The sequence below is a fragment of the Helianthus annuus genome, chromosome 4 (assembly GCF_002127325.2).
Source record: "Helianthus annuus cultivar XRQ/B chromosome 4, HanXRQr2.0-SUNRISE, whole genome shotgun sequence".
Classification (NCBI taxonomy): domain Eukaryota; kingdom Viridiplantae; phylum Streptophyta; class Magnoliopsida; order Asterales; family Asteraceae; genus Helianthus; species Helianthus annuus.
In genome coordinates, this window is record NC_035436.2 from 43,878,842 (window position 1) to 43,950,930 (window position 72,089).

The window sequence follows — 72,089 nt, forward strand, 5'->3', positions numbered from 1 at the left end:
ACAGGTTTCAATCTTTCATCCATACCATTATACCAGATACTACCACCATATTCACACACACATGACACGCACACAGACATTTTTTTTCTCTCAAAAAACATAGAAGACATTTATCACCACCAGTTATAGTTATAACCTTAGCCCACTTGTGTGATGACACCCACCTCCATCAAGAAAGATAGTTGCATGATTGCATCACCCCAACGCCACCACTGGCCATTTCGACGGCGACCAAGAAGGACAACACCGTCAACATTGCACCATCCACTTGAGGCTTCGGACCGTGTGGGACTCGTCGTTTTGGTCACCATCCGGACCACCGGAGACCATGGATAACCCTGCTACCGACGCATGACAGTGGTCCGATGATCAGTGGCGAAGCTTGAAAATTTTCACCGAGGGACCTAAAAATTCTATATAAGTAAATCTTTTTTATAAAACGGTGGGGGGGGGGTCGAAAATATATATACCTAAAAAATTCTATACGAAACGTACATACATAACACTACTGAGCGAAAAATTCGGGGGGACGGGCGTCCCTCCCCCCACCCCTGGCCCCTTGAAAGTTGCGCCCCTACCGACGATGATGTCGCCACTGTGCGATGGTGCCTACCGACGATGATGTCGCCGTTGTGCGATGGTGGTGCATGCTGATAGAGTGAAATGGACAAATAAGTTAAAAACAAAGAATTAGTAGGGGTGTCAATTTTTAACACAACCTGAAAACCCGACACGAACCTAACACGAAATTCGCGGGTTTAGGTTTAGTCTAAACGAGTTCGGGTCAGTTTCAATTGAACCCGTGAACCCGTTTAGGTTAACGGGTCAGATTTGGGTTAACCTAGTCGGGTTGGCGGGTTGACCCTTTTAACACATTTATACTATATTATATTTTTTGACAATATATTTTATGACGTAAATTAAATAGGGTGTGTATTTTATGCCTTGATTATAACTTAAAAAGGGAAATTAACATAGATTTTGTAATTTAAATATGATATTATTATATATATTTGTGTTTTTTAAGTAAATTTTAATTTTAGTATATTAATTTTAGAAAAATTTAAAAAATTCGGGTTGAACGGGTCGTGTTCGGGTCAACCCATAAATTTCGGGTTGTGTTCGGGTTCATATGTATGATACAATTTTCGGGTTTGGGTTCGTGTAAAATTTTCAGGTTCGGGTCAGATTAAATCTGCCAACTTGCGAATACGACCCGTTTTACACCCCTAAGAATTAGTGATAGAGTGAAGTGGACAAGTATGAAGGAAGAAATTTGAATAGTTGCACCAATAGATGATAGAAAAATTGAATAGTAAAGTTGAGTGTGAAGAGGATATTGCTAAATAATATAGGGAAGATATGGTTATGATAAATAAAATATTATTTAAATAAAAAAGATATGTAAATAAAAAAACGGAAGTGTTATTATTTTATTTAGATTCTTAAAAAGAGAGGTTGACAATAGTTATAAAGATTTTTCTTGATTTGTTAGATATTGTTCTTATATGTTTTATATTTTTGTTTCTCATCGGAACCTACATATATGCATGTGTATATATACGGACAACGAAGGCTTCTTAGCTAGGGGTGTAATCACCTAGTGTTAGTAGTTACATAATGGCACGTAAGCGCATCCAGTGGCGGACCTAGGTTTTTTTTCCAATAGGGTCCATTTTTTCGGTGTTCAAAATTTTCGTAACAAAGCGTTAAAATTTTCAAGTTGGTCCTAGTTCGGGTCGGGTCAAAGCGAGGTTTGAATTGGAATTTAAAAAAAAAAAGAAAAAATGGGATATACAAGGCTTCAACCCATGACCATTTGTTAGTAAAGAGGGGGATTTCCCACTGTACCAGCTTTCCTTTTCTTTCTAAATTGCTATGGTGTCCACCTATTTGTATTTATAGGGTCCTTATGAAATTTAATATACCGGATCTACTAATTTTTAAAAAAACATTGGGGTCCGAGGACCCCGACCCACTCTATGTAGGTCCGCCCCTACGTAACGTTTTACTTGTTTATGAATATAAGAAATATTACGTAATTATGTAATGTTATGTAATCACGTATTCACGTGTTAGTACATAATCACTTAGCTTGTAAACTTTTGTTTTTTGACAAGTAGCAAGGTCTCCAACGAGAAGAAACGATACTGTAAACGTGAAGCTAACGCCATCATTAGCCGTTCCACCGTGTTCTACCTCCATCAACCAGCAGAAGCACAAGCAAGATATATTACAGCAACCCAACACTCAATTGGGGTTTTCTCAAACTTCAGACATAATTTTTTCACAAATCTAGCACCAATTTTAAGCCGAAACAAGAACATAGTGTACTCAAGCAACTAGAACTAGTGTACTCAATCATTTCAAAATTGCACAAGAAACTAGTATAACAGTAGAATTGTAGAGATAACGAAGCAAACAATATATACTTACAGAAGTAAGCAACTAAACACTTGATTAGGGGTTTTCTTCTTTTTTTTTTTTTTTAAACGGCCAACAAACTCAATCCCGGGCACTCTCGGGGCACCCACTGGACAAACGGAGTACTCCGAGAGTAACCCGAGTCCACCACCAATTCCGGGGAAAACCCGGTAACCCACCCGCCCGTAGGCACGACGGTGAAATTGTTTTCGATCGAGAGAAAAAAACAAAGCGTAGTTGTGAAAAGTGAAAAATAAAAACTTTTGTAGCCTTCGCACATAATTAGACTTTGTACATGATCCGGCACCCTTTATAAAAGATTGTATCAAGAAAGACTATAGCATCCAGTGGCCAAAATAATAAGTTTAGAACTTTGAGTCTTGTAGGTGATTAATTTTGGAATAGAAATGAGTATCAAAAGTCACTTTCTTTCATAAAGTCATCACGTGCGTAATCCGATACCATTAATTTTGGTTGTTATCAAATCACATTCTACCTCCTTTAGTCTTTGTTCATTCGAAAGAAGCACATGCGCATCCGATTTTTTTTTTTTACTAAACTATAATATTTCATAAATATTGGTTATAAATTTTAGTTATAATGAATAACTTTAAAACAAAACTATAACATTCTATAACGAAGTTTTTAGTCAATAATATAAAATGTGGGGCATGATCTTGAGAAAACGTCTAAAAGCTAGCATAAAAAAGTGAGAACGATTGCACGCTTTTAGTTTGGATGTTTGGATTTGGATAATTTAATTTGAGTTATATGATGTTTTGATTTGGATGTTTATTATGAGGACCATTAGACGTATAAATTTTTACATTTTAATGGAATGGCAACAAGCTATAAATTGTTATGTTTATATGAAATGGAATAGCCGAATGCAAATGGAATACTATAAATGGTAGCAAAAACGTGGTAAAATTTGATAAAGCGGTAGCAAAAATGTGGTAAAATAGCGGTAGCAAAATGGTAGCAAAACGGTGACAAATAAAATGTGGTAGCAAAACGGTGACAAATAAAATGTGGTAGCAAAACGGTGACAAAACAAAACGTGTGACAGGGTGACAAATAAAATGTGGTAGTAAAACGGTGACAAAGCAAAAAATAAAACGGTAGCAAATAAGTGGCAATAGGACATTTGCTACGTGTGCTTTTGCCACTGAGTTTTCGGTGGCAAAAGAGCAATTGCTACCGTTTTGCGACCGAAAATGTGGTAGCGAATACCTTATTCTCTAGTAGTGTTAGCAACAAGATTTTTCTGATTTGTGACTGGAATTGATGTGGTGGTATTTTTATAAATATCAAAGATTTTGGTAATGTTGTGAGGTTCATTAAGGGTAAACTATTTTTTTACTTAATAAGACCAAACATAAAGACATCAAAAAACGCTACTACTTGCAAATTAATTATAAAGCATCTAAAACGACAGAGACATTATTGTACTGATAAAAAAAGCAAAATAATATGCCAGAGGCTTTAATGTTTTACATTCAATGAGGAAAAACTCCTGCCCAAAATCACGCGCCTGAAAACTCATTATATGAAAATGAACTTAAAATCCCTTTCATTGAGCATACTCCAAAAAACAAACAACACCACTCTCTTAAAAATACCAAACATAATACTTTCAAGAAATTTACACAAAGAGGAAATGGAAACTGTAATCTCTTGGGGGTTCAAAACTTCAATCAACATGTTCGTTATAAAATACGAATTCAGAAGAAGGGTTATGGTGAAAACTGTAAACGCCATATTGAATATGGAAGAAGAAGTCCAGATGAGAATACTAGAACTTGGAGTTCCTATGGACAACTTGTGTGAACAAACACAGACTCTTATAAGGATATTGAGGAGAAAATTTCCTACAAATATTGCAAATCAATTTGAAGAGGCAATCATTTCACCATGGCGTTATGATGAAGAATATGGAGGGTGGCGGTTGTGTGGAACAAAGGTCAAGAAGAAGACCACACAATTGATAACATACTGACTGACCGGGGGCATTATTTTATAGAACAATTATGCAATGCAACATGTTTAAACATTGAGATGACCCCAACAACGACTTCATTGGAGGGGATGTTTCAATGGAGGCATCAAGTACTCGAGGGCGTCGATAAAACTGAAGACGAAGATGAGCATTTTGGTGAGGATTCAAAAGAAGAGGACGAAGGGAGTGGTGGGTACTTCTCGGAAATACCGATGAAGACTTGTAGTTGTTCACTTGTATTTTTTCTGTAATGTTTTATTTGTTTGTCTTTCTATAATATTAGAGTAAATTGCCAAAATCGTCCCTGAGGTTTGGGCACGTTTGCCATTTTCGTTCAAAATCACACTTCTGTACCAAATTGCCCACAACGTTTGTATTTTGTACCATTTTCATCCAAACCACAAACTTAGTTTATATTTTCTATTAAGTTGAGTATATTTGGATGAAACTGGCACATGGATGATTTTGGCAATTTACTCAAACCCTTTTAGATTTCTTTTATTTAATTATTTTTGTTAAGTATATAATAAAAAAGAATATACATGGAGTTTTTAGAAAAAAAATAATAGTTTTGTCACATAATTTTTATAAATTTTCATCCAAATCGCTAACTCAGTTTATTTTTCTGTTAAGGTGAAGGATGTTTTAAATTTTATAAATTAAGATAGAAATTAATTTACAACTTCTTTATATAAATCAGTTTAATAAAGAGAAAACGTCATTGGTGTGCAACACATAACAATTGATTACAACTTTTAATATTTTTATCAGTTGTAGAGATAGAAAAAAATTATAAAACGTTACATATTTTTTAAATGTGTTGAGCACCTAGGAAATATGTTGGTAGAAATAAAATATTTATTTAATTAAGATTATGAGGGTAACTAATTAATACTTATTCTGAGTGGCTTGAGTAAAGAAACCTTTCGACTTATAACCAATAGGAACTCTTATGAGATTCTTGTCGTTTTGATATTGCCCCTGTCGCAACCCCCGACCTGGGAGGCGGGCGGCCGCGAGCTATTCAGAGTCGGTGGTATTGGTGTTTATTAATTTGGCCGTGGAAATTTCATCAGAACCGTAGTTTGGAAATAGTTTATCAGAGTAAAACACCACATTTATATAATTAATAAATACATGGGAAATTCCTAAGTTTCCATTACAATCATGTTTATAGGGATAAACCCTAATTTATTGAAATAAAACTTCTTCTTTATTTACGTAACTTTTATAGCCATTTTTCCAAGCCTTCAGTGCTCTCCAGCTGGCTTCTAATTGGCTTTCACATTTTGTTACCTAAAACGCATTTAAAAACATTTTATCAGCAAGAAATACTTGCGAGTAAATCCCAGTTTAATCAAAACATGTTTTATGATATTACAGCATTGAGGGCAATCCAACAATTACATTTGTTTACATCTACTTTAATTACCACCCACGGTACTGCCAATCCTGACTTGTGGTAATGTTACTACTCATAGTGTAGTAACAAATTTTGTATACAAAACCCCAACATACCGACGATAATTGTAGAATACAAATACTCAGTCACTGTTAATTATAATTTACAACAATTAAGGTTTTGTAAAACAATTTGTGAAAAGAGGAGTCACTCACATTGCTAATTTAGGTATTTCCCTATGACTTCCTTGTTATAATGTATTAATTTAAACAATGCGCACGCATTAGTATAATAACCCAAATTTACATTAGCTATACCCTCCCCGAGACAGAACTCCAACGACTGAGTCAGGCAGAGGCTTGACATGCCTTACGGAGCACTAGATCGATCGGGCAGCGTATCTAATACGTAACCGGGGGTTATAATACTTACAACGAGGCAGAGCTTCGCTAATTAGGGGGTATTATACCCGATATTATAATTTCTATTCAGAGATTTTGAGAAAGAGAGAGAGAGATCGAAATTTTTGAACGATTTCCAACTGAAGCCGATCCCTTCTATTTATAGGGTCTGATCGACCATTCCTCACGCCCGCAAAAGATGAAGACAAGGTCTTCGCGCCCCGCGAGAGCTTGTAGACTAGGCCCTAGCTTTGCTAACTCGTGGATTAGCCTCGACACGCATCATGACATGTGGCGGCAGGGGGTGCGGGCGGGTGGCCGCGACAGCTTCTGCTGTCTGCTTCGTGCCCCGCAAGCGCCTACAAGAACTTGATTTATTTGATGTTTATAAAAATAAAGGTATTTCGGGCCGTTTTTCATATACGGGGTGTATTTTTAGGACGTATGGACATGTTATAAGTATTTTACGAGGGTTGTTATATCCTCCCCACCTTGTTTTAGAACTCGTACTCGAGGTCTACTGGAATAGGTGCGGATATTTCTTCTGCATCTCTGATTCGAGCTCCTAAGTGTATTCTGGTCCTCTCTTGGAATCCCATTTCACTTTGACTAGAACTAGTCTCTTGTACGTGAGATTCTTAATCTTTCTATCTTCAATCTGTAGAGGTTTCTCTACAAATTTAAGTTTCTCATTTATCTCTGTGTCCTTAAGAGGTACCACTAATGATTCATCTGCTAAGCACTTCTTCAGATTACATACATGAAATACATCATGTATTCCTGCCATTTCTTCTGGCAGTTGTAGCTTATAAGCAACGGGTCCTATTCTTCTAATAATCTCAAAAGGTCCAACATATACCTGGGGCTTAGCTTTCCCCTTTTTATGAATCTGACTATTCCTTTCCAAGGAGAAACTTTTGGCAATCGCGTTCTGCTTTTAGTCTTTCCTTGACTTGAATGATCTTGTCTCTTGTTTCTTGTACTATTTCTGGTCCAGATAGTTGCTTTTGTCCAATTTCTGCCCAACAGACTAGAGTTCGACACTTTCGTCCATAAAGTGCTTCAAATGGTGCAACATTATAAGAAAATTCTATTAATGGTAAATGATCGTCCCTATTTCCTCCGAAATCAATTACACAAGCTCTAAGCATGTCTTCCATTGTCTGAATTGTCCTTTCGCTTTGTCCATCCGTTTGATGATGACAAGCTGTGCTTAGATTTAACTAGGTTGCCATTGCTTTTTGGAAACTAGTCAAAAAATGAGAAGTAAAACGGCTATCTCAATCACACATATTAGATAAAGGAATTCCATGCAATGAAACTATTTCATTTACATACAACTTGGCTAATTGTTCCATACTGAAAATTTCCTTCATCGGTAAGAAATGAGCAGACTTGGTTAACCTATCTACAATCACCCAGATTGTATTATTACCTTTTCGTGTCTTGGGTAATTTGGTAACAAAATCCATTGTTATCAATTCCCATTTCCATATCGGCATTTCTAACTGCTGCAATAAACCTGAAGGTTTCTGATGTTCGGCTTTAACTTGTGAACAGGTTAGACACTTGGCAACATAAGATGCGACATCCTTTTTCATTCCTATCCACCAGAAATTCTTTCTTAAGTCTTGATACATCTTATCACTTCCAGGATGTATCGTATACTTATACTTATGGGCTTCTTCTAATATTCGGTGGCGTAGGTCTCCTCGTTTGGGTATCCAAATTCTTTCCTTATGGAATCTCTAAATTCCATTTGTTCCTTGTTCTAATTCCTTAATCATTCCTTATAATTTTTCAGTATCATCCTTGATTATTGATTCTTGTATTTCTCTAATCTGATCATTTAAATCTATCTGTAGATTTAATTTAAGAGAACGTACTCTTTTTGGCTTTTCATGATACTTTCGACTTAAAGCATCAGCTACTACATCAGGCTTTCCTGCATGATACTGGATATTACAATCATAATCACTAAGAATTTCTATCCAGCGTCTCTGTCTCCTATTTAACTCCTTTTGCACAAAAACATATCTTAAACTTTTATGATAGGTGAAAATGGTAAACTTACTACCATAAAGATAATGTCTCCAAATCTTAAGGGCAAAAATTATGGCTCCTAACTCTAAATCATGGGTTGTATAATTCTCTTCATGATTCTTAAGTTGTCTAGAGGCATAGGCTATAACCTTTTGATGTTGCAACAACACGCATCCATAACATAACTTAGAAGCGTCACAATAGACTACAAAGTCTTCAGTTCCTTCTGGTAACGCTAATATGGGTGCGTTGGTTAATCTTTGCTTAAGGATTCTAAAGGCTTCTTCGTGTTTTGGTCCCCATTCAAACTTAACTGATTTACAGGTCAATTTTGTTAAGGGAATAGCTATTCTAGAAAAATCTCGAAAAAACCGTCTATAATAACCTGCCAGTCCTAGGAAACTTCTTACTTCTGTTGGTGACTCAGGGACTTTCCGTTTAGTAATTGCCTCGATCTTTGTAGGATCCACATGAATTCCTTCATGATTGACTAGATGTCCAAGGAATTGCACTTCTTCTAAACAAAATTCACATTTCGAAAATTTAGCATAAAGCTTTTTCTTTCTTAATAATATAAGGAGTGCATGCAGATGCGCTGCATGTTCCTCTTTGCTCTTAGCGTAAATGATAATATCATCTATAAAGACAATTATGCATTTATCCATATATGGTTTACATATTCTGTTCATCATGTCCATAAATGCAGCTAGGGCATTAGTTAAACCAAATGGCATGACTGTAAATTCATAATGGCCATACCTTGTTCTAAAGGCAGTTTTAGGAATGTCCTCTTCCTTCTTTTAATTGATGATATCTTGAGCGTAAGTCGATCATGGAAAAGAATCGAGCTCCTTGCAATTAATCAAACAAATCATCAATTCTTGGTAATGGGTACCGATTTTTAATCGTGACCTTGTTTAATTCTCGGTAATCAATGCACATATGCATTGATCCGTCCTTTTTCTTGACAAACAAGATTGGTGCTCCCCATAGCCATGAACTGGGCTATATCAATCCTTTTTCCAAAAGTTCATCCAACTGGTTCTTCAGTTCTTGCATCTCTGCGGGTGCCAGGCGGTAAGGTGCCTTGGCAATTGGTGTTGTCCCTCGTAGTAGGTGAATTCTGAATTCGACTTCCCTGTCTCGCGGTAGTCCCGGTAGCTCTTCTGGAAACACATCGGAGAATTGGGATACTACGGGAATATCTTTCAATTCCTTTCCTTTAGGGTAATGATTATGGAAATAATACACACTAGTGACCCTTTTCTTGCACAACTTGCTGTTTTCATCACAGAGACGAATTTCGTGGATTGAGATGGCTTATCTCCTTTAATTGTGATCTTTTCACCCTTTGGTGAATTTACTTGTATTGACTTTTGATCACATAGAATACTGGCTTTATTGGCTATTAACCAATCCATTCCTAATACAATATCAAATCCAGCCAAATTCATTGGTAGGGATGGCAATCAAACCCGAACCCGATGGGTAAACCCGAAACCCGAAACATTTGGGACGGGTTTGGGGTCGGTTAATCGGGTTTGGGACGGGTTTGGGAATAGTTTTTATTTTTTTCGCGGGTTTGGGACGGGTTTGGGATTTAGTGATATACCCGTTTACCCGACCCAATTACCCGATATAGTGTACCCGTTTACCCGATATAATTTCTTTTATATTATTAAATATGTATATTTATAACACATTCATTTTTTACACATATAGGTATTCTATTCCGTATACATTATAGTTATTTGATATATATCTTTATAATGATAATACGAAATGTAACCGGTTAGTAGTTACCCAATAGATACCCAATGGGTTTTGAGATGAGTATACCCAACGGATAATCTTTTTAAATTAACGGGTTTACCCGAAACCCGCGGGTATACCCAATACCCGATGGGTATTTACCCGCTAGAAACCCGACGGGTTTTGGGACGGGTTTGGGACAAGCTTAGCTAACCGGGTTTGGGTTTGGGATTACCTAAACCCGTCCCAAACCCGACCCATTGCCGTCCCTATTCATTGGGTAAAGATTAGCAATGAAATTATGGTTAAAAATTTCTATTCTTGCTCCATGCAAGATTTCAGTGATCTTAATGGATTCTCCATTGGCCGTTTCTACTAGACATTCTTGCTGGAGTTTAGTTAATGGTTGATTGAGAAGTTTGCAAAATAAAGTATTAATAAAACTTTGGTTTGCACCACAGTCAAATAATACTTTAGCAAAAACATCATTATCTAAAAAGGTACCGACAATCACGTCTGGAATCATCTTTGCTTCTTCTGCAGTTTGAACAAATGCTCTTGCATTGTTAGTAGTCTTGTTGTTCATGGCTGGAGCTAGTTTCGGACAGTTCGGCTTGATATGTCCCTTTTCTCCATAATTAAAGCATACTCCATTATTGGGTTTCTTCCTACAGTCTTCTTCCTCGTGTCCCGGTATCTTGCAGAAGTTGTAGTATATGGAACATCTCCCTGAATGCTTTTTCTTGCAGGACTTGCTGTAAGGTGTAGAGGTAGAACCTATGTTTTTCCCATGGTTGGAATTACCGTAGCGAAATTCTTGGGTAAGCTTTTGGACTACGTTCTTCCTCTGGTTTTCTTCTTGCGTACGTACTAATTCATGATTCAAGGTATTAGCTAGTTCTACAGCTTCTTCTATAGTTTGTGGCCTAGCTGCCTTGACTACATGTCTAATCTCACTGATTAATCCTCAAATGTAACGGGAGATTAATACCGGCTCTTGTGAGGCTAGGGTTGGTACTATTCTAGCATATTCAAAGAATACGGTAGTGTAACCTTACAGTCTACTCCAGTCATTCTAAGGTTTAAGAACTTATTAGCTATTTGTTCTTTTTCATTGGGAGGACAGAATTTTCTTTCAACCATATTCTTAAACCCAGTCCATTCCATATTATAGACTCTGTCACTTCCCCTAGACTGGAGACACTACAAGAAAACTAGGTTTTTAGTACGCGCAATAGCGTCCTAAAATGCTATTTTATAGGACCTTTATTTAATAGGACCAATAGTAAAAGCGTTTCATGTAAAGGGGTCGTAATAAGTCTTGGAACTAAAAAGCATCCTAACATCTCAAATAAGATTATGAAACCAATTTTATGGTCACGTAATATGTCTATGAACAACCAAAATAGTGTCTTAATAAAAACACATTAGGACACTTTTACGATGTTCTAACATTTGCTTACAAACTTTTAATCTTTTGATACACTTACAAGCGTCCTTTGAAATTAATTAATAGGACCCTTATGATGTAACATTATAGCTAATTTAGTACCAAGAAAAAGGTCCTAATATACCAAATAAGATTATGAAACCAATTTTATGGTCGCATAACACTACTAGAAAAAAGGGTATTTGCTATGAAATATTCGGTCACAAAACGGTAGCAATTTCCTTGTTGTCACCATTTTGCCACTGAAAATGTGGTGACAAAAACATCCGTGTCAATTGCCCTAATGCCACCGAATAGTGACCATTTTTATATTTTGCTACCAAATTTTTGCCACCACAAAACTCGTCAAAATTATTTGCCACCGCTACATGTTTGCTTGTTTTGCTACGTGTGACGATTTTTTTGCCACCGCTTTGATACCATTTAGCCACCGATATTGCCACCATTTCTACCGTGTTGTGACGATCCGCTTTGATACCATTTAGCCACCGATATTGCCACCATTTTTGCCACGAGTTTTTTGAGTTTTTTGCCACCGCTTTGATACCATTTAGCCACCGATATTGCCACCATTTTTGCCACCTAACCTATGTTGTGACGAGTTTTTTTGCCACTTTTGATACCATTTAGCCACCGATATTCCCACCATTTTTTATACTAGATACCATTTAGCCACCGATATTCCCACCATTTTGCCACCATTTTGCCACAGTTTTAATACCATTTAGCCACCATTTTTGACACCAACGACACGATTTAGCCACCATGATTTAGCCACCATTTAGCCACCATTTTTTGGAGTTGTTTGGTGGGTTTTTCATTCAGATTTCTCCCTGCTATTTCATCAAAATTACATATCAATAAAACTCCAAAATATATATAAAAAGTCTAATAGTATAACAAAATCCCAAAGTTATATAAAACATCTATTTTTCAAAAGCATATAAAACATTCTAATAAAAATACCAACTAAAACATAAAACAATCAAAAGTATCCTAATATGATAAACATCAAAACATTCGAAACCAAGTGTTTATAGCCTATTTTCGAACTGTAGCCGTTAACATAGCTTCAATTTGTGACATCCTCTCGAGCAGAGCATCTTTATCCGCTTTATCTTTTTCTTTTTCAGCCAACAACGTTGCAATAATTCCATCTAACCTTTCTTTTTCTTCATCATTATGCTTAACGAGCTCCTCGATAACTAAGTTCAACTTTTCAATCTACAAAACAACCAACGAATAGAATCAAGAAGTCAGAACTAACAAAAGTAATAACGGGTCAAGTTGGTTGCAAAGAAAATATAATACAATTGTGAGCTACATTTTAAATGTTTACATATTTAGAAGGAAATTATACCTAATTTCAAAAGCAAATTGTTGTATGAAACAACCCGTAGAGAAAGTGTAATCAAATCAATATGAAATTCCTCAATATGAATTACTAATGTATGTGATTCCACTTATGCCAAAGAGCAAACAATTTTATTTATATTTCTAAAAACTATTAGTCTAAAAGGATTAAACATACCTCAGGGTCTTCTCTATTATGTACACACGGGTCACTAACATTGCCTAACCCGTACACTTTTCCTTTATTCTTGCCCGCAGCTCGTGACCACAAGTCTTCGTCAAATTTTGGATGTTTAATGCGTTCTTTCCCGTACTTTTCCACAAGAAAACCATCATATTTAACCTAACGGGATAAACACATTATTAGATTATTCAAATCTCATTTTAATAAACTTCTGTTTTTTTTTTTTTGAAATATGTTGTTTGGATTTACTAATCAATCAACTTACCCAAGTCTCCTCTGCCCTATCATCAACCCATACAAGATTTTCTTCTTGAGTGTTCCCTTCCGAATCAACATCCAAAAGTAGTGAACTACTACAACTTAGATCTTTATCCAATGGTCGACTTCCTTTCCTGCAGTGTGATTGCTTCCACCCTTCATGAACTGACAGTTCACGCCCAAGTATCTTAGCCTACAAATGTGGAATTTAGAAGTTAATAAAAATGATATTTACATGATATATATATATATAAGAGGGAAATTAACAATTTTTACCGCTTTTCTTTTCATGCTCGCATAGGATTGAGATCCTAGTGTATGTTTGCCTCCAGTTGCCCTACTTCTAATTTCTTTGTTTCTTAAAGACTTTGCTTTCCACTTAGGTGTGTTCCAGTGGTCAAGCATTTGTTTCCATATCTCAGATCTTATCCATGCTGGTTTAAAGTCAATAAGATTGGTCATATCCTCTCCAACATTTTTACCTTTTTCTTTCGCTGTAGCTTTAGCATCATTTCGTACGTTCCGCAACAAATTAGGGAATTTACCAGCAATGCACTTCTCCCAGCACCTATGAATTCGTGCATTCCATTTATCCTCCCACTGGAAATGCATCTATGAAGAAAAAACTTTAAATAAACGTACAAAATGTTCCAACCAGTTAAATAATAAGAATGGTCTAAGTAAACACACCTGGAATCGCTCAAATAACCGTGTCTTGTGCTCATTGGGAACATGTCTCCAGCTCTCCCATGGACCGGACCACAAACTTATTAAATTTGATAAAATAACTCGGGTAGCAGTCCCTTGATTACTAAATCTACAAAATGAAAGCAATGAATATAAAAACTATTAGTAACATTTTTTATGTACATAAAGAAACAATATATGTGTACTTACTCTCCATCTACAACCCAAATCCATTCGCGATTGATTGGTTCAGGTACACAAAGTATTTGAAGTATAACCGCATGCATACATATTATCTAACACCATGCGTCTGTAGGCATCATCATTATCATCAATTTCCATTGTAGTAGAATGTTGTCCAACGTCGCAGATGGAACTTTCGCCATGTTCACTCCATTTTTCGTAACGTAGCATGAAACCTTCCTTATACAAGTGTTTTTGAACAGTGGCTCTGTCTCTATAACTTATATTTTGGCATTTATAACAAGGACATTTTATCTCAAGTATTGTCTCACCATGCATATTGACCATCTTATCAACAACTTCCTCATGAGAAAATGCAAAGTCCAAAAACAAATCCACATTGTCACAATATTCAGGATTAAGATATCCGTCACTATCAATCTTTTCATACATCCACTTTCGATTGCTAAACCATGCCATTACTAATCAAATAAGTGCACCTAAAATTCAAAGTCATCATAAACATGTATATACACATAAATCATTCATTATTAACTTTAACTATAACAAATATAAATAGATACATCTAAGGACTAAGCTAAGGGATAGATACAAAAAATTGCATTCTTCAACTACAAGTCCCAAACAAACCAAAAAATGTATAATTCTTTATATTTTGTTATTTATAGTTTGGCAAGTGGGTCGGCTTTGGTTGGTTTTCGATTTCTACTTTGTAATGCTGGTTCTTTGTAGGAATTTGTTTTTTTCCCTCTTGCAACGTACTCTTAGGAGCCTGTTTCTTGAAGAATTTGTGTAAATAATTTTCTTGTAAAGTTGCTAATTATCAACTGTGAACACTATGTTTAAATACTCTATACACTTATTAGACTTTTTTTAGTTGGGTTTGTCTCTATTGACTTTGTAAAGGTTTAATTTGACGTTTTAATTTGGACCAACATGTGCAAATTGTTTACTAAATTGTTTCTTAGTGATTTGTAATTTCTAGTGAATTAATGAACAGATCTTTGAGTAAGTGTATATTATTATTATTTATTTATTTATTTATTTATTTATTATTATTATTATTATTATTATTATTATTATTATTATTATTATTATTATTATTATTATTATTATTATTATTATACAGTGGTATAATGTCATCATACTTCATCTACACCTAAGACTATGGGGTATGGGGCGGGGGTTGGGGTGTGGGTTGGGTACAAATGCCCACGTCACCACCCCGGGTGGGTTTGGGTTTCGGCGTGGCCCTTTGGGCGGGGGTTTCAGCCCGGGCGTTGGGCGGGGCTAGCGGTCTTCTGTGGTCGGCTCTCATTGGCTGGATTGGCTAGGCTATAAGTGGCTAGGCTTTTTTTTTTAAATTTTGTGTGTATTTTTATAATAACTGAAAAAAAAAAAAAAAAAAAAAACTTGTGGGAATCTTTATGCAAAAAATGGTTTCATTTGTGGATATAATCGATGGTGGTGGCTGATGTATGTTAATGGATAATTCTTGTTTTTGAAAGGCAGATAAATTAATAAAAAGACAAAAGAATATAAAGCACATCTCATTCTCTCATTTATCTTTAGGTTAATAAACATTAAACAAACACACACCTCACACCTACATCCATCCATCCATCCTCCCACACACACACAGTAGCCTTTCCTGGTTACAAACCACTACCCATTGTTTTTATTACCTAAAAAAAAAGCAAAAGGAACCCCCTTCCTTTCAAATCCACACTTTATTTTCTATTTTGTTCAACAACAATCAAGAAAGAGATAAACCTACACAAATCTCAAACCACTAAAACACCCTTTTCATCTCTCGTTTTCTTCTTCCTCTTTTGCTCACAATTTTTCATTTTTATGGAGTAAATTTTGGGCCTTTTCTCATTTCTCTTGTGCAAGATTCATCTTTTTCACCAATCATGAAATACCCATTTGGATTCAAGCATTCTTATAGAAACCCATGAAGCCTCTGCCCTAATTAAAGTAAATTTTCTTGAAAATTTATTATTACTCAAAGTGTTGTATGTGTCACAATTGTCTATTCTTTTAGTTTCCGATTGGTGTGTTGACTGCATACTGTTGAAGCTTAACAAAACCTGTGATGGTTTCTTATTATTAATTGTTGTACCGGAAAATAATACTTCTTGTTTTTCACTCGGTGTACTTGTTGCCGGTGAGTTTTCTTTCCGGTCCGGTGTCTCCGGCATCAAAGCCAGCGTCACCACCGTGTCTCCGCCATGAGCACCACCAGAACTAACAATATTATGATTATTAGAAAGTTTCCGTTTCTTTGAAACGGGGCTTGTGTTATTATTATTCTTTTTGTTGTTGTTGTTGTTATTAACCCTAACGTACCTCCGCTTACGCCGTGGGGTTCCGCCGGAGCCGTCGCTATGCTCCACCGTGGAGCAGCTTGAACCGGATCCGGCAGCCATGGGTTTGGGTGCGATGGGCCTGAACTTGAGCATTATTCTCTGAACCTTTGACATACCGTAGGTTATCTCACCATAACTACTGTTGCTGCCGGAGTATCTTGCAATACCACCTCTGCCGTCCATATTATTACGGAACCCTTTTGTGTTTCTCTCACTAGTATTTTTCTAATAGTGGTGGATTCTTGTGTTTTGATAACAGCAATCGAAAACAAAAGAACATATTGAAGTGATGAAATTGCTAAAGAAGGAAGTTAAGTCAAGATTCAAACGTACCTTTCGTCCGTCCGTCACCGGCGAATGATTAATCAAAACTTCAGTTGAGAGATTGAGAGATGATCCGTAATGGTGGATTGGAGGAATTCAGAATTGTGGAGGATGCCACAAACGGCAATTGCTAACTATTAGTCCAAAAATTATGGAAATATTAAACCCTAAATGATCCTTCTAATTTTTTTACTTGTAGCCCGCCTATTTTTTTCCTTTTAGCCCGCTATTTTTTTTTATCAATATTGTGACTACAAAAGACGGTGACAAATAGCGGTCCCAAATCAATCACAAACCCACCAAGGTTTTTCTTTTTTTATTTATTTGCCATCATTTTGTGACCTTACCATATTATTAGACATTTTTTTTATTTCAAATGGGGATTTTTCACTGAATTGGGACCGTAATTATAGTCAATAGAAGATTTTGCTACTAATAAGAGATCGGTCAAAAAATGGTCACAAATTTTGAAACCAATTTTTTTGGTCACAAATTCTGGTGGCAATTGCTCAATTTTCTAGTAGTGTAATATGTCTATAGACAACTTAAATAGCATCCTAAAAAGAACATATTAGAACACTTTTACAATGTTCTAATATGTGATTGTCTACTTTTAATCTTTTGATACACATACAAGCGTCATTAAAAATTAATTTATAGGACCCTTATTATTTAACGTTATAGCTACTTTAATATCAAGAAAATGGTCCTAATATCCCAAATAAGATTATAAAACCAATTTTATAAACAGACCATCAACATATAACATCCTAATAGTTATTGTATAACATCAACTAATGAAAGAAATAAAACTTAATTATATTTCAAATAAGCCCCATGTTCATAACAAAAACACTAACCATAAATAAGTTATAACATTATCTAACATAAAGTTTTAACATTTAACAAAGAAATTAAAAGCAATTAAAAAAATAAGAAGCATAAAATCTTGAGTCATCATGCGTCCTCAATCCTCATGGACTACCTACAAATAAACCATCCATGTATAAGCATTAAGTTCCATGATATTAAAATTATTTGTATCTTCCATTATTTGTATTTTCATAAGAATTCATATGTCTTTTGGAGCTTTGTCCTTGCATACTTTTATCTTCCATTATTAGTTTACACAAAAAAGAAAAATCTCATTAAATCATTCATAAAAGGCCCAAATAAATAAGAAAAAAAGATTAATAAAAAGAAAGACAAAAGAATAAAAACTAAAAATAAAATACATATCCAAATTATTTTAAATGGATGGATCGTTATCCGGATCGATCCATATTAAAATAATATATAATAAAAAACTCTAAAAAAATTGATCTAATACAATGTCAACTACTTTGAAACGATTTAAACAATAACTCCAACATTCTACAATGGCATTCCATAGTTAAAAGCTATAAATACGTAGGTAGCAAGCTAACAATATATGGCAATGCCCATTAACTCTATTAGACGATGCATAGTGGTAAGGGTGAATAGTGCCCCTACCCTTGGGCGTTTTCCGCCATGTGGCAGTACAGTCAGTAAAAGGGTGTAGAGAATTAAATAAAAATAAAAAAACCGAACAAAAAATCTATTGGCCAAAAAAAGGAAGATTAAATGTGATCGACCCTTCAAATTTGCACAAAACGTGATTTAAAAAACGCCTAGGGGGCTTTTTTGAACAATAACGCCCAATAATTCCTAGCTAGGGGGTGGGCGTGTTTGGGCGTGTTTGAAGGAAAAAAAGTTGGGCAACAACGCCCACTACGCATAGTCTTATCAACTTATAGACATAATAATGTTAGCACAAGAATAAAATCATATCAAAATAACCACTATAGCGAATGTGGAATACTGCTCCAGTAACTAAATGATATGACCTTAATACTTTCATGTAACTAACCAAGTTTTTATTGTGGTTTCAAACCACTTAAAAAATATAGCAAGAACACATAAAAAAACTACATTGTGTATGCAATAACGGCACGAGGTGAATTGTGGAAGATATCCACCACCATGACTCATGAGTTTCAAGTAACAAATTGACAGTTTGTATTTCTAATGTCAATCCAGCACCTACTTAATAAAAAAATAGTCACTTTTCTAGTTTAAGAATCAAGTTCAAAAGGATGCAATTAAAGTAAAAGTAATCAGTAGTGAGTTGTTTCAATCATACCTTCTCCATCTGCTGGCGCACAAGGTGATTTCCTATATCGCGTTTGCTGCTGAGTTGGCTGGATGGTAAAACGGCAAGATAAATAAACAAAAAACTTACCATCAAGACAGTCATTTGATAAAAGAAAATTAAATACTTCACAAACTCAAAGATGATACAGGTAATTGATCCATAATCAAGTTTTGTTCTTGTGAATAGTGAGGTGGTGCTAAAATGCACCATCTCCCTTTAAGAAAATGAGCATGTCTATCTACGCTAATATGAAAGAAAATAGACAAATCTGGCAACGTAATGAAAGACAGATATGTGTTCAAAATTACGATTCTCATCAATTATCCAACAATCAATGACATTTTCTATACTATTTCACTACATTAACATTTAAGCATGTAACAATCAACATATTTCACCGGATTATGTATCAAACACCTGAACAATAAATTAACTTCACATAAACCAATTCACACTCTCAATATGAAAATGCAGATCCAAAACGCTTAAGAGCACAATACACATATACGGAAGTTGAAACGGAATCTTTCACCAGATTAAAGTATTAAAAACTCGAAACTTAAATTAACTTCGAAGAATCTAATTCACACTCTCAAACAGATAAATAATCAATCAAACATGAAAACGCAGATCCAGAATGATTAATCACAATATACAAACACTAAACACTGAAACCGAATATTTCACTAGATTAACGCATCAAACACTAAAAACCTTACAACAATTTCACAGCAACAAATTCACACTCTCAAACATCAAATGCCCAGATCCAAGCTGTTTAACATCATAACATCACAAAACTTCAACAAATCTAAACTAACCAAATCTATTAACATAATAAAAAAAATTACACCAGATCAGAGCACTTAATAAGTCCTTCAAGTCCTGAATCGTTCTTAATATAAACGTCTACTACTAACATTGTGTGATTCGTACCAGTTCAGAGGGAGAGAATCTGAGACGTTTATATGAGCGATTGTCAGATCTGAATTGCATAACTGTGAAGATGTGGATTTAAAAGATAAGTACATTCGCACACACACTGTTTGTCAAAAAAAAAAAAAACGAAATGGAGAACACTTTTACCTTCTGATTTGATATCCATTCAAAACCTATATATACCGAGTTGGGGAAAATCCTAAAACCCTAAAAAAATCTTGAATTGATCAACGTTTTTTATGGAAGATATTATGAAATCAGAATCTCTTGTCATGATTTCAGGGGTCACCATCTCTAATGAGTTTAAAAACCAAAGATATCCGTCGGCGCACAGAGCAAGTATGTTTGAGCCATAGGATTTGACAGTGTCGATCATCGTAGAGTAGCCATTGAGTAGTTTGAGTTCTTGAATTTTGTAAGGACATGAAGATTCAATTAGGTTAAGAGGGAAAGGAGGTGATGAGATGGGAATTTGGGTTTTTGAGGAAGAGGGTTGAATAGGTTAGGAAGGAAAGGGGGAGATGGGAGGGGAATTTGAGATTTTGAGGAAGAGGGAAAAGTTGGGCGGGGAACAAGGATATGGAATACCCATTTTTAATTGAGATTATTTATACAAATTATTAATTTAGTCTTTTAAAAGTTGAACTAGGATATGTACTTGGTCTTAAAAAACGCGACTCATTCGTGCTTAAGTGTGAGGCGCTACATACGCACACCCTAGGGTTTTTTCGCTCAGTGCCTAGAGTAATTACAAGAATCGTCAAAAAGACGAGTTTTTTTTGGGATTTTTTTGGGCTTTATTGGCCTGAGGCGCGCGCCTCTCATACCCAAGACGTTTTAATGCATCTAACTATTATACCTTGGGTTTTTTGGATTGTACATGCAGATAAAATCATACAAAACCTTACTTGTAGCTGTATTTTCGAGAGGGAAAGCTAAAAACCTATGAGATTATGTATAGTATACATAACACATTTATTCTCTACTGTTTATTTTGATCCGTTAAGCCCCAATACCGTCCATTAACACATTGACGATCTATTAGTGTCCATTGTGATCCATTATGGCCCAATATGGTCCATTAACACATGTACGATTTATTATTGTCCATTTTGATCCACTAAAGCCCAATATGGTCCATTAACACATGTACGATCTACAATTGTCCAAAGTGATCCATTAAGGCCCAAAATGGCCCAATATTGTTCAGTAGGACATATATGACATACTATTGCCCATTGTGATACATTAAGGCTCAATGGAAGATTAAGACATGTATGAATTTTATAGTAAGATTTTTTGTATATTTTTTAAATAGTGTATATTGAGATATGCTTGAGATCAGCTCGAGAAAAGCTCAAAACTAGCCGAGCCTTATCGAGCCCTAATTGATCATCATTAAGCTCAAAAACCCTAGTTGACCTTCATTGGGCCTACATGATCATCATTAGGTCTATTTGACTACCAATTGGGCTTAATTGGCCATCACTGATGTTGGACCGTTGTATGACCCGAAAAGTCAGTCAAGGTAGTTCATCTTCACGTACGAAGGCGGAATCAACGTAAATGAAGTTACAACAGCTTATCCTTTCAATTCCTTATCTTTCTATTGCTTTCTGATAAAAATTTGGCAGAGTTTCAGCACCGTAGCACACACATACACCGTTACAAATGATGAACCGCTCACCCCTATATATAGAGTTCCTTGGTCGCTTATGTGACATGCCATATAAGCGATCCAGATCCTTTGTCACATAAGCGATCCAGATTAATGACACAAAAGCGGTCCAGAACATTACAATGACATATAAGAGATCCTAAGCCTATTTCTCACTATATTCACACTTTGATTCCCTGTTGACTAATCTTGACTTCAGACTCTTTGTAGACGCAGTCAACAGACATTCCGTGTATCAACAGACTCCCCCTTGGATGTTGACGTAGTCTTTTAGCATCTTCAGATCCATAGTCTTCAGTCTTTGTCTTTTCACAAACTCTGTCTATCCTCTCAAGCATTCTTCACAGGTTTCAGCATTAGCACCTGTTTCTATCTTCTATCTTCCCAATAGCTGTTGATCCAGACTCCCCCTTTCACAGACTCCCCCTCTCAGTTTGCTGGGATCTAAGGTATCTGACTCAAACTTTAACAATTTACCTCCATTGGGAATAAACAAGCCTCCAAACCTGTTACTTAACCAATAACATTACAATCTATCTTTTCAATCAATAAACACTAACTCAATCAGCTTTTAGAAATCCACTCAAGTTTTCAAGTTCAAGTTAATGACCCTGAATACTTGATTAATCTACCAAGTTCAATTTAATGACTCTGGTTGATTTGTTGACGAATCATACTGATTTAGTAAAATCATTTTTTGATTTTCTTTTTTAAAATGACAAGTATCAATTTAATGAACTTGTTTTGACTTTGAAAACAAACACAATTCCAACAATGTAAGCTCTCCTCAATCTTCAGCTCAGAATCTCCTGCATCTGCTTCATCTTTCTAGAATCCGACAATCAACTTTCCACTCTGGTTTGTCTAAAATAAAGCAGAAATAAAATCTTTTTGGATTTTAAAATGATCTAAACTAAGAAATGAAATAACAGAAAACTTAAATTGCAGAAAATAAACTATTTACAAAAATTATTTTTGGTGAGCGTGTCAGGGAATCATATCAGCTTTTCAGACAGATTACAAGTACCGTTAAGCTATATTACATACTCAGATTTAAACAATTCACCTCGATTGTCGATATACTGATCCATCTTAAATTCTCATACAAACTTCAATCTATTCAGGATATCGTTTAAGTGTTTTAAGAACTTAGATCAATTCATGTGTCCCACCTCTTGAATATACTCCCGTATCCAGAATCCCAATATTCAGTCTTACAGGCAAGAATACTACAATGATGTCTGTACATAAATTAGGGGTTAAATGCGAGAACTGAGGGATCTCAGGTCAGAACTTCCGTTCAGCAGAGAGATATCAGCTTCGACTTAGCAGTGTGTCCCCTTTAGAGGATCTTTTTCAGCTACAACAACTGATTATCAATTTTATTGTCTAATCAGCTGAGGGCTTTATGCTATATTTCAAGCATTTTGGATAAAGTATTAGCCAAGGACTAGGTCAGAACTACCGTTCAGCAGAAGTCCCGGAATAATACCCCAGACATCATAGAGTACAAACGCCTAGTATATCAGAATACGAGACCTTTCAAACGAGATTTCAGGGGTTACCTATATATCCAAGTAGTGTTCCCCACAAATTTCACCAGTTTGAAATTTTAAGTTTATATCCCGAATAAATCTACTAAATGTACGAAAACCTATCGACACATCGTTAGTGAGACTGTTTAACTCATTTTGTCTTTCCAAATCTTTAGCATACTGTAATTGTCTAACTGATGTACTATCATTTTCCCTATATACACAAGCTCTTTTTCAATTTTATCATGTTTTTGGATTTTAGCATTTTTTACTGTTTTTATATTTTTCTGAAAATAGACTATGTACAACTAACTATCTCCCCCTAAATACCAAAACACGTAAAAAACCGACAAACCATCGCAGATTGTTTCTCATCTTCATCCGCAACAGGACTCTCATCAACGCTCACAACCCCATCCGACACCGAAAGCAATTTCATACCATTAAGTTTTAACAAATATTGAAACCGATTTTTATCAAAAGCTTTGGTATGCAAATCAGCTTTTTGTTCGTCATTGTGGATTTTCTCAATTCGTATCAACTTTTTCTCGAAGCAATCGCGAATAAAGTGATGACGAATCTCTATATGTTTAGTTTTAGCGTGATGTACTGGATTTTTAGTTATATTAATTGTAGCCTCATTATCAACAAACAGAGGTGTGTTAAGAAACTGCAAACCGTAGTCGCGCATCTGTTGCTGTATCCACAGGATCTGAGAGCAGCAACTGCTAGCAGAAACATACTCCGCTTCACATGTAGATAGCGCCACAGATGTTTGTTTCTTACACTGCCAAGTAACCAATCTCGGACCAAAGAACTGGCATCCTGCAGTTGTTGATTTCGCGTTGATTTTGCAGCATCCGAAATCTGAATCGGAAAACCCTTCGAGTGTAAAATCGCCTTTGCGAGGATACCACAACCCCAATGTGGGTGTGCCTTTCAAGTAACGTAAAATCCTCTTGACAATAATCATGTGCGATTCTCTCGGGTTAGACTGAAATCTTGCTGCGAGGCACGTTGGGTACATGATGTCAGGACGTGAAGCAGTTAGGTACATCAAAGAACCTATCATGGATCGATAAAGTGTCTCATCAACCCTGTCTCCGGTGAGATCTGGGTGAATCCCATGATTAGTCGCAAGTGGGGTAGCAGCTGGAGTAGAACTTGACATTCCAAATTTCTCTAGAATATCATGCACATACTTCGTTTGATGAATGAAAATTCCTTCAGGAAGTTGTTCAACTTGTAATCCCAGAAAGAATTTCATCTCCCCCATTGAAGACATTTCAAATTTCTGCTTCATCACCTGTTCGAAATCTTTGCACAATTTCTCATTCGTCGACCCAAAAATAATATCGTCTACATAAATCTGTACTATCAGAAGATGACCATCAACGACTTTAGTGAAGAGAGTGGCATCCACTTTTCCGCGTATGAACTGGTTAGCGAGTAGGTGTTGAGACAAAGTCTCGTACCAGGCTCTCGGCGCCTGATGTAGACCATACAACGCTTTGTCCAGCAGATAAACTTTGTTCTTGTGGATTGGGTCAGTAAAGCCCGGCGGCTGACCAACATAAACCTCCTCTTTGACCTTCCCATAAAGAAACGTTGATTTAACATCTAACTGAAATACTTTGAAATTCTTCCAAGACGCAAATGCTAGGAAAATTCTGATAGCCTCTAGTCGTGCAACAGGAGCATAGACTTCGGTAAAATCAATCCCCTCCTGTTGACTAAAGCCCTGAACAACGAGTCGAGCTTTGTTCCTTACAACCACTCCTCTGTCGTCCCTCTTACATTTGAAAACCTATTTTGTATTGATTTTTCGTTGACCCTCCGGTAAATCCACTAACTTCCAAACACCTAACTTCTCAAACTGACCTAACTCTTCTTGCATTGCTATGACCCAAGAGTCTTCAGTAAGCGCCTCTTTGTAAGTTCTCGGTTCGACCTGCGAGATAAAACAACTTAATGAAAATTCAGTTTGTAAAGGTGCTACTGTAGTATAAAAACATGTTAAGCCCTGGTCAATTTGACGTAAATTGGCGGTGGAACTTTGTGAAACCCTACACCCGTTCCATCAGAAAGCACATCCTCACCAGCTTTGTTTTTCCCTATAGGTTTGGGAACAATATGCTGCAAAACAAAGCTAGCTGAGCTATAACTGTTTAATTTTAACTGAATTCTTTCATTTTCAATTTCAATTTCTTGAACTTTAAGTTTTAGTTTAGCAATTTCATCCAGTTGTTTGTTAATTGATTCTTCTTTTAATCTCAAAACAGCTCTTAGATGTTCATTTTCTTTAGATGTTTTTCCATTTCGATCATCACTATCTTTGACAACGCTTTTTAATTTTTCAAATTTTTCAGAAATTTGTCGGTGCTCAAGAAATACTTTGTCATTTTCAGCTTTAATTTTCTTACATTTAGTCGTTAATTCATTTACTTGTTCAGTTGAAGCTTTTAATTTTGTGTCACGTTCAAGAATCTGATCCTCAAGCTTTCCAACTTTAGTTGTTAGATTCTTGATTTTCTCACCGTTTAGGTACGTGACAGTGCCACAAAAATTGCATCGTTTGGTGCAACTTTTGCAATCAGCATTACCCTCAACTTTGTTACCTGACACATTCGTTGACTTGTTTTGACTGACCTGATTCTTTGACTCAGTAACAGAAACAGGATCTACCTCAAGTGCTTTTGCAGCTAGCACTTTGTCAGCCATATTTCCCAGGTTCTCAGCTGTCAACTCCTGTGTAGTATCGATCAGACCGGTATCAACTTGCTTTACTTTCTCAAGTTCTTCTTTTTCTTTCATCTCTTTCTCTTTTCTCTCTTTCTCTTCTTTCTCCTTTCTCTCTTTCTCTTCTTCAATCATCTTTGATGTTGGTGTTCCCCACCACTTGTGCTGCCAATATTCATCATCTTCTTTGTACTCCTGGATGATGGCTTCGATATCTATCTTTTTGTCATCAACCGCGATGTTGCCATATCTATCAAGATAGCATTCTCTGTCTGGATCCCATCTGTTTGCTCTTCTAGCTTCCAGAAAGACACTAGAAAGTCTGATGATTTTGGCTTCAGCAACCATCTTCCGATACTTATACTTCTGTTCCTCCGTACGATCATCCTTCCATGGAATAGGTTCATCATGACTTGCCATGAATGCGTAACCCACCGCATCATCTTCTGGTAGAACTTCTTTACTCCAATCGTACCCCTCATCGTCATAAATCACAGCTAATGCCCTCGATTTGTCTCTATTCTCTTCCTGCTGCTTCAATCTGGGCGGCTCGGATTTATTTTGATGGTAGATTGCCTTTTTGTAATAATCGTCACGAAACGGATTCTCTGACTCATCAACGTACGCGTTTCTACATTCACGCTTGAAGTGACCCTTCTGCTTACATTTGAAGCACGTCACTTTGGATTTATCGAACCCCAACTTTGTAGATGGACCACCGATCGTTTTTCTCCCAGTAATCTCCATAAAGCGTTGTGCACGTCTAACTGCACTTGCCATTGCCCAACGGATGTCGATCAGCTTCATTTCTTTAGGGTCTATCTGATCGTAATCTTCTTTTGTCAGATTTGTGTTCCCTATCTTTCCGGCTACCAAACCTTCATAGGACTCCAACACAGATGCCAGAAAAACCATTTGTTACTTGGCCGACTCTTCATCAAAATTCCGTGTGTTCTTCAGATCTATAGCGATGTTGCACGAAAACTTTGCATCAGAACGTTTGTCAGAAGATGAAGATCCACCGTGATAACCACTGTGGCTTCCAATGTTTGAACTGCTTTGACTTTCTTTGTTTGCTGAAGAAACATTCTCAGCAGAAAATGCAGTTTTCGGAGAAGTAGCTTTCGGCATCAAGCTTTTCGGATAATAAAGATCCAAGTTTTGCTGATAGGATGAGTGATTGACTTTGTAAGTTTTCTTCAATTCAAGCTCATGACTTTCAAGTTTCTCAATCACCAAATCTAGAGTCAACTTTTCAGGAGAAATAGTGTTCTTCAACATTAATGCGTAATATCTCCAATCCACTTCATCTGGTAAGGAATCGAACAGTTTATCAACAATTTCTTCCGGAGAATACTTAATATCATGTCGTGCCAGTTCCAGTTTCAGATGGCCGAACCTTTCAATCATTTTACTAACCGATTCATTTTTAAGACAACCAAACATATCAAATTCTTTTCTAAGAAGTTTCGTTTTATTTTTTACAATCTCTTTACTTCCAATACACTTCGTTTCGAGCTTTTTCCACAAATCTTTAGCATTGGTGTAATCTATCAGTGAGATAATATCCTCCTGAACTGATTGAAACAACAGAGCTACACACTTTTGTTCAGCTACAAAGATATCAATTTCTTCAGAATTTCTTAAAGCTTCACCATTTTTCTTTCCCTCAGCATAACCGTTTTTCATACTCTTCCAACTGGGGAAAGCGAATGCCATTAGCCAATCTTCGAACTTTGTTGCCCACCTGCTGTAGTCTTCTATAGCCATCAACTTAGGAGGTTTGTTAAACGTTCCAAATGCACTTTCGGACTCCCAAGCTTCTTTCTTTTTCTCTTTTTGTTGATTCTCGTTCGTATTGTTCGATGTCGAATCGTTGTTTCCAGAACTTCCCGTGAATGCGTACATATCGCTAAATGGATTCAAGAACATATCATCCATCGTGAACGTACCTGCAAAATCAGACAACACTTAGAAAAGTTTTGATTTTAAAAAATAACAGAACCACAAAAGCGATCCTGTTTGTACAGCTTGACAGATAAGCGGATCAATAAATGTCCAAATACGCGGTCCAGACAACAATGTCCTTTCGAGCGGACCACAAAGTGTAAGTTCGAGCGAACTACAATTTGTTTGAATTAGCGATCCGAGTATGATCATTCGAGCGGTTCACAATGTGATCGTTCGAGCGGTCCAAATAGTATCCGTTCGAGCGGTTCAGACCAATTCTTTCGAGCGGTCCAGAAAATTTGATCGTTCGAGCGGTCCGGATATGATCGTTCGAGCGGTCCTAACAGAAATATTGTCCGAAAAAGCGATCCACACAGGTATTTCGAGCGATCCTAAAGTTTAATTTCGAGCGATCCTAAATGTTCGAATACGCGACCCACTGTTTTTAGCCGGTTTTTACCATTTTTAGTCCGATTTTCACCTGATTCTTTCTAGGGTTTGTTAATAGTGTGTTTTACACGTTATACTCGAATTTCAGACAATTTTGACCGTTGGAACCACTAGAAACTGAAAAAGTATGAGAGAAAGTGAGTAGAAAAGAGAGATTTCTGCAAATCTATGCTGTCGTAGTATGAACTCCTCGTCCTAAGCTCTGATACCACTTGTTGGACCGTTGTATGACCCGAAAAGTCAGTCAAGGTAGTTCATCTTCACGTACGAAGGCGGAATCAACGTAAATGAAGTTACAACAGCTTATCCTTTCAATTCCTTGTCTTTCTATTGCTTTCTGATAAAAATTTGGCAGAGTTTCCGCACCGTAGCACACACATACACCGTTACAAATGATGAACCGCTCACCCCTATATGTAGAGTTCCTGGGTCGCTTATGTGACATGCCATATAAGCGATCCAGATCCTTTGTCACATAAGCGATCCAGATTAATGACACAAAAGCGGTCCAGAACATTACAATGACATATAAGCGATCCTAAGCCTATTTCTCACTATATTCACACTTTGATTCCCTGTTGACTGATCTTGACTTAAGACTCTTTGTAGACGCAGTCAACAGACATTCCGTGTATCAACAACTGAGCCTCAACAACCCTAATTGACCTTCATCGAACCTAGTTGACCATCTTGGGTCTAATTGACCGTCATTGGGCCAAATTGACAATCATTGAACTCAACAAACCTAACTGACCTTCATTGGGCCTAATTGACCTTTTGAACCCACTTAACCATCATTGGGCCTAAATCTCTATCATTGGTTCTAATTTACCATCGTTGGACCTAATAGACCATCATTGAGCCTCATTAACCCTATTTGATTTTCAGTAAGCCTAGTTGACTATCATTGAGCCTTATTAACCCTAATTGACCTTCACTGAGCCTAGTTGACCGTCATTAGGCCTAATTGACCATCATTAAGCCTCGTGAACCAAAATTGACATTCATTGAGCCTAGTTGGCCATCAATAAATCTAGACTATTTTTTACCAAATAAATATGATTTATGGTTTTAGTTTATTGAGTTTTTCTATAAATAACAAAAAAATTATTTGATTTTAAATTACTTTATAATTTAAAAGTTATTAAAAGATTTATATTTGTTATTTGGTATAGAGTATGATCTCTAACTAGGGTTTGAATTGTATTGAGAAAAACTGTATTGAAGTTGTACAAAGGTTCCTCATCTAGGGTTACAAAGAAATGGTGCTTATATAGAACACCAAGTTACATATTAGCCCCCTATACTATTTATTTTCTTCTTTCCGACACTCCCCCTCAAGTTGAGTAGTGGGGTTACCAATGCTCAACTTGCTCAAACAGCTATTAAACGCGTTTCCGTTGACTGCCTTTGTGAGGATATCTGCAAGTTGATCTTTTGATGCTACATACGGGAGCTCTATGATTCCTCCTTCCAACTTTTCTTTGATGAAATGTCGATCTACCTCCACGTGTTTTGTTCGATCATGTTGAACTGGGTTTTCTGAGATTTGTATTGTAGCGGTATTGTCACACATAACTTTACTAGGAGCCTTTTGTGAAAAACCAATGTCTTCTAGCAGCTTCCTGATCCAAAGAACTTCGCTTTAACCCTCGAGCTATACCTCTGAACTCTGCTTCTGCACTTGACAGAGCAACCACCTTCTGTTTCTTACTTCTCCAGGTAACTAAGTTTCCGCCAACCAAGGAGAAGTACCCTGATGTAGACCTTCGGTTTCCCTTATCTCCTGCCCAGTCTGCATCAGTGTAGAGCTCAACAGTTAAATGCCCATTTGTTTTGAACAGCACACCATGGCCTGTAGTTCCCTTGAGATACCTTAGAATTCTCTGAGCAGCTTCCATGTGGGTAACTTGTGGTTGGTGCATAAACTGACTTACCACTCCAACGGCGTAAGCTATATCAGGGCGAGTATGGGAAAGATAAATTAACTTGCCTACTAGCCTTTGGTATCTTTCTCTGTCTGCGAGCTTTCCATCGAGTTCCATGTGAAGATTGTGGTTCACCACCATTGGCGTATCAGCTGGTTTACAATCAATCAACCCAGTTTCTGCCAGGAGGTCAAGAACATACTTCTTTTGGCAGATGAAAATCCCCCGTTTAGATCTGAGAACTTCAATTCCAAGGAAATACTTGAGATTCCCAAGGTCTTTCATTTCAAACTTTGAAAACAAATTCCTTTTCAGTTGTGCTATTTCTTCTACATCTTCTCCGGTGATAATCATGTCGTCCACATATATGATCAAGCAAGTTACGAGGCCGTTCCTCCTTTTGAGGAATAAGGTATGATCAGCGTTACTTTGGCGATACCCGTATTCTTTCATGGCCAAGGTGAACTTTCCAAACCATGCTTGAGGAGACTGTTTTAGCCCGTATAGAGATTTCTTCAACCTACAAACTTCCCCATCTTTAAAACCCCCTGAAAAACCTGGAGGTGCTTCCATGTAAACTTCTTCAGTTAGGTCTCCATGAAGAAATGCATTTGTAACATCAAATTGATGAAGGGGCCAATCCTTATTAGCTGCAACGGAAAAAAGGACTCTGATGGTATCCATCTTTGCAACCGGAGAAAATGTCTCAGAGTAATCAATCCCATACGTCTGAGTGTACCCTTTGGCTACAAGTCGGGCTTTGTATCTTCCAATGGAACCATCTGGTTTATATTTAATCGAATACACCCACCGGCATCCAACAATTTTCTTTCCTTTAGGAAGAATGCACTTCTCCCATGTATTGTTTTTCATAAGAGCACGCATCTCCACTTCCATTGCTTCTTCCTAGTTCTTCTTACCTTGAGCTTCCTTTACGGAAGTAGGTATCTGTTCAGTGTATAGAGAAGCAACAAATGCTTTTGCACTGTTAGATAAGTTCCCGTTGACCATATTAGCTACAGGATATCTTGAATTTCTGGTTTCCCTCTCTGGGGAGTACCGTTTTGGAGGAACTCCTCTATTGGCTCTAGGTGGAAGAGAGTATCTTCCGGTAGTCTCCGCTGCAACTGATTCAACATGTTCAACAACTGGTTCAACCTGTTCAACAACTGAATCAACATGTTCTGTAGTTGTCGGTTCTATATGTTCTCATGTTGTCTCATAGTTATAAGACGTAGAACATTCAGGGTTCTCAGTATTTCTTACCTCAGGCATCACGTTGGTTGGACTTTCTTCAGTGGTATTGTGCTCCATGGATTGTGTGTCTGTGTTTGAAGGACTCGCAGTACTGTGATAGTTTTCTGTTGTGACTTCTTCAGATGAGGGAATTTGAGTTAACCAGCTCAGAGTGTCTATACTGTCATTCTCCCCCTGACCACTGAGTTGGGTGTTATAAAAGTACTTTGTTTCAAGAAAGTCAGCATTCATTGTGGTGAACATTTGACGAGTTGTTGGATTATAACACCGGTAACCGATTTGATCGATCCCATAGCCGACAAATACACATTTCTCAGCACATGGGCCAAGTTTGTTTCGGTTGGTTTTGGGTATATGGACAAAAGCGGTACACCCAAAGATTCGAGGTTCAAGTGTAAGAGGATGGGGAATATTGGCAGATTTAGACAGACAATCTAGGGGAGTCTTGAATTTAAGAGCTTTTGTGGGAAGCCGATTCAGCAGATACACGGAGGTTGCAACTGCCTCCGGCCAGAAAGATTTAGGGACTTGAGATTCTATCAAAAGGGCTCGAGTCATTTCAAGGATAATACGGTTTTTCCGTTCGGAAACACCATTTTGTTCTGGGGTATGGGCACAAGAGGTTTGATGAATTAATCCTTTGGTTGTAAAGAATTGTTTCATAGATGTATTGACAAATTCCCCCCATTGTCGGATCGAAGGATTTGGATTTGAGTTTGGAATTGAGTTTGAATCATAGCATAAAACATGTCAAATTTTTCGAAAACTTCGGCTTTATTTTTTAAAAAATATACCCATGTCATGCGAGTGCAATCATCCACGAATAATATAAAGTACCGAAGACCCTGCCCCCCTATTATAGGAGCAGGACCCCACACATCAGAATGGATTAATGAGAAAGGTGAAGCAACTTTCGTATTGCTAGGTTTGAACGGGTGTCGATGGCTTTTGGCGCGAAGACAGGTTTCACAATCTATTTTCCCATTTGAAGGGAAGAGTTTTGGAAACAAAAGGTGCGAATAACCATGGGATGGATGTCCCAAACGTCGATGCCATAGCCAGGCGTCCCGGTTATCAGTTCCATGAGCCAACATCACAGTACCCTGGTGAGCCACTTCATCCACATAGTACAATCCTTGGCGCTCAGTACCACGTCCAATAATCACACCCGTCCTGATATCCTGTAGGAGACAGAAAGTAGGGTGCATTAGTACCGTGCAATTTAATTCTTTGGTAATATGACTGATTGACAGTAATTTGTGTGATAAGGACGGAACATAGAGGCAATTTGACAATTTCATAGTTGGTGAAATTTCAATTACTCCTCCTCCTTTCACTTGCATGGTTCCGTTGTTTGCTGTATGTATTTGAGATTTTTGAGGTTGGGTCATTGACCGTATGTCTAATGGTTCAAACGTCATGGTGTCGGTGGCACCAGAGTCGAAAATCCAAGCACTGTTCTTACCATGATTGATTTCCATTTCTTTTTCAATTTTTTTTTAACTTCGCTGGAAGCCCGTAAGCTCGCGTTCAAGACTTATCAAATTCGCCGGTAACCGAACTGAGCAACTTAAATCCGCCAACAAAAAGACGCCAGAGAATGACGTTCGCTTACCGGCGTACTTATTAAATACACCGGGCGACTTGAACTCGCGTTCAAGATTTGAAAGCCCGCAAATTCGCTACCACTAGCAAATTTAAACCACAAATTCGCGGATTTATTAAAAAATGAATTTATGAAAAAAAAGGCAATAGCGAAATTTGTGGAGTTTGATGAAAAAGGAAGGTACTAGATTCCAAAAAATTGAAATTGATTTGAAAGAAATGTCGGTAGCGGAATTGACGTTATGTCGGCAGCGGAAGTAAAGAACTATGTTTGAATGTATTATGTCGGCAGCGGAATTAAAGGATTATGTCGGTGGAATTGAAACTGATTGGACAATTTCAAAAAAAAAATTGGAACAATTGATTGGACAACGATTTTGTTGGTTTCGCCGGAAGTGGGAGTATCAACTGAACCGGTTTTGTGGTTGAACACGATGATCGAACGAAAACTGATTTTGGTTTGATTTTGTGGTTTTGCGATTGAACACAACAGATTGAGGATTAGTTTTGGTCTTGTGATTGAACACGATAGATTGAGGTTGAGGATAAGATGAGCGAATCGATTTTACGAATCGGAAACCTGCTCTGATACCATGTTATTTGGTATAGAGTATGATCTCTGACTAGGGTTTGAATTGTATTGAGAAAAACTGTATTGAAGTTGTACAAAGGTTCCTCATCTAGGGTTACAAAGAAATGGTGCTTATATAGAACACCAAGTTACATATTAGCCCCCTATACTATTTATTTTCTTCTTTCCGACAATATTTTTTTACATTCGTCAAACATATTTAATAAAATGCATAAATGCATGATTGAAGAGTTGTATTAGAAGATTAAAAAACAATTTTAGTAAAATTAACATTAGAATGTTCATAGAAAAAAACCAAACAATATTGTGCTTTTATATTGTTTTTAAACATGAAGATTGTAAGTTATTAGACAAACTTTATAGTTAATTGTTTGAAAACGAAAGAAATCGAGAATAAAAAAAATAATAACCACTATCCTAAATCTTAGTTGCAACCTCGGTTGCACCAACACTATCTGTAAATGGTCTCTTTTTTTTAACAGTTAATTTCTTTTAATCTCCTGTTGTCTATGGAACTCGAACTCAAGCCTCCTCCCTTCCCACCTTTTAATATTAGATATATTTTTCTCTTTTAACTGACCCTTATTTTAATTAAAATAATAATAAATATTATTATATGGGCTTTTTGTTAAATAATCAAAAAAATTTAATGGGGAATCAAGTATCGAACTCTAATCTACTATTTAGAAGAGTGTGCGCTTATCAACTGGGCTAGACACTTTTAGCATCAGATTTCGTAAACTAACTACTTATGTGAGCCACTGTTAGAAATTGGGATTATTAATATAATCCTGATTTTTTATAGCTATTTCATTATTAACACTTTTAGCATCAGATTTTGTAAACTAAGCCCATGACATTTGCTATCATTTTGTTACGCAAAAATATACTAAGTAACGATGGTGTGATGAATGTTTATGTAAAGTCACTTAAATCTTGTAATTTTAAGTATGACTATTGTCTGACTTTCGGTCACACAAAATAGCATAGGTGGCCATATGTATTACCTTTTAGCCACACCATCACACAAATATTGTGGTCGTAGATCATATATGGCCACTTTCTTTAGTGTGGCTACTAAATGTCTTAGTTTTTCCAAAATATATGCTTTTAGCCACATTATTAAAAAATACCATGGCCGTAGATCACGTATGGGCGCACATTTTCATTGTGACTAATAAATGTCACGGTTTTTTCTTAAAATGTGGCTAACGGTTTCAAAAACATGTGTGCATGGTCACATAAAACGATTACCGTGGTCGTAGATCACATTTCGCCACACTTTTTTTAGTGTGACTAGTAAATGTCACGGCTTTTTGTTAAAGTGTGGCTAAAAGTTTTGAGTTGTTATATAATGGCCACATGAAAACGTAAAATGTGTGGCGGTAAGTGGGTTGAAAGTTTTTCAAATGTTAAAAATGACCTTTGGTCACACATTTAACCAAAAGTGTGGCCGGACGGTTTGGCTATACATGTGGCCGTAGGTGGTTTTTGACGTAGTGCAAATATCAAGTGTCCTATTACGGTATATTATAATAACACCACAATGATTAAGCGTCCTATAAAGTTTAAAGTTATAAGACCCAAGTGTCAAGTGTCCTATTAAGTTAAGTTCTAATATAACTTCGACTAGAAAGGGTCCTATAACACTAAACATTTATGACTTAACTACAACGTGTCCTATTAAGTTATGTTATATTAGGAACCTGGAGGATAAGTGTCCTAATACAGTACCACATAATGGGAAACTAACAATTAAATGTCTTATAAAGTACTTTATTAGGATCTACATTTTAAGTGTCCTATTAAATTATATGATAATAGGACACCAAAAAATCATCCATCCTATTAAATAGTTTTTTTAGGACACTGGTTTAGTATAGTATATTATAAAAGGACCCCAAAAGTTCATTAGTCCTATTAAATAGTTTTTAGGACCTTCTTTTCCAAGCGTCCCACAGAAAAGGTCCTAAAAAGCCATTTTTGTTGTAGTGAGAATAGTATTCCACCATTCTAGAGCTGCATTCTTAAAAAGATTGGAAACAAACATGATTTTATCTTCTTTTGCACACTTGCTTATTTTTAAGATTGCCTCATTCTTTTCTATCCAACGTAGAGCTGCAATGGCTCCTTCATTGCCAGAGAATTCCATTGGTTTACAAGACCAGAATTCTTTGTAAGAACAACCATATGACATGGTTCTTCTTCTTTTTGGAATAGGAAACTGAAGTAGTGGTCCATTGTTTACGCTGTGCTGGGCTCAGTAGGTGGTCGTTTACTTCCACTGTTAGTTTTATTATTTTCCGCTTCCTTAACTGTTTTGATAATATGTGGCATAGCGTCTATAATCCCTTGTGCCACTATGTATTGGATAACACTCTTATCTAATTGGTTCCTGTTATTATCGTTATTCGGGTTTCTGATTCACTTCGTTGTCCATCTGGATTATAAACATTTACCAAGTATTAATATCACGGAACAAGATTTAATGCAAGCAATCACACAAACAAACATATTGATCAAAATCGTCGTGCGTTGCGACATTTACTCTATTTCATATATCTATATAATACAAGCTGTGTAACTGGAATTGAAAGTATACTACTAGTTGTGCATCAGTATGTATTTAGCTTATCTATATGTATTTTTTTCTACTATACGCATATATATATTTATATCTATACTATTATTATTATTATTACTATGGGTTCATCCAGTACTACATGTTTCGCTCGTCGTACTTCCAAAACGAGCCTTTCCCCTATTTGTCTTACTTGTTCTCCATCATCCACTAACTCCTCACCAAAAGTGCGGAGTTCCTGCATGTTTTTGGTACTCATGGGGGGTGTTTTCGGTACTCATGGTGGGTGGTGGTGCAGGTATTGGTTCAAGGTACGGTGGTACGGGTTCTCCATATGGGCATGGGTTTTCTAGTATTTCCTGAACATACTGATCAGCATTCCAATATGGATCTAGAGGGTCAAGGTTGAGGTATGGTGCTAATGGCTTTGGTATGGGCTCCTCCTTTGGGTAAAGTTCTCGATAATCCCTACGTTCATCATTCCATGGGTCATAAGCTAGAGGATTTGGTGCTGGGATTCTAGGGGTTTCGTTTGGGTCGAAGGCGGGTATGGGAAGCTGGTCTCCTGGGTTAGGTTCTATTTCCATGGGTTGAGTTGGAAACAGTGGTAGTGGCTATGGTGAAATGATTTGTTCTAAGTTTGGGTCTGCAGCAGTGGTAGCTAGTATGTGAAAGTTGGCCAATCGCCTATTGATTATGTCCTCGGTCTGGGCATTCATCTCCCTATTTGCTGCTGCTAAAGCCCGTTGTTGATGTAATTTCCTCATTCGTTTCCTACGCTCGTGTGCTCCCTGACTGAACCGTCTTCTCTTTTTGGTAGGGAATGGTTCTTCGGATTACGCCTTAAATATGAAGATCCCATCTTCTGTATCAGCTGAGTACCCCGAAGGAGTAGGCTTGGAGGAAGTTCCTTCATCTCTAGGAGAACTAGACAATTGACGATAGGCGTCCGATTGACCTTGATTACTCTTACTGTAAAGTAACAAATTGTCAAATAACACAAAACAATAATATACAGATATGCATGTAATCCTATAGATTATTTCCTAACATAACGGATAAAATTTTGGTGCCAGCAGCACACTTCTGTGGCTGAAATCAGTTGCTGTGGCTCTGATACCACCTTCTGTAGCAACCCCCCGACCCCTGCCCCGGGAGGCGGGCAGCCGCGAGCAACTCAGAGCCGGTGGTATTAGTGTTTATTAATTTGGCTACGGAAATTTCATGAGGACCGTAGTTAGGAAATAGTTTATCAGAGTAAAACACCACATTTTTATAATTAACAAATACATGGGAAATTCCCAAGTTTCCATTACAAACATGTTTATAAGGATAAACCCTAACTTATTGAAATAAAACTTCTTCTTTATTTGGGTAACTTTTATAGCCATTTTTCCAAGGCTCCAGTGCTCTCCAGTTGGCTTCTAATTGGCTTTCACATTTTGTTACCTGAAACGCGTTTAAAACATTTTATCAACAAGAAATACTGGCGAGTAAATCCCAGTTTAATCAAAACAGGTTTTATGATTTTACAGCATTAAGAGCAATCCAACAATTACATTTGTTTACATCTACTTTAATTACCACCCACGGTATTGCCAGTCCTGACTTGTGGTAATGTTACTACTCACAGTGTAGTAACAAATTTTGTATACAAAACCCGAACATACCGATGATAATTGTAGAATACAAATACTCAGTCACTGTTAATTATAATTTAAAAAAACGAGGTTTTGCAAAACAATTTGTGAAAAGAGGAATCACTCACATTGCTAATTAAGGTATTTCCCTGTGACTTCCTGGTTATAATCTATTAATTTAAACAATGCACACGCGTTAGTATAATAACCCAAATTTACATTAGCTATACCCTCCCCGAGACAGAACTCCAACGACTGAGTCAGGCAGAGGCTTGACATGCCTTACGGAGCACTAGATCGATCGGGCAGCGTATCTAATACGTAACCGGGGGTTATAATACTTACAATGAGGCAGAGCTTCGCTAATTAGGGGGTATTATACCCGATATTATAATTGCTATTCAGAGAGATTTTGAGAGAGAGAGATCGAAATTTTGAACGTTTTCCAACTAAAGCCGATCCCTTCTATTTATAGGGTCTGATGGACTCTTCATCGCGCCCCGCGAAAGATGAAGACAAGGTCTTCGCGCCCCGCGAGAGCTTGTAGACTAGGCCCTAGCTTTGCTGACTTGGGAACTAGCCTCGACACGCATCACGACACGTGGCGGCAGGGGGTACGGGTGGGTGGCCAACTGTCGCGGCCTGCGACAGCTTCTACTGTCTGCTTTGCGCCCCGCGAGCGCCTACCAGATTTTGATTTATTTGATTTTTATAAAAATAAAGGTATTTCAGGCCATTTTTCGTATACGGGGTGTATTTTTAGGATGTATAGGACATGTTATAAGTATTTTAGGAGGGTTGTTATAGCCCCGTTATCTCGGAAAATCGATCCCTGGTACTAGGAGCAGGGGCAACAATCTGTATATATCCTGAACCATCTTCATGTTGGATTGAACATGATCCTTGTATAAGGAAAACCTCCTCCTTGTGGTTTGATAAATGATTCAAAGTATACTCGGTCGCAAAAATGATTTCTCGAATCATTCCTTGGACATCCCGTTCAAGTTCGGTTATAAAATTGCGGCTCATTGTGTAAATTGTAGAACAATTTGGAGCAGCGTCTTTACCTCATCTATCTAAAATATATTGTTTTGAAAATCCCCTAATGTCTAAACTTCTCAAAAAATAGAAGACATGTCTACATAATAACCCAAACTGCTCAAATGCCTACATGAGCAAAAGCTAATGCAATCACAATACCTGAAAAAAGACATAATAAATAAGGCTAGCCACTATTAAAAAAAAACCAAAAACTATACACATTATATAAAAAAGGCAAAAGAAGTTTCACATTTAAAAAATGCCATAAGATATACCGAGAAAACGCCATGATAATATAAACACATTGTACACATGTATTAATATAGTTATGATAAAGAAAACACCACGATAATAAAAACGTCATTTACCTCAAAATGTGAGGAACATGGCTGCTGAAAATCGTTTATATAAAACTTAACAAACCAATCTGGTTGGTCTTCATAACGAGCATTTATGCAGTCCTGAATCCCGATTAGTACACTTTTCTGTCATCGCCCTACTCGCGAACCACTCTCACTTACGTTACTTTTTACTATGAAGATCATGTCTGGAAGAATTAACATGACCCAAGCCCAGCTAGAGGCTCTCGTTCAAGCTCAAGTTGCTGCGGCACTTGCAGCTGCTCAAGCAGGTAGTATACCCTGCAGTATAGATTCATACTAGGATCCTTAGATCCTGTAGTAACTCTCGTATTTAATCTCGTCCTATTCGTACACAATAGGTCAACACGCACAGCAACCTGTCTGCACATTCAAGAACTTCATGGACTGTCGTCCAAGTACTTTCAGCGGCACAGAGGGGGCAGTGGGACTCCTCCACTGGTTTGAAAAGCTAGAGTCAGTATTCGAAATGTGCGAGTGCCCTGAGGCTCGCAAGGTTAAGTATGCAACTGGCACCTTGGAAGGAATCGCGCTGACCTGGTGGAATGCGCAGGTGCAAATTCTGGGGTTGGCAGCTGCTAACGCCACACCCTGGAACGATTTCAAGGAACTCATCAAGCGTGAGTATTGCACGCGTGAAGATATTCACAAGTTGGAAGACGAGCTGTATAATTTGAAAATGGTTGGGTCAGAGATCGAAGCGTATACTAAATGGTCGAATGAGCTGGCCGTTCTGTGTCCAACTTTGGTGGACCCTCCATACAAGCGCATCGAGATGTATCTCAAGGGGTTGGCACCAGAGATCCAGAGCCATGTTACTTCGGCTAATCTTGATAACATCCAGGAGATTCAACGTCTCGCGCATCGCATCACAGACCAGGCAGTGGATCAGAATAAACTGCCTAAGCGTGTCAACGCTACTGCTACAGTCACTCCTTCAGCTACTCCTGCTACTACTAGCGACAACAAAAGAAAGTGGGAGGGAGATTCTAGTAAAGGTTCAGCATCCGTTCAGTCTCAAGCTCAGCAACAGAAGACTGACCACTACCAGAGTCCCAGTCAGCCATCCTCTGGTGGTCATAGACGGGGAAGATATCAGGGTTTTCACCCTAAGTGTCACAACTGCAACAGGCATCACAGCGGCCAGTGCAACAAGGATCGTTGTCAAAGGTGTCTCAAGATGGGGCACGAGGCTAAAGACTGTAGGAGCCCTCGTCCTGCAAATCAGAACCAGCAACCGCAACAACCTACTCCACAGAACCCACAGCAGCAGCAGCCACAGCGTGGAAACCGGGGATGTTTCCAGTGTGGGGCTGAAGGTCATTTCAAACGCGACTGCCCTCAGTTAAACCAGAATCGCAACAACAATAACCAGGGCAACGGGAACAACAACGGTGGGAACAACAACAACAATGGCAACGAGGCAAGAGGTCGAGCTTTCGTTTTGGGAAGAGGAGACGCAGTGAACGATCCCAACGTAGTTATGGGTAAGTTTCTCCTCGACAATATTTACGTTACTGTTTTGTTTGATTCGGGTGCGGATATAAGCTATAAGTCTGTGAAAATGTGTCAACTGCTAAAACGTGCACCAACACTTTTACCCACCAAACATGTAGTAGAGTTAGCTAACGGTAAAAGTCTAGAAGCCACGTAGTTCAGGGTTGTAATCTTATCCTAGCTGGTCAAGCCTTCTCTATTGATCTCATTCCCATAGTATTGGGTAGCTTCGACGTTGTGATTGGGATGGATTGGTTGTCCCAACATCAGGCAGAGATCTTATGCAGTGAGAAGATTATTCGTATTCCTCGTTCTGGTCAAGAACCTCTCAAAGTACAAGGCGACAGGAGTGGTGCGGTGGTTGGCATCATCTCTTTCTTGAAGGCTCAGAAATGCTTACGTAAGGGTCACACAGCCATTTTGGCTCTTGTTACGGATGCATCGACGAAGGAAAAGAGACTGGAGGATATACCAGTTGTACGTGACTTTCCTCAGGTATTTCCTGAAGACTTACCTGGATTACCTCCTCATCGTCAGGTCGAATTTCAGATCGAGCTCGCTCCAGGAGCAGCACCCATAGCTCGCGCACCATACCGTCTAGCTCCATCAGAATTGGAAGAATTGTCAAAACAGCTGCAAGAGCTCTTGGAAAAGGGTTTCATTCGTCCAAGCTCTTCGCCTTGGGGAGCTCCAGTACTTTTTGTGAAAAAGAAAGACGGTACGTTCAGGATGTGCATCGACTACCGTGAACTCAACAAGGTGACGGTGAAGAACCGTTATCCTCTTCCACGCATAGACGACTTATTCGACCAGTTGCAAGGGTCGAGTTACTATTCCAAGATAGACTTGAGGTCAGGATACCATCAGCTGAGAGTCCGGGATGAGGACGTCTCCAAGACTGCATTCAGAACTCGCTATGGCCACTACGAGTTTCTTGTCATGCCGTTCGGGTTAACGAACGCGCCTGCCGTATTTATGGATCTTATGAACAGGGTGTGCAAACCCTATCTCGACAAGTTCGTCATTGTTTTCATCGACGACATTCTGATTTACTCCAAGAGTCAGGAGGAACACGAGCAGCATCTTCACCTTATCTTGGAACTCCTTCGGAAGGAACAGCTATACGCTAAGTTTTCGAAATGCGACTTCTGGCTTCATGAAGTCCATTTTCTAGGCCACGTACTGAACAAGGATGGGATCCATGTCGATCCATCCAAGGTAGACTCGATCAGGAACTGGCCTGCACCACGAACGCCAACGGAAATACGCCAATTCTTGGGTTTGGCAGGTTACTACAGACGGTTTATTAAAGACTTTTCGAAGATTGCGCAGCCGCTTACGCTACTGACACAGAAGGGTGTCACCTACCGTTGGGGAGATCCCCAGGAGACTGCTTTTCAGCACCTAAAGGATAGGCTTTGCAGTGCGCCTATCCTCTCTTTGCCAGAGGGCACAGATGACTTCGTGGTTTATTGTGATGCATCCATTCGGGGACTTGGATGTGTGTTAATGCAGCGCGACAAAGTTATTGCTTACGCTTCGCGCCAACTTAAGATTCATGAACGGAACTACACGACGCACGATTTAGAGCTGGGAGCTGTTGTTTTCGCGCTTAAGATATGGCGACACTACCTGTACGGTACCAGGTGCACGATTTACACCGATCACAGGAGTCTCGAGCATATCCTTAAGCAGAAGGATTTGAACATGCGTCAACGGCGATGGGTTGAATTACTGAACGATTACGAATGCGCTATCAAGTACCATCCAGGCAAAGCCAATGTGGTGGCTAACGCCCTTAGTCGAAAGGACACCTTACCAAAGCGCGTGCGAGCGCTACAGCTTACGATTCAGTCTAGCCTTCCAGCACAGATACGAAATGCTCAGGTAGAAGCATTGAAACCCGAAAATGTCAAAGCTGAAGCCTTACGCGGCTCACGACAACGAATGGAACAGAAGGCAGACGGCGCCTACTATGTAACGGGGCGTATTTGGGTCCCACTTTATGGCAGTCTACGCGAACTTGTGATGGATGAAGCTAACAAGTCTCGTTACTCGGTACATCCAGGGTCGGATAAAATGTACCACGACATCAGAACTACTTACTGGTGGCCTAGCATGAAGGCCCACATTGCTACTTACGTCGGCAAGTGCTTGACCTGTGCGAGAGTCAAGGTTGAATACCAGAAACCAGCTGGCCTACTTCAGCAGCCTAAGATACCGCAATGGAAATGGGAAGAAATTTCCATGGATTTCGTTACAGGCCTACCTAGAACCCAGCGTGGGAATGATACCATATGGGTGATCGTGGATCGACTCACCAAGTATGCACACTTCCTACCTATAAAGGAAACGGATAAGTTCTCCACTCTCGCAGACGTTTATCTTAAAGAAGTTGTTTCGAGGCACGGAGTGCCCACATCTATCATTTCGGATCGCGATGCACGATTCACGTCAGAACTATGGCAAGCGATGCACAAATCTTTCGGCTCACGATTAGACATGAGCACAGCATATCACCCTTAGACGGATGGGCAGTCTGAGCGAACAATCCAAACTCTCGAAGACATGCTTCGGGCATGCGTTATCGATTTCGGCAACGGCTGGGAAAAGCATCTCCCTTTGGTGGAGTTCTCGTATAATAATAGTTATCACACCAGCATCCAAGCCGCTCCATTCGAGGCATTGTACGGGCGTAAATGTCGGTCACCTCTCTGTTGGGCAGAGGTGGGGGATAGTCAGATCACGGGTCCAGAGATTGTAGTGGACGCCACAGAAAAGATTGCACAGATACGACAACGTATGGCGGCAGCACGCGACCGTCAGAAAGCCTACGCGGACAAGCGTAGAAAGCCTTTGGAATTTCAGGTCGGGGACCGGGTTTTATTAAAAGTCTCACCCTGGAAGGGTGTGGTACGTTTTGGCAAACGGGGCAAACTGAATCCGCGGTACGTCGGACCATTCGAAATTATTGAGAAGATAGGCAAAGTAGCATACAAGCTAAACCTACCAGCTGAACTCGGGGCAGTTCACAATGTCTTTCATGTGTCGAACCTAAAGAAGTGCCTATCAGATGACACCCTTATCATTCCTTTTGAGGAACTCACTATCGACGAGCGGTTGCAGTTCGTCGAGGAACCAGTAGAAATCACGGACCGGGATGTGAAGGTCCTCAAAAACAAGAGAATCCCTCTTGTTCGAGTTCGTTGGAACTCCAAACGTGGTCCAGAGTACACCTGGGAACGCGAAGACAGGATGATAGAAAAGTACCCCCAGTTATTCGAAACCGATGCAACCACTACTGAGGCTGAAGCTACTACTTCGGAATTTCGGGACGAAATTCCAGATCAACGGGGGGAGGATGTGACACCCCAGGAAAATCAGTGAACGATACAGTTGCCTAGCTTCCTCAATGAGTGCATACCAAATTTCGGGACGAAATTTCCAATTAGTTGGGGATAATGTGACAACTCGAACTTTAGACTTACTTTGATGTAACGTTACGTGCTTACGAGAACTGAATTATATGTTGGATTTAATGAATGCTATGTTATGAATGTGCAATATGTGTGTATGTATGCTAATGGCCCGATTGCACAACACCACTCGTCCACACAAGCCTTTGGGCTTTACACTTGCTTGCGGATCACTAGGGAAGCCCAAGTGGGTTCGGCCCACTTCCCCTAACCGAATAACACTAATGGAGTTGTAACTATTCCCCACTTTTTACAAAACACACATCACACACAAGAACCTTTCTCTCTCTCGCTTGGAGACCGACGGCACAAGAACCAACTCCCCATTCGGATCACATCCCTTTACTTGTAACCGGTTAGTATGTTGATTATGTTAGTATGACGATTATTGTTTGATGTTGTTTGATATGCGTATTATATAGCCTAGCGTGTTTGATCTAGGGTTCGTGATTAGCATGATTGATTATGAAACCGGTATTGTATGTGATGTTGTTAACAACCGAGAATCCTTGTTCGCATGATCTCTTGTGATTATAGTTAATAGTGTTTGTAAATCGGCTTTCATGTATTAATTTTATGGTTGTTGATGATGTGATAAACGGGTACTAGTTCACAGGATTTAGATGTTTGTTCATATAAAAACCGGTTGATAGAATGGCTAGATGATTGGTATAAATGTTGTATGGTTCTTGATGAATTGTTTAATTGTTGTTCATGTTGTTGTTCATACGGATTTAGTACTAGAAATCCTGTTTGATCGATAATTGCTTGAAAGAGAAACTGTTAATTGATGGTGGTTAATTTGGAAACTGATAGTGATAATTGATTTGCATAAATGTTGTAACCGATCTGCTTGAAATCAGGAAAACTGTTACACACTTGGTTGCGACACAGATTGCGAGTCGAGACCTTATGATCCCGACTCGAGACCACAACAGCATGAACCAAAACCACGGTTGCGAGTCCCGTTGCGACTCGTAACCAGACCATGACAAGCCGAGATCACCAATGCGACTCGTAATCTCCTGTTGCGACTCGTAATCTCCTGCTGTGACTCGTAATTCCCTGTTGCGACTCTAGATCGCCGGTTGCGACTCGAGACCAGTTGTGCACGTACACTGTTTTGGGCCTACACTGTCACGGGCCCAATCATTCTGGGCCAAACCTTATGGACTTATGCAATTGACTGCTATTTGGACTGGTATGCGTTTTATTTGAGCCATGTATGCCATTGGATTTTTATTGGGCCAGATTATTTTTGGGCTGATGTTAGTACCCAGGATAAATGGATTACTTGTCTGCTACGTTTGTCATGAATTATACATGCCAGTGACATGTTAACTTGTATGAAACCAACATATACTATCTAAGTCAAAACCTGACTTGTATTATAACCATGATAGGACGTGGTTGACCATTTACTAGCTTACCTGTACTCTTTGTGTATCTGCCGAGCAAACCAAGGTGAGTTCACACAGCCAAGGCATGGGATTCCCGGGTTGGGAATTGGGTTGGAATGTTTGATGATTTCTCGTACTTACGCAATCACTAGACTATAGACCATCGTCCTCAGGATAGTCAGGACACGTTACGTAAAACCTACGTAACCCAATAGTTGCCACTTGTCTCCTGGGTCGGGAGGACACGTTACGTAAAGCCTACGTAACCCAATACCTTCTACTGTCTTCCGGGTCGGAAGGACACGCTGCGTAAAGCCTACGTAGCCCCCCACGCGTACCACTGTCCTCGGGGAAGGGCACGTCACGTAAAGCCTACGTGACCCAGTACGTATTCCTGTTCTCGGTTTAAGAAGAACACATGGTCGCACTAGTCTAGTAAGTACCATAATGGGAATCCCCCATTGTTAAGGATAATTGTGAGAATCCCTCACCAATAGTATATACCTGCATGGGAAGCCCCCACTAGATGAACTTACGCATTTCTGTTACGAACTTACTTTCTGTGAACTCGCTCAACTAGTTTGTTGATTATTTGCTGCATGCCTTGCAGGGCCTTAGGTACATTATGGAGCTTGCACAGGGAGGAGCAGGTCGTTGTGGGATATGGATCATGAACGATATTTGAACTTATAACTATTTTGGAGTTTACACTACTATGCTTCCGCTACTTAAACAATGTTTGGTTGTGAAACATCAATCATGTCATGATGAAATACATTAATTACTTTTATTATTAAATGCTATGTTTGATATGATTGATGGCTTGATCCTGGTCATGTCACGCCTCCAAGCGGTGGTACTCCGCGTGTGGATTTTGGGGGTGTGACAGAAAATTGATTTAATCATTTATTCTTTATCGTTATAAATTTAAGTGTTACGATAAGCGAGTCGGTCAGTTAAACGTGATACCCGATATATTACGAATCCATTTGCACGAGCCCAACCCACACCTAAACCACTAAAAGCTTAACATATAAATATAACCTCATGATCATCACCCCTCTTTTATAAAATAAAACCCTAAATGCAGACTAAAGGCAGCCGCACACTCCTAACCTATACCCCTTTCGTCTCCTACTGCAACTCCGATGACCGGAGCCGATACTCCGGTGACGATCTTCGGCGAGCAAGCCACACCACTACACATGCATACAAACCTGAATCCGAGAGAGAGAGATAGAGCCGAGAAGAAGGGATAGAGGCGAGATAGATGCTGGTGGCCGTGAAAGTAATGGCGGCTGAGCCGTTTCTTCTTCGCCGTGTTTCAACAGTGGCGGTGAACAGAGCATCAATAGATGAGTGGAGCTGCGATGGTGGAAGTCGTGTGGTTCGGAGAAGAGGTGATTGAATCAGGGGCGATTGGCGGCTGACCGATTATCCGGCGAAAAGTAATAACACCGGTGGTGGTGTTTCAACTCATGGCCGTTTGGCAGAACTCCGACGGGTTTCACAGCAGCGACGGCGTTTCCGCAGCCACACCCACACGTTTACAGACCATCGGTTAGTATAATCGTGTTTGCTCTAATTCTGATTGATTGTTTCTAGCTATGCGCAAGTATGTGTGATCTGATATGTATGATTGATGCTTATGATAGTGTAAGTCCTTAAGAGATTAGAGAAAGTAAAGACCATGTTTGAGTTATAGGAGATGTTAGCACTAACTGAATATTAATAAATGGATGTGATCGATGAATGCTGGTTAATATAGAGGTTTTGCATGCTAGTGAACCAATGATTTAAAATTCTATGCGAGTATGAATATATTGATGTTGCTGTATGTTTTATGTGCATGACTTCTAAGTTAACAGCCAACCATTGCCTTCTAAAAAAAAAAAAAAAAAAAAAAACCCAAAGCCCACTAAGTCTGCATGTTAATCATATTATTGTTGCATGCTTGCGATGATGATGATCAAAGTTATTGACTTTTGATGCCACCAAAGAAACCCTATGTATGCATATATATATATAGTTGTCTATAAAAATCTGCATGTGTATGTTGATATTGGCCGCCCTTTTGATACCTCCAACTGTTAATGCATACTTTTTCTCGTGATTGATGGAACGTGGAACGGATAATTGTCTTATATGTTGTTGTGGGTATCTTGTATTGGAAATTGATGCTGGGTTTAGATGAAGGGTACAAGTGTTTAAGCAGGGGGGTGCAACTAATTGGAATAATATGTGTTTTGAGCGTAAATATTATAAGTTGTTAAATAAGTAAGGCACACCTATTTATCTAGTACGAAAAAAAAAATAATCCGATCGCACAATTAGAAGTTGGTCCATTTGGTTTGATTCGTACACTCCATGCTAGTCGCCCAAGTGGTTAAATAATCGCACACTTGCACTAATGTATGACTGATATGATACCTCGAAGATTGTGAATACGGTTATCCTTTGTATAACTGTTACTTGATTAATACTTGTACACTACTTGACATATATGTGTAAGATACGTGTAGCCTTTACATGATTATTTAAATAAAGTTCTAACAAGGGGTAACCATAATAGGGTGTGGTTGACCAACTTAACACCAACGCTTTACCTACCGAGCAAGGCAAAGGTGAGTTCACTACATTCGAGCATGCGTCCCAGTGGTTGGGGACAGTCAGTGGGTATCCCGTGGAGGGATAAGTCTTTTGGGTAAAAACGGGTATATTGGTTAATATTCTCACCTATCATTTTTGTAAGTCCCTTATTATGTTACCTGGAGGGTAACGGGTATTAGTTGGTAGCGCTTCTTAGGTTTGGCACCCTCACACCGCTCCTAGAGAGGACGGATGTGAACTAATGACCCAGTCGTGGCCCAGTACTAGATAGGAGTACGTGGGAAGGGCAGTCATGTATTCAGGAGCCGTCTTGTTCAGAAATGAGATATTAACAATATTACTTGCATTGGTTAACGAACTGTTTTACATACAACTGGTAACAAACGTTTTCTAAAACTGTGAACTCGCCAGCTTTGTCTGATACACTTGTTACATGCTCGCAGGTCATTAGGTACTTGGGAACAGGAACTTGCTGGCTGGAGGGCGTGAGTGGTCATGGTTGCATTGATGAGTTTATTTATCAAACATTTATTTACTATAGTAGTTTTGGAAAGTATTTACATTATGTTACGTTAACGCTTCCGCTGAACTTGTGGTTTTTGAATAACTTATGATTGGGATTTTATCATTATTAATTGATGGAACGTAAATTTAAACTTATGTTTCAATGTAATTAGTGGCTCATTGCTAGTGGTCACACGCCTAACAGGGACACTCCCTAGGTGGTATTTTGAGGGTGTGACATATGTTCACTCAGCATATGGACATATTGATTTACGTTGCATTTCTGTTGCATATGTTCACTCAGCATATGGACACATTGTTTTACATTTCTACTTTGTATGTTCACTTAGCATACTAGGTACATTATTTACACATAACATGCTTACATTTGGTATGACATTTGGTTTGTTTAACGAAACTGAAATACGTTCATTAACATTGATCACGCCACTCGGTATATATATATATATATATATATATATATATATATATATATATATATATATATATATATATATATATTGAGTTTCCCGGGTTTTCCAAATTAAAGTGGGTTTTCTATACATACTTCCCCTATATAATGTAAGTATCTATATATATATATATATATATATATATAGGGAGAACCACCATTATTGTAAGAACCTTAAGAACCAATGTGAACACAACCTAAAATAGCTAAAAAAACCTAACCCCCACCCCCCCCCCCCCAAAAAAAACCTAAACACCCCCACCCCCCCCCCCTCCCAAAAAAAAACCTAACCCCCCCTCCCCCCCCCCCCCCCCCCCAAAAACCTAAACCACCCCAAGCTAAATGCTAAAAAAAACCTAAAAAAGACCTAACCCCACCCCCCCCCCCCCCCCCAAAAAAAAACCTAAACCCCCCTCCCCCACCCCCCAAAAACCTAACCCCCCCCCCAAGCTAAAATGCTAAAAACTAAACCCCCAAAAACCTAAAAAAATCTAAAAGAAATCTAATAAAATCAAAAAAAAATCTAATTTTTTTTTTTTGAATTTTTAATATTTTTATGTTAAAATCGCTACTTTTAGAAGCCAAAAAAAATATATTTTTTTTAAAAAAATAATTTAAAAAAAAATATTTTTTTTTGCTTCGAAAAGTAGCGATTTTTTTATAAAAAATATTAAAAAATTCAAAAAAAAATTATTTGTGTGATTTTTAGCTATTTTTAGGCATTTTTGGTGTGTTCACATTGGTTCTCGCGGTTCTCACAATAAGAGGTGGTTCTCGCATAATCTTCTCCCTATATATATACTAGCCGTTTACCCGCGCGATGCGGCGGGAAACATATCACTTAGGTGGGTGAGTTTAGGGCTATGTGTGAGGCGATTCGGTTTTGAGTCATAACCAAAACCAAATTCGCGATGCAACGGAAAACACAACACTTGTTAGTAATTCTATGGGTGTGCATGAGAAGGTTCAGTTCAGTTAGGTCATAACTAAAATCTAAATTTTTTTGCCTTATAGAATAGGTCAGACAGGCTACATGTCATTTATTTTTATTACGGGTGTGAATTTTTTACACAACTCGAAAATACGACATGAACCTAACACGAAATTCACGGGTTTAGGTTTAGTCTAAACGGGTTCGTGTCAGTTTCATAATCAAATTTCACAATAATAATCAAATTTCATGGTAATATCTATTTAATCCTAGGAGGGATATAGTGTATAGTACTTCTGTTAGTTTTGTTATTCTGTCACAAACCAATTTTCGGTTTCCCGGGAAGATATTAATACGAAACACTCGTCCATATATACTCTACGAGAAACCTCATGAAGTGTATACACTTCGTATAAATTGTATTCGACACGAATACATTTACCAACTAAAATCACACCTTCAACGCTTTCTACTCAAAAAATAAGAACCCTTTGTTTTATGAAATAAAAACTATTCGTTACCTATAAAAAGCAAAACCCCTTCAGACTTATTATCCTCACCCTTTCACCAAAAGAGAATGTCAAACTCAGGTCCTTCCAATGCATGAATGTCTTAAGCATTTTAACCTTGTTAATTAAACAAAAATACAACTAAGACATACTTTTCAAGGATGATCGAATTTAACCCATACTTGCATAAAATTATGATAGATTCCACATCTTGTACAATAAGTAAAAGAACCTTTATAAACTTGATGACATATCCTATAAAACAAGTAACGTTGTAGGACACACTTTGACTACTTGTATTATGTAAAATCCCAAACGACAAAAAAAAAACTACGAAAATTTGAGTTTAGTGTTGCCTTGATTCCTCCCCAAGCACTTCCATGTTGCAAAACAGTTCACGTATATGATGTAAACAATAGGAATGATTAGTACGACCAAATGCAAAATTAAACAACATTATATCCGACAACAAAAACTAAAATTAAGGGTGTTCATCGGTTCAGTTTTCAGTTTATTTGGGTTGGCTGGTTCGGTTTATTTGGTTTTAAACCTATTAGGTTGTAGCCGAAAACCGAACCGAATTAGATATGTTCTTAATCAAATAAGAATTCGGTGCGGTTACAATTCGATTTGATTTTCGACAAGCAACTCGCATGGAACTTTAATATATTTTTATTGTTGTTGTAAGTCAACCAGGTCAGAAGTCTTTTTATCTAAAACCGTAACTCGACTGTACATAAAAAAAAAAAAGAATCTCTATTCACCACTGGCAAGCATCATGTCTCCTTCATTGTCCTCATGCACTAATCTATGGTATCATACAAATAACTGAAGGGCTGCCGTCAAGCTTTCTAGAAGAATTTACAGCCTCTGCTTCGCCTGAGAACCGATATCTTGTGGCTGAGTTGACTGCAGGAGACAGTCAGTGTCATCTCAAGTAGCACACAAAGGCCGTCTTCAATCATGATTCTAGCTGCGAGCATCTGTTCCCGTTCCAACGGTTTCTCAGATCTTTCGGTTCAGACCTGTTATTACCCGAACCGTGCTGCAAAAGTCCGGGCCAAAGCATTCACACCATATACAGATGATTGATCTCTCGGAGACACGACCAAGATCACACGTCCCTGCATCTCATAACTATAAGTTTTTTCATCAACAATTCATCATCAAGATTAAAAATTTAACTATTACCCCTTTCCCAAATCCAAAAGAAGATAAGATAAACACAAGACCAACCTTCACCACACTCACCGAATGCTTTGGCTGCTGCAGAGATCTCCAATGGCTGTTGCACCAAAGCTGTCTCACTGCAACATGACCATATAGAATGAGTTTCTTAGTAAGTTTTATAAACAAAGTGTAGTGTAGGTGTTATAAGAGAACATATATACGTGACACAGGTGCAACCACTGCTGCCACATTTTGCGAATGCTTTGCGAATCTGGGATGGCTCAGTTTTGGTGACGGTGCATTTCCATCCTTCTGAGCACTTGTAGTTTGGCTTGTTATCAGTGCTGCACAAGGTACGTACTGGTTAGTGTGGATTGTAATAAGTTATTACAAGTTTACAACTTGTGTGAAAAGCTTAATGAGAACGTGGAATACTAACCTGGGAGTCTCCATATTTGGTGAGTATTATTTAATCCAAGACCAACCTTCACTACACTTGAATCTGTTGTGAAACTGAGCTGGCATCAGTGCCAATGACCAAGTGGATCTGTTGTATCAAGTACCAATATGTGTTTCTATCTGCCAAAGTTTAACAAATAAAAAGATATAAACATAGAAGAGAGTAAGACAAAGAAAGATCAGTTCTTGTTACAAAAATTTGAGGAACTAAACACCAATTATCTAACCTTGTGGAGATGAAAGGTCATGTCGCCTACATCAACATTGCTCGGTAGTCCGGTGGTGAAAAAACCTGCAACAACACCATCAAAATCAGGGAACTAACTCCGAAAAACAAGGCCAGATTACATTAAAAAAATAATCAAATTTTCTATTTTATTTTGTGAACAAATAAATTACTTCTCTACACCCTATGACCTCAAACAGGTACATAAAAATTACTTCTCTACCATACCATCACATGGAATCGCCTCATTAGTCCTCAATAACCTTAAAACCCAAATAACATGAATCTGTCTTTGCTAGATTAGTCCCCCAAACCACAAAATCACCAGAAATAAAAACTCAAAATGAAGAACCTTACCTTGATTGTCTGAAGAACATACGTGCAGAAATAGATCAGTAGTCAAAACCCTAGTTTAGTCGGCCTCCTTTAATGGTCTATGGTTTGAACCCTAGATCGAGGAGAAAGATGGAAGAGCAGAAATTGTGGTGATTTAGGCTTCAATTGACATCAACAAATGGAACGACGTTCTTCATCGATTTAACGGTGAGTACATAAAGAGAGAGAGAGAGACAAAACCTGGATCTTGGTTCTTGGGAATTTGAGAGAGAGAGGGAGAAATGGGTTTGAAATTTGAAAGGTAATTGGGGTTTTGTTTATCCCGCCTCCGTGTTTTGTGTTTTGAAAAGGTGTTAAAAGACTTTCAACACATTCATGCTTAAAATGCTTGTACAGTGTGCTTGAAATGTTTGTACAATGGCAAATGACCATTTCTGTCCTTCGAATATGCTTTATATATATATATGCACTGGCAGGTGTATGCCTACACCCCGTGCTAAGGTCATGGCCATTTCAATGAATGATGCCAAGGATATCCGGGACATGGTCACTAACCCCCCAAAGACTTTAAGCAAATAAAACAGATTAAACGGGTCATCTCAATGAATTAACCTTCATACGATTAACAATTCAATGCCCGACCAAGCGGTATTTTATATACCGTACCCCAAGCCCGTATAAGGGAAGTTAGAAGTATTTAGATGAGCAAGTATAAATCACAAACAACAAGTGCACGTAGCTTTTACCGGGCTCCTAATCTGGAACGAAGGTTTTTAATAACCTATTAGATTCCTAAAGGGTCTTTAATTAAGCCTAAACTTAGACCGGTTAGTTTTAAAGAAAGATACGGTTCAAAACACACGATTAAGCGAAGACCGGATTAGAATGTGGTTTAGACCCGACAAGCTTGCATACTTGTTTGATATGGGTAAACTAAACACATTCTGGATTTTGAGGTAAAAATGATAAGGTTTGACCCGTTTCGGCTAGTTTATGTAAACTAGTTACATAAACCGCACCGAACGCGAAAAGTGTGTAACAGGTAACCAATTGAATCATGACTAGGTTTCCTAAGTTAATATGCCTTAAAAATGTTGTGATATCAGTAGGATACCTTCCGTTATGCCCAAAATGAATTTAAATTCAAATTATGCCCCGTGGGGTATTTTGGTCATTTTAAAGCTTTAAAAGAGTTTAAATATAAATCTGAGTTCAGGTCTGATATAATCAGTAAAAATACTTACTTTAATAAGTAATATCAGTATGGTAACGCATATATGTGAAATTTATTAATTATAACCAAACGATGCACCGAAGAGGCATTTTGGTAATTTCACATAATCTTTAAAGGTCAAAATTAGAATTCTGAGTTTAAAACTTTTGCCTACTGTTTAATTATGAAAATTTACTTAAAACATCAGTAGGTAACAAACCTTATGTGTTAAAAATAGTTTTAACTTATAATGTGCTTTAAAAACGCGTAAAAAGGCGATTTTAAGCGATTTTCGGGTTTATTAAGAAAAGCTGATATTTTTATAATTCCAGAAAGCTTATAATGTTTTATTTATCATATAAAATCAATAGCAAAAGGTTTGGTGTCATCCATTGGAGCATCCCCTGGAATCGAAATCAGGCTTTAAAAGGCGGTGGAACAGGTTTTACAGGCATCTACCAATTTTTCTGTCGCTGGCATGCTCAGGCGGCCCACGTAAGTGACCACACAGGTCTTACGCAGCCGGTATGAGTGCCCAGAACAAGTTAAACAAGTTTCATAAATTGCATTTCAGCCCCTGGTCCTTTTAAAAGTGGTTTTAACTTCCCATTTTGCACTTTTAACCTTCTAACTTGATTTTTAAGGACCTTAAGACTTAACCAAACTTTGTTAAGTCATTTGTTAACTTTATGTTCACCCGAGAAGCCTTAGATTTCAACGTTGACGCTTTTAGCCCATCATATACGAATGTTATCATAAGTTTTTTTCTTACCTTCTTCTGAATTCTTAAGCGATCTAAGCCTGACCGCATCCAAGGTAAGAGATAAAGATAGATCAGCTGCTGACCTAAAAGTAGTAGGTCTAGATGCCTTAACACTGGCCTTGATCTATGGGGCTAAACCCCCAATGAAACGAGCAATTCGTTTGGGCTCCGGTGTTACCAGATACGGAACCAGTCGAGACAGGGTATTGAAACAGGTGAGGTAAGCTTGACAATCTAAGTTTTTCATCACCAATGATAAAAAGTCTGACTCAATCCTTTCAACCTCGTGCTGAGGATAGTAATTCTCCTTAATGAGAGCAACAAACTGATCCCAGGTCAGATTGTATAGTGGGATCTTTCCAGCAGCTTGAATGAGAGACTTCCACCATGCTAGTGCCTCTCCCTTGAATGATTGGGATACATACTTCACCACATCCCTATCAGCACAACCGCTGATATCAACCAATGTATCCATTTCATCCAACCATGTCATACAGTCAATCGCTCATTTCTCCCCAGTGAAATCCCAGGGTTTGTAGGAGACAAATTATTTATAAGTACAGGACTTTGTACGTGGTTCCCGATCAAATACTATCCTCTTGGATGGAACACTATTGTAATATTCAAAAATAAATATATATATATTAAGTTAGTTGACTATTCTTCATAGAATATAAAGTTAATTTAATATTCTACGTAGAATAATTATTCGTATGACAAAAAAAAATCTTAAAAGAGTTTTAAAATTTGAAGGAAGATCCTTTAAATTGGTATGGTTATTTGCATTTTTGCTTAAATTTATGGATTAGTCTAAGAATTAAAAAAAAATCGTATCTCTTCAACAAACAGACCAAAGTTTGGGGAATTGAATTCTCCTTAATGCCAACCTACATTTTTTTAAACCTTCACCCATCATTAGATACACAGCCGCACCTTCGTGACCCCCTTGTCGCACCTACCAGTCATCGCTGTTCAGGCCACACAACCACGACTCGCTGTGGCGTACAGCAGCCGCAGTCGCTATTCCGTTCTCGCACTCCACCGTGACCGCACCGCCGCACAACCCGTAGCACCACCAATAGCCGCCGAACCAGCGTCCGTACGGCCGTGACCATCTCGTGTGTTTCGCATCCCATTCGAGTCATTTAGACTCACAACCAGGTACCAGTAATTAACTTATTATCTTCTTTCGAGTCATGCTTTGATGCAAAATCTGATATGGAAGTTGTTCGTTTGATCCGGTGACGAAGTAGCCGAACGCAAACCGTGAATCACCGTTGCCATTCATTTCAGTTCTGTTCGGTTTGACTACCTGCTTTTGCTACTACATTAGTCTCTGTCCGATTCCGTTTGGCGTTTAGGGTACCCAATCGAACCCTCGTCCGATTTGTATATAGAAGTTAAATTATGTTTTGTTAGCATTGGTTTTCCGGATACTAGAGCTTAAATGTTAAAAGTTGTATGATCCGATCGTTTGTAATGCGTCTGTCGCTGACGTTACTCTACGGCCGTTTTCTTATTTAGCTTAAGAAATTCCATATCCAAATCTAAACATAATAAGTGATCACTAATTTACCAATTGATAGCTGACCTTAATACGAACTGAAGCAAGGATTTAGTTGCAAGCTTTGTCAACATTCTTAAACAAGTTGCTGAATGTAGATTGCCAAAAACTTACTATTATCCTTAAACACCTGCTCCTTTTATATAGATTAAGTTGCTAAAAAAATCCTGGCTTTACTTTGTAGTGGTGACAAAAGTCCAATGACTAAATGTATACGGTCATGGGGACTTAATGTGGAAAAGTGACACATTTATAAATCTTTGCAAATTAGCAAATTCTTTTCAGTGGGGTATTTGATTTAATTATTGTTTTTTTTTTCTTTTTATACATATAGAAGCATGTATACGCATGGAATTATTTTAAATATAAAATGAATTCTAATTGATGAAAAAGGACTACAACTAAATAATTTTGTGTTATTATGGTCAGTATTTTCGTAAATAAACCGAGTCGGTACTTTCTTGAAATTACAAGTGTTCAAGTATGGGTTAATTTTATAAAGTTAAATCTGATGGTTTATAAATGATACTACTCTAAATTAATTAGAAAAATAGTTGAAACTAACATGGTATTAATCAAATAAGTTTTAGTTTTTCTACTAGTTAATGGAACTGGTGATTACTTAAATATATGTCTTTAAGGTTCGAGTTCTAGTAACCGGTACACTATAACAAATGAGTTATATTGATAAACTGATTTGAGCCATAACGGGTCTATAGGTCTTTGATTTTTGTGGACGACTTGAGTTTTTGGTTTTGCTTTGCTTTGCTGGCTAATTAAGATACGGATTCATTGGTCTTCACATCATAGTATACTTTTATATTTTTTTGGTCACTCGTTGGTACGGATTCTGTTTCTTTTCATCATAGTATTTTTATTCAAATCCGTTACTTTGTAGTACGGATGTTTTCGCTACTTGTCTCTGTTTCGTATTGTTATTGTTATATGATTAGTACCTATTGTAGCATGCAATAGACCTTAGATTTTGTGCTCATTATTGCATGTTCCCTTTATACTTATGTCAATATATACATTTATTTCTGATACGCTTTGTACTCTGTCACCCGAGCAATTATAAGTTACTTGTCGTTGGGGCGTTAACGACATGGCACTCATCATGACGGTGCGTAACTAAAGTTCACGGCGTTTCTAGTTTGTGCTTGTGTAGCACATGGCCCCTAGAGGCGAATAGATCGATCTTAGCTCTGACTCCTGACTCCTGACTCCTGTTGAGATGGAATAATGTTTGTACGCCTACACGCACCATCTCGGCGCATGGACTATAGCTATGCATGCCTCTGTTTAGGCTCGTGGGTGCTTCTACATTACGTGACTTGTTTTATTGTTATATGTTGTCACGTATGTCTTGTCTCTGTTATGATATGTTTGATATGATTATATGCATCTGATTATGTTCAGTATTTGTTATCTGTTCAGTATAAGTTTTGGGATTCAAGTTATAAAAGTATTTGTTTCAGTGCCATCTTTTGGGATTTGTTAGTGTCGGTACTGATCCGTTTTGCTTCCGTATACCTGCCTTACTTTTACTGTTGATTTCTCCGTTACTGGGCAACTTTTTGGCTCAGCCATAGTTTCTTTCTTGTGTTTGTCTTATTTGTTTGACAGGTAATTCGGGAAACGTGGGGAATAAGTGAAGAGTGTCGTGAAGATAAAGATTTATTTTCTTATTTTGGTAATGTAATGAAAATGTAATTAGGATCTTTTGTTTCAACGTTATGGATCGGTTTTAGTTTTGATATCTGTATGAGTGACACGTCAGCCTGTTCAGGTTAGGGTGTTACAATTATGGTATCAGAGCCCAGGCTCTTTCTTGTAGAAAAGTCAAACCTTAAGAACAACCTGTGAGTTAATGGGTAGACGTTGGGTTAGGATTCGAACTTTCAATCAAACTTCTTACTCATTAGTTTGTCGTCTTTGGGTCTATCTGCTTGAGGCGTTTCTTTTGTCAATCGCTACTAGATTTGCTTATCATCATGTTCACTATCTGATTTTGTCTCCTTATCAGGTGTAACTATTTGATACAGTATCCGCATTGGTTTTGGGTTGTTATTTGTCTTAGTGCCAGGTTTAGTTTTAAATTTAGATGTAGATTGTGTGTTTAGCTTTATATTTGTCAACACATGTTTTAAGTGTTTGTCTTAGTATTTGTTTTGCCTCGGTTTTGTTTCCTTTTCCTGTTCCATATGAGTATAGAAGGTTTTCATAAGTTCTCAAGTATTTATTTGCATTTTATTGTTATCTAGATTATTTGTTTCTTAAATATAAATTTTCAATCATAGAAAAGTTGTTATTTTTATCAAATAAGGATTTGTTAGTAAATTTAATAAGTTATTAGATTCGATTAAGTCCAAATGTTTATTAAAGTAAATAGTTTTGGTAGTTATTTTGTTTTAGAAAGAAATCATAGAGTTATTAAATATATTGGATGTATGGAATAGTTATTCTATCATCGGAATTCTTGTATGAATCGGAACATACATCATGGAAGACACGATTGAAGTAACCATGTCATCGAACGAACTCGAGTACGCTCCACGTGGACCTTGCTATCATACGTGCTTCAAGAGGTGTTTCAAATCAGTAATATGTATCCTTGTTGAATCGACGCATCTACCTTAGTTATCTTTTCGTTATTCCTTGGAGAATAACACATGTCTATGATTTCTCTATGGTATCTTTGTTTGCGTTACAATTTGAATAGGTCATTGAGATGCATGGCGGGAGGACAGTTAGGGCACGGTTGTAAGATAATTGACAATTACGGTCATGAACGTAATCGTGAATTATAGATACATATGTGCGCTTTTAGATTCCGGTTATGTAGATTGATGTCTATCCAAATCTACTTAAGTTTTAGTACTCTTATATTTCATATGTTTGATATCTTTGGCGGATCTCATATGAATTTCCATCCAATTTAGTCCTCGTTTACTTGTCACCTTAAAAGTTCAGTATTAATAAAGTACCTTATTTTTGTATCTGAATCTATTATGTTTGTTGGGTAAAGTTCTTGTACAAATAATCTTAACATACTAAACATACAAATTGAAGGAAAACTCAAAAAGACAAGGTGGCATTTTTGTAATTATCAATAACTATCAAAGTTACTCTACAAGTACCTCTAAAAAAACCTAACCACTCCCCCCACCCCCAAAAAAAACCTAAACCCCCCACCCCCCCACCCCCCAAAAACCTAAAAAAAACCTACCCCCCCACCCCCCAAAAACCTAAAAAAAAACCTAACCCCCACCCCCCAAAAACCTAAAAAAAAAACCTAACCAACCCCCCCCCCACCCCCAAAAACCTAAAAAAAACCTAACCCCCCCCCCCACCCAAGCTAAAATGCTAAAAACTAAACCCCCCAAAAAACCTAAAAAAAAACCTAACCCCCCCCCCCCCCCTAAAATAAACCTAAAAAAACCAAACCCCCACCCCCCACCCCCAAAAACCTAAAAAAAACCTAACCCCCCCCCCCCCCCACCCAAGCTAAAATGCTAAAAACTAAACCCCCAAAAAACCTAAAAAATCTAAAAAAATAAAAAAAACACACAAATTATTTTATTTTATTTTTTTAACATTTTTTATTAAAAAATCGCTAATTTTAGTAGCAGCAAAAAAAATATATATATATATATTTTTTTTTTTTTGCTAACGAAATGTAGCGATTTTTTAATAAAAAATGTTAAAAAAAAATGTGTTTTTTTAGGTATTTTTTGTTGTAACTTTGATAGTTGGTGGTAATTACAAAAATGCCACCTTGTCTTTTTGGATTTTCCTTCAATTTGTATGTTTAGTATGTTAAGATTATTTGTATTTGATCTTTTGCCTATGTTTGTTATGTATCCGTTATGTTGATATATGTGTGTCATTCATGCTTAGCAATTTCGAGGACGAAATTTTTTTTAGGTGGGTAGAATTGTAATATTCAAAAATAAATATATATATTAAGTTAGTGGACTATTCTTCATAGAATATAAAGTTAATTTAATATTCTTCGTAGAATGATTATACGTATGACAAAAAAAAAATCTTAAAAGAGTATTAAAATTTGAAGGAAGATCCTTTAAATTGGTATGTTTATTTGCATTTTTGCTTAAATTTATGGATTAGTCTAAGAATTAAAAAAAAAAATCGTATCTCTTCAACAAACTGACCAAAGTTTGGGGAATTGAATTCTCCTTATTGCCAACCTACATTTTTTTTAAACCTTCACCCATCATTAGATACACAGCCGCACCTCCGTGACCCCCTTGTCACACCTACCAGTCATCGCTGTTCAGGCCACACAACCACGACTCGCTGCGGCGTACAGCAGCCGCGATCGCTATTCCGTTCTCGCACTCCGCCGTGACCGCACCGCCGCACAACCCGTAGCACCGCCAATAGCCGTCGAACCAGCGTCGGTACGGCCGTGACCATCTCGTGTGTTTCGCATCCCATTCGAGTCATTTAGACTCACGACCAGGTACCAGTATTAACTTATTATCTTCTTTCGAGTCATGCTTTGATGCAAAATCTGATATGGAAGTTGTTCGTTTGATCCGGTGACGAAGTAGCCGAACACAAACCGTGAATCACCGTTGCCATTCATCGCGGTTTTGTTCGGTTTGACTACCTGCTGTTGCTACTACATTAGTCTCCGTCCGATTCCGTTTGGCGTTTAAGGTACCCAATTGAACCCTCGTCCGATTCGTATATAGAAGTTAAATTATGTTTTGTTAGCATTGGTTTTCCGGATACTAGAGCTTAAATGTTAAAAGTTGTATGATCCGATCGTTTGTAATGCGTTTGTCGCTGACGTTACTCTACGGCCGTTTTCTTATTTAGCTTAAGAAATTCCATATCCAAATCTAAACATAACAAGGGATCACTAATTTACCAATTGATAGCTGACCTTAATACGAACTGAAGCAAGGATTTAGTTGCAAGCTTTGTCAACATTCTTAAACAAGTTGCTGAATGTAGATTGCCAAAAACTTACTATTATCATTAGACACCTGCTCCTTTCATATAGATTAAGTTGCTAAAAAAATCCTGGCATTACTTGGTAGTGGTGACAAAAGTCCAATGAGTAAATGTACACGGTCATGGGGACTTAATGAGGAAAAGTGACACATTTATAAATCTTTGCAAATTAGCAAATTCTTTTCAGTGGGGTCTTTGATTTAATTATTGTTTTTTTTCTTTTTATACATATAGAAGCATGTATACGCATGGAATTATTTTAAATATAAAATGAATTCTAATTGATGAAAAAGGACTACAACTAAATAATTTTGTGTTATTATCGTCAGTATTTTCGTAAATAAACCGAGTCGGTACTTTCTTGAAATTACAAGTGTTCAAGTATGGGTTAATTTTATAAAGTTAAATCTGATGGTTTATAAATGATACTACTCTAAATTAATTAGAAAAATAGTTGAAACTAACATGGTATTAATCAAATAAGTTTTAGTTTTTCTACTAGTTAATGGAACTGGTGATTACTTAAATATATGTCTTTAAGGTTCGAGTTCTAGTAAACGGAAAACTATAACAAATGAGTTATATTGATAAACTGATTTGAGCCATAACGGGTCTATAGGTCTTTGATTTTTGTGGACGACTTGAGTTTTTGGTTTTGCTTTGCTTTGCTTTGCTGGCTAATTAAGGTATGGATTCATTGGTCTTCACATCATAGTATACTTTTATTTTTTTTTCGTCACTCGTTGGTACGGATTCTGTTTCTTTTCATCATAGTATTTTTATTCAAATCCGTTACTTTGTAGTACGGATGTTTTCGCTACTTATCTCTGTTTCGTATTGTTATATGATTAGTACTTATTGTAGCATGCAATAGACCTTAGATTTTGTGCTCATTATTACATGTTCCCTTTATACTTATGTCAATATATACATTTATTTCTGATAGGCTTTGTACTCTGTCACCCGAGTAATTATAAGTTACTTGTCGTTGGGGCGTCAACGACATGGCACTCATCATGACGGTGCGTAACTAAAGTTCACGGCGTTTCTAGTTTGTGCTTGTGTAGCACATGGCCCCTAGAGGCGAATAGATCGATCTTAGCTCTGACTCCTGACTTCTGACTCCTGTTGAGATTGAGATGGAATAATGTTTGTACGCATACACGCACCATCTCGGCGCATGGACTATAGCCATGCATGCCTCTGTTTAGGCTCGTGGGTGCTTCTACATTACGTGACTTGTTTTATTGTTATATGTTGTCACGTATGTCTTGTCTCTGTTATGATATGTTTGATATGATTATATGCATCTGATTATGTTCAATATCTGTTATCTGTTCAGTATAAGTTTTGGGATTCAAGTTATAAAAGTATTTGTTTCAGTGCCATCTTTTGGGATTTGTTAGTGTCGGTACTGATCCGTTTTGCTTCCGTATACCTGCCTTACTTTTACTGTTGATTTCTCCGTTACTGGGCAAGTTTTTGGCTCAGCCATAGTTTCTTTCTTGTGTTTGTCTTATTTGTTTGACAGGTAATTCGGGAAACGTGGGGAATAGGTGAAGAGTGTCGTGAAGATAAAGATTTATTTTCTTATTTTGGTAATGTAATGAAAATGTAATTACGATCTTTTGTTTCAACGTTATGGATCGGTTTTAGTTTTGATATCTGTATGAGTGACACGTCAGCCTGTTCAGGTTAGGGTGTTACAACTGTGTTGATTCGAGGAATGTTGTGTAGAGGGTGGCTTGCTATGAGCCTCAGATTGTGTCTTAGGGTGAGATCTAGAGTGGGGTACTGATGAGGTCTTACTGTGCGTCCCACTAGATTCCCTGAATTGCCTATCCACAGCTTTAGATATAGCTGTATCAATAAGTGTTCGGAGCTCTTCCCTGGTGATATTAATCCTAGTATTCTCATGATTTTCCAAGGGATGGCTGTTAACTTCTTCTGACCCAGCCATATAGCTTAGTTGCTACATAAAAATAATGACAAGGTTTATTTAGAAGTTTATATCAGTACTATCGTTCTTGACGATTTATTAACCATGATTCTTAATAACCATTTTGGTTAATTTGTTAGGTATATTTATTCAAGATCTTTATCATAATCCTTAATTATAATTAAATAATAGCACAAAAGGGACAAGTCACAGGGACAGAGTTAATTTATAAACTAGGATTTTATAGAATCGAGGTATTAAGGCTTGAATCAAAGTTCATTACCTTTTCTTGACAGGGAGTGGTAGACTACAACTGTCTTTAGTCTCAAAGGGCATTAATTATGGCCCGTAGGCACTTCATCCTTAATGGGTGATTATATAGATAATAAGGGAATTGGAATAACCCAATTTAAGGATGACTTATACGATTTTATCGAATCGCATTTTGCCAAGAATGTTAACATGTTTTCAGATGTTAACAAGGATTTGAATCTTTTGAATAGGTCTTACCATCTTGGCCATGTCTGAAATGACATACAGGCTAGGTTTTACCTTTAAGATTCTTTTTAATATTCAACGCAGAACAATCCTAAATTGAGATGTTAATAAGGATCTGAATCTAGTTGAGGAACTACCATCTTGGCCCTGTCTTAAAATGACACATGGGCTAGGTGTTGTCCTTTTTAGATTTTGCCATTTTATTATAATGGTAGATCTTATAAAAGGAATGTTATTTTTGATTTATTTCATATATTATATTCATATATAATGATAAAATCAAATTTAGATGAAACATTCCAGTGATTTTAAAAGAGGTACAAAATTGCCCTAAATGGGGCTTGAAAGAAATAATGTTGTCTACGAAGGGACTGAAAGATAACTATGCCCTTATAAGGACTTGCTAAGGAAACGAACTTCAGCAAAAGGAGTTTCTTCTTCATTTTATTTCTGAATGTTTTCTCCTTGGTTGTACGTTTATCCTAGTCGCAGTACGAAGCTCGACATTCCTAGGCTTCGGAAGGGAAGAATTTCCATTACAGCTTCTTTTCTTGGCGACATTTTAAAAAAATACATAGAATTGAAAGTAATAATTCTCCGAATAGAGATGAGAGTATTCCTATGTTAAGTCTAGACTCAGAAGGTCAAGGTGTGCTATTGTGTCATTGAGATTAAACACAAAAGGTTAGTGTTTAATTCACTCAATACTAGCTCTGATACCAACCTGTCACACCCCGATATTTCCACGTATTACCGGTGGGCCCGGTGGGGAGTATCGCGACGTAGTTGATATCATCATAGTCAAACAACACGATTTAAATGCACAGCGGAAGCAAAAGAGGAATCACATTACAAACCGATTAATTAGTAATATCAAAGTATCACAAACGGACTGTAACGGATCCACAGGCGGATCAAAAGAAAAAGGAAAATTGTTCAACAGACTTTAACATCTAAAGCTTGCAAGACTTAATTAATGATGCCAGGAGTAGCCAGCCTATTTCGTCTAGTACCTGCACTTAGCCTTTTTGGAAAATACATCAGTTTACACCCGTAAATACAATTAACCGACTCATTTTGAAAAGAGTTTAAGAAAATTGATTTGAATGCACAAGGCACAAAAGTTCTTTTATAACTTGGGATAATTATTTATATATAAACTTGTAAAAGAATTATATGTTCGTTATGCGTTCAGTAGCCTGGGCTAAATACCAGATTAAAGATTAATAGACACACCACATGATATAGTTCCGCGGCGAGTTATTCTCGAATCCGGCGGTTATATCTTTATATACATATACATACATATATATATATATGTATATATATATACATATGTATATATATATATATATACATACATATGTATATATATATATATATACATATGTATGTATATATATGTATGTATATACATATGTATATATATACATACATATGTATATACATACATATGTATATATACATATGTATATATATATATATATATACACATGTATGTATATATATATATATATACGCACTGGCAGGTGTATGGCTACACCCCGTGCTAAGGTCGTGGCCATTTCAATGAATGATGCCAAGGATATCCGGGACATGGTCATTAACCCCCCAAAGGCTTTAAGCAAACAAAACAGATTAAACGGGTCATCTAAATGAATTAACCTTCATACGATTAACAACTCAATGCCCGACCAAGTGGTATTTTATATACCGTACCCCAAGCCCGTATAAGGGAAAATAAGCAAAAAGTATTTACATGAGCAAGTATAAATCACAAACAGCAAGTGCACGTAGCTTTTACCGGGCTCCTAATCTGGAACGAAGGTTTTTAATAACCTATTAGATTCCTAACGGGTCTTTAATTATGCCTAAACTTAGACCGGTTAGTTTTAAAGAAAGATACGGTTCAAAACACACGATTAAGCGAAGACCGGATTAGAATGTGGTTTAGACCCGAGAAGCTTGCATACTTGTTTTATATGGGTAAACTAAACACATTCTGGATTTTGAGGTAAAAATGATAAGGTTTGACCCGTTTCGGCTAGTTTTTGTAAACTAGTTACATAAACCGCACCCAATACGAAAAGTGCGTAACGGGTAACCAATTGAATCATGAACAGGTTTCCTAAGTTAATATGCCTTAAACATGTTGTGATATCAGTAGGATACCTTCCGTTATGCCCAAAATGAATTTAAACTCAAATTATGCCCCGTAGGGGTATTTTGGTCATTTTAAAGCTTTAAAAGAGTTTAAATATAAATCTGAGTTTCAGGTCTGATATAATCAGTAAAAATACTTACTTTAATACATATATGTGAAATTTATTAATTATAACCAAATTATGCACCGAAGGGGCATTTTGGTAATTTCACATAAGCTTTAAAGGTCAAAATTAGAATTCCGAGTTTAAAACTTTTGCCTACTATTTAATTATGAAAATTTACTTAAAACATCAGTAGGTATCAAACCTTATGTGTTAAAATTGTTTTTACTTATACTATGCGTTAAAAACGCGTAAAAAGGCGATTTTAAGCGATTTACGGGTTTTATAAGAAAAGCTGATATTTTTATCATTCCAAAAAGCTTAAAATATTTTATTTATCATATAAAATCAGTAGCAAAAGGTTTGGTGTCAAAATTTTATGTAAAACTCATTTTATAGGCCAAAAGGGCAAAACCGACAATTATCGAATTAAAGTTATAACCCTATGTTATGCTCAGCCTAAAAATAAATAAAAATTTTCAAAAATCCCAAAATATTATTTTACATCAGTGGGTAAAAAGTTGGGTATCAAAAATTGGGTTTGGATAGGCTTTATGCTAATTACGCCGTTTAATTAGTAAAAAGCTTTCTAATTACGCTATTGAGCATAACTCCTAATCTAGACCTCAAACTGATGTGAAAATTTAGGGACATGTTTATATTTCAGTAATAATGGTTTCTATATTTTCACATTTTCAAAAATATCATTTTAAGGTCAAAAGGGAATAACGGTCAACAATTAAGCATATAACGAAAACATGCAAATGAATTGGATAACTAATGAACCAAGTTGTATAATCACAGAGGGTTATACTAACATGTAACCTGGTCCTAATAAAGCTCTAAGGCATTTCTAAACTTATGCTCTAATGGGTCAGATCTGAAAGTCAAAGTAGAAGTCCACTTATGCAACTTTCGGTTCCGAACCGAGCTTAAACTGAAAATTGTCGGGTTGAACATGTTTAGACATGTTCTTACATTAATTACCAAGTTATATGAGTGATAAAACAGGTTGCATGGCTTCTACATTGTTAATTATGTGTTTAATTGAAAATTAGCTTTCTGTTGACTTTTTATAATTAACTTTGACCCGACAATTGACCTAGTTAGAGTGGGAATCAGAGAGTACCCTTTTAAGGGTTTATTACCCACATAATTACCAACTCAAAGCTACTCTTAATTCGAGAATTGACTGGACCATTAGTGATTAATCACTAAGTCAAACCTTAATTACGACGGTTTGACTTTAGGCCATTAAACTACATAAAACTGAATTAAGAAAGGTTAAGGACACTTACTGAGGTCCTATGCATGACTAATGACTTCTAGGAAGTGGTCTTGAGCTCCAGAAATCTTCAGAATTGAAGTTGTGGAAGTTTGCAAGTGAATGACAAAATGTTGCAACTTTGGATTTCTTATATAGGAGTTTTAATGCAACAAGATGGTGCCAAAGAAGTCTATGAGGTGATTCCAGATCATTACAAGTGCCCCTGTTGCATGAAAAACCATTGGAGCATCCCCCGGAATCGAAATCAGGCTTTAAAAGGCGGTGGAACAGGTTTTACAGGCATCTGCCAATTTTTCTGTCGCTGTCATGCTCAGGCGGCCCGCGTAAGAGACCACACAGGTCTTACGCGGCCGGTATGAGTGCCCAGAACAAGTTAAACAAGTTTCATAAATTGCATTTCAGCCACTGGTCCTTTTAAAAGTGGTTTTAACTTCCCATTTTGCACTATTAACCTTCTAACTTGATTTTTAAGGACCTTAAGACTTAACCAAACTTTGTTAAGTCCTTGGTTAACTTTATGTTCACCCGAAAAGCCTTAGATTTCAACGTTGACACTTTTAACCCCTCATATACGAATGTTATCATAACTTTCTCATACTTTATCGAAACCTTGTGAAATTTTTATCCCTTATTCTAGTGAGCATAATTAATTGTTACAAAGCTTCGGGTTTGTTAAAAGGTCACTCAGAGGTATATATTAAACATGTTGACACATTTAACCCTTGTAGTTTGTAATCTCTCACTTTCTTCCACAATTGGCTTCGTCTGATCCATAATTCATTAGTTTAAGGGTATAAACATCGTGTGGGGTTATTGAAAAGTATATTTATCCATTGTTGATACTTTGAATCCTTTTACACTCGTAGATTCTTCGTTTGTCAACCTTCGTCTCTCATAAGTAAAATCTTTTACACGTTTAAAGTCCATGACACGTGTGGATATAATATTGGACATGAATTTTCGAGGTGTTATAGAAGATTTGGAAGATCAATTGTTTATATATTCTTTTTTTTTTAATTTTCTTTTTCAGTTGATTGTTATATAATAAAAACACCATATATAATAAAAACGCCAGACAGCCAAATGCTTCTTAAAACGCTATCATGCCGTAAAATGCCCCAAAAACTCCCAAACTATAATAAAATTACTTTGGAAAAGTATTATAAAAAACCCAAAAAATAAAAAAAAATAAAAACCAAACTTGAAAATGTAGTTAGAAACAGTAACTACAAAACAGTAAAAATGAAGAAACGGAAAATTTATTGTATTAGAATCTAAAACGCCAAATTTGAAAGACGGGACGTGTTACAGACTTCAGAGATAAAAGCTTATCAGAAATAATAATTACAAACAGTAACCGAAACGACGAATAATTTATTATAATAATGCACCACCTAACCTACGCCACCATAAGAAATCCTATAAAATAATACCTCTCAGCAACTTCCATTTAATCAAACCAAAAAACAAATGCCAATACTACTAAATACCACTCACTGTAAAACGCCAAAAAAAAAAAATCAAAGATAGCTAATATGCTTTCTTGGATATTCAGTATTGTTCTTCGTGAAGTTTCACTTAATAGATTGTTAGGTGAGGGGAGTAACTCAGTAAGATTTTGCTGCATGAGATGGACAAATCTTCAAGAAAAAAGATACTGATAATCGAATGTCATTTTGTGTTCTTTGTTCTTGAATAAGGCTTGGATGAGGAAAAGAGATCAATGACACTAAAGAGTGGGATGATTATAAAGATGAAGATCAAGATGAAGAAAAAGTGAAAAACCCACCCACACATCATAGATCTATGTCTCTAAACATCCACAAAATGCCACTTCAACAGACGAGCAGACAAAAAATCAAACAGATGGTTTTGTTAAGTTTTACATAAAACGCCATATATTTGGTGAAAGTTCTTGTACTATTAAAGAAGAGAGAGACTGATGACAGTAAAGATTGTGAAGAGAGATCCGATTAGGATTTTTAATTTATTTTCTTCGCTTCTATTTTTTTCCCTGTGGTTGTAATATAATTTTACAATTGTAAAACGCCAAGATACCACAAACGCCAAAATGTATATAAAAAATAATAGAACAATGGACAATATTTTTTAAAATGCCTTGAAAAACGTCATTCAGATAGATTTCCTGACCCCCTGGGTTCCAATGGCATACGATTTGAAAAACGCCATAAAGGCCAAAATGTTAATACAATGAAACCATTAAACGCCATTAATTATTAAATTTGGTTAACGCCAAAAATCTTAAACCCCAAAAATAAAACAATATTGTGAAAAGCGGAACTGGAAAGGCAGAAGATAAAATAACAAAAAAGCCCATACGCCCTAATTATATCGCGCGCCACGTGTTGGGCCAGGATCCGTTCTCACACTTTTGAGCGTTTTCTCCTGATCCGTCCATATATATATATATACATAGAGAGAGAGAGAGAGGAGAAGGATCCATTAGGAACCGCCCTTTATTGCGAGAACCGCGAGAACCAATGTGAAAACACCCAAATTTTTTTTACTATTTTTTTGGAAAAATCGCTATATTTCGTAACTAATAAAAAAAAGTCAAAAATTTTTTTTTTCGAGTAACAGTTATCCATGCACATTTGTATTTGTATCATTTCTTTGACAAATTTCGTAATTCATTACAAATATTAGACAATTGCACTTTCATTTACACTACCATTCATAATACACTACTTTTTACATTAACAATAACAGAAATGCACATGTGCATCTATATGTATGAACTTGTTATAACATTAACAACACTAGAAATGCACTTGTGCATCTATATATATAAACATATTATAACGTGTTTTAGTACACCACTCTGAATACACATTCCCTTTCATCTATCATACCATCCATACTACACTACCGTTACCTCCTACCATCCGTAATACAATACCATTGCTTTTTACTGTCACACCCCAACCAATGGCGGAAACATCGGGATGAGACGAAGTGTGAAGATTGCTAGAGACATCATAACGCTATTTGTGACAACATTTAATAAACCGATTTCATTTCATAAAGTAAATTGTCAACATTACAAGAAATTCAAAAACAACAAGTTCAAAAGAAGTACATAACAACACAAGCAAAATTGACACAACATATTAAACCTAAACGTCTAAATGTGTATCTAGGCATCAACGCTACTTCTTTTCATAGCATCATCATCATCAACATGTAACATGTTTAAAATACAATTCAATGCAAAAGCAAAGGCGAGTATACAAGTTTAAGCATAAGTATAAGTATAAGTTTAAAAGTTTAAAACGAATCCACATGGCAACTTAGTCTATACGAGATCAACCTAGCGTGGCATGCAATATTTCTAGCCAACCTCTGTTTACGCAAGAAAGTTTAATTAATTCAACATGACCCAAGTTTAAGGGGGGCGGTGCGTTACTCCTATAGCGCTATACATGTCGAAGGGAGGCTCGTGAGAGCTAATGACTAAAACATATCACATAAGTATGGTCCACGTAAGCATCGAGTATCATAACATAGTATTCACGTATAAGGATTGTTTTCGTGCATTGCATAAAGAATAAGTTTAAGTGTGTTTTAATAAGGTAACATGTTACACCCCAAAAAGTGGTAAACATAAAAAGCGGGTTGCGAGTATACTCACGGTGGTTGCAAGCTTTCCTACTTGAAATCCCGTGAGTGAGTTGGTGGATGGATTAATTCGGAGCACCTTGTCCTTCTACACGAGGCAAATAAGGTGTGTGAGTTTGGCGTTTACGGAAGATTATAGATTCGGAGTTTAAATTGTATAGAAAATAACATAAGTAAAAATAATCATCTTGTACACATAACCCTTGTTCTTGACACTATTAGAACTCAAAAGAGTTGGTATGATTTCATGGATTCGAGGGTCCATTAGAGTCGTAACAAGAGCATGGTCATAGATGATGTAACATATTCTTGACAAGTAACTATTAAGTTATCATCAAGTTTAGTTACTTAGGTATATATGTACATAGGATAGCTTAGATATTATATAGATTACAAGTCTTATTATTCAAGCATGAGGTAGGAGATCAATGTCTCCATTTAGGCACCTCTTTGTGTCATAGAGTTCATACATGAGGTAGGAAGAACAAGCTTCCATTTAGGCACCTCTATTGTTCACCACTACACTTGTTGTTATAAACAACAAGGAGGGTCACGAACATACAAGTATTATGGTATTAACAACAACTAAACTATAGCAAAACATCAAGTAATGAGTGGATTCTTATGAAGGATAGCCCAAGCTAGTCCAACCATATCACATTCATCAAGTTTCATACTTGAACACTACTTGTGGGTAAAACCCTAATTAAAAACAGAAAGTTTATGAGGTTTTAACCCCTGATTTAGATGTCTCAACCATGTTTTTAAGCTTAACCAACCATAAGAGGGGTTGTAAGCATTAGGACATTGGCTTGAGTTGTGTCAAACACAAGTTGGATGAAGTTTACGTAAGTTTGTAACAAAACAAAAAGTTTTTGGTCAATTTCGGAGCAATTCCAGGTCTGATTTCTCCAAGGAGAAGTCAAGGAATCAAACTCCATGATTAACCAAGCAAATAGGAAGAAGAATCAAGTGTTTTCATCAAGAAATGAGCAAGT

The 72,089-nt window shown here is 37.4% G+C and overlaps 1 protein-coding gene and 3 long non-coding RNA genes across 5 annotated transcripts; all 4 read right to left on the reverse strand.

The window, feature by feature from the left end:
* Nucleotides 1-20: 20 nt before the first annotated feature.
* LOC118491666 lies at nucleotides 21-2,759 on the reverse strand. Of its 2 annotated transcripts, XR_004891817.1 has the most exons (3): nucleotides 2,437-2,759; nucleotides 500-650; nucleotides 21-404 (listed from the first exon to the last, which is right to left on the reverse strand). It is a non-coding gene; the product is annotated as an uncharacterized LOC118491666 (long non-coding RNA). The 2 variants fall into 2 exon arrangements; XR_004891816.1 differs by lacking the exon at nucleotides 2,437-2,759 and having other exon boundaries at nucleotides 500-974.
* Nucleotides 2,760-12,356: 9,597 nt separating this feature from the next.
* LOC110921821 lies at nucleotides 12,357-17,107 on the reverse strand. Its single transcript, XM_022166157.2, has 7 exons — nucleotides 16,863-17,107; nucleotides 14,164-14,636; nucleotides 13,957-14,083; nucleotides 13,543-13,878; nucleotides 13,274-13,459; nucleotides 13,003-13,167; nucleotides 12,357-12,695 (listed from the first exon to the last, which is right to left on the reverse strand). The coding sequence occupies exons 2-7, from the start codon at nucleotides 14,238-14,240 to the stop codon at nucleotides 12,513-12,515; spliced, it is 1,074 nt and encodes a 357-aa protein (XP_022021849.1). The 5' UTR covers nucleotides 14,241-14,636; nucleotides 16,863-17,107; the 3' UTR covers nucleotides 12,357-12,512.
* Nucleotides 17,108-17,795: 688 nt separating this feature from the next.
* Nucleotides 17,796-20,536, reverse strand: LOC110921616. Its single transcript, XR_004891818.1, has 3 exons — nucleotides 20,116-20,536; nucleotides 19,018-19,075; nucleotides 17,796-17,838 (listed from the first exon to the last, which is right to left on the reverse strand). It is a non-coding gene; the product is annotated as an uncharacterized LOC110921616 (long non-coding RNA).
* Nucleotides 20,537-52,351: 31,815 nt separating this feature from the next.
* On the reverse strand, nucleotides 52,352-53,203 carry LOC118479343. The gene is made up of 3 exons (XR_004891819.1): nucleotides 52,956-53,203; nucleotides 52,600-52,664; nucleotides 52,352-52,492 (listed from the first exon to the last, which is right to left on the reverse strand). It is a non-coding gene; the product is annotated as an uncharacterized LOC118479343 (long non-coding RNA).
* Nucleotides 53,204-72,089: the final 18,886 nt, after the last annotated feature.

Excerpts from the sequence above, each read along its gene's own strand:
- LOC110921821 (XM_022166157.2), bottom strand. The coding sequence starts at position 14,240 with ATGCATGCGGTTATACTTCAAATACTTTGTGTACCTGAACCAATCAAT. Across the intron at positions 13,460-13,542 it reads CGAGCATGAAAAGAAAAGCG|GCTAAGATACTTGGGCGTGA; the intron begins GTAAAAATTGTT and ends CCACATTTGTAG. Across the intron at positions 13,168-13,273 it reads ATAGGGCAGAGGAGACTTGG|GTTAAATATGATGGTTTTCT; the intron begins GTAAGTTGATTG and ends TTATCCCGTTAG.